Raw genomic sequence first — 72089 nt, 5'->3', positions numbered from 1 at the left:
CGAATGCAGTTTACTTCTCCTAATAACTATATACTTCTTTTGCTCGTGCCACTTTTGCAGTTTGCTTGTTCCTGCCTATCTTCCATGTTGCTTATGCTTGCATGTAGGTCTATTTGAGACGATGTTGTATTTATCACAAAATTTCTTTCAACTGCTACCGTCAATGCTTTCAATCTGAACTTAACACAATTACCTACTGGTGCTGGAAATGGCTAATGTCGCTTATCTCTAAAACAAAGTGCATGACTTTAATGGTGGCAATTATCGAATTGTAAATACTTCATTAACAACAGCCTGATTACCTCCTGATACACAGGTGTTTTGGTAGGACGGTAGACAAGAGGGGACTGCATGGTAGATTTAAAAAGGTAGATCTATTGGGAACATAAGACGTGTGAATAATATTTTCAGTTGCACTCCAAAGCTTGCTTTATTTTTAATGTTTAACCCACTGCAGTGGCTGGGGTGGTGTGCTGTGGAGGCGAATGTTGGTCAGATACCGCTTATTGTGGGCGCTTTTCAGATAGAGGCATACACGTGAAGACGCGCGTGTGTCGAGTTTTTGATGCGCACAAGAAATACCCAGGTGGTCAAAATAATGCGAAGCCTTCCCCTACAGTGCTCCCCGTATCCCAAGTGTAGCTCTGGCGTGTTAAACCACCGTTTTTTTATGTCTTCGGAATAGTACCTGCTGCTGTAGTGGGTGCAACCTAAAGGAGAAATAATGCATAACAGCCATACAATATGTTTCCAAGAGCTTAATATAAAGGCCAGATTGAAGTGCGTTTTGGGGTCTATCTCATAGCAGTAGTGAAAGGTTATATACTCTGGTGCATGTTATGAACTACAATGGCTCATCTAGTGTATTCCAGTGTTTGACGGAATGCCGTGTAGGCAGGTAAAAGCAACATTGCAATGAATATCGCAATGCAGTCTCGCACCTTTTTTTAGCCTATTTTGTTTGTGTTTGCGCCCGAATGTGCACACGAAGGTGAAGGAATAGGAAATAGTGCGAAAAGTATTTAGGTCATGGCCGCGTCACATTTGAGCAAAATAATATAGCTGTCATAAGCAAAAACGCACCTCCTACGCACGTCATCTCTCCGTACGTGCTACTTAATTTCCCCACTTGTTATGTACCGATAGACTGCTTCATATATTCTCGCGTAAAGCAAGTTCAGTGCATCCTTCTTACTGAGGCTAAGCAACTTGGAGATTTAAAGGCAAGGAACAGGCGCAGTTTTTTGTAAAGGTGAATACAACGTCACCATACCTTGACAAAAAAAGAGCGATTGATATTTGAACAAATTAAAGGAAGATGCAGAAAAAGATGCTGGCTTTCATTATTTTATTAACATATCAGCATTTATTAAATCATTCTGACGGTCTTGTTGGTCTGACATGAAGAACAATATATTTGCGCTACATGGAAGGGACGAGGACGACAGAAGAGGACACACCACGCAGCGCAGACGGCAAGTTTAGGTCCGAGGCATCGGACTTTTGCAACGATCTCGGGTAAGTGGACATCGCCTAACATGTGCACAGAATTCTTCGTAGATGGACGTTTTGCACGGAGTGAGGCTTCGTGGTGCGGAAGGATCAGTTGCCAGTAGAACTCTGTCATGCAGTCAGCAATCTTCGAGTATCGGATTGGCAGCATAAAGTGCGCATCTTTCGTGACTGATTGCGCCTTTGACTCCACTGTGCAGCTGAGCACGAGACTGCCTGTAACCTCTAGTTACCATACTCGAAGATTGCTGACCGTGTTGCGGAGTTCTACCAGCAACTGATTCTTCCGCACCACCGAGCCTCACTCCCTGCAAAACGTCCATCTACGAAGCATTCTGTGCAAGGGTTAGGCAATGTCAACTTACCCGAGAACGTCGCAAACGTCATAAGCCATGGACCTAAGTTTGCCGTCTGCGCTGTGTGGTGTGTCCTCTTCTGTCGTCCCATCGTTGTAGCATAAATGTTATGTCCAGCATTTCTTGTCATGAAACAAAATGAAGAGGTCCGAAAGTTATGATCTTCAGGTGTAAATGTTTGCGACCATTTTGAATTTCTTTGAAGTATGGTATGATTGCTTATTCTGTGGTTCATGCAGGAAATACAGAAAGAGATTTTATATCTGCGAAGCAAGCTTGCAGCTATTTGCTGTTTGTTTTTCAGAATGTGGCTGTAATCCTTGTGAATGTTTAGTCAATAACTAACGATTTTGTGCTTTGAATGCTTCGCAACTGTATGCAGGTTGTGACCATCGGCTGTGCAAGAATGATGCCTGTCGCACAATTTTCCGGGAATCAACTGATTCATTGTTATGCCGGCTTGCGGCAAGTACTTTTTGGACGACGGAGCAGATGCGAGACAGGAGCGTGACTGGGACGCTCTGCAACCAGAGCATGTCGCAAGGGAAAACTAAGTCCAAGCAATTCCTTACACCAGAGAAGTTCGCATCCCCTAAAGGTATTGCATGTTATATCTGATATCAGAACTCCTAGTTAACTCCTAATTTAGCAGAAGCAAGCATCCCCTAGTATAAGACATCTGGCATAGTAAATGGTCTCACATTGTGCCTGAATGCCATTCATGAATAAAGGTTTGCTGCGGGCCCAGTATGTGTTAGCTTACAAGACAAAAAGCTGCTGGGTAGTAGTTTACTCCCCAGAGTGTTGCTTTTTACTGGCAACCTGTTTGGCAATATTTTTTACCCTTTTACCACATTGTCTTTCGTTGAGAAGGTCGTTGAACCCTTATTATTCTTTATATTGACAGCTGTTTTTCAGATCTATGTGGCCAGGACTGCGTCTGCGGAGCCCACTGAAGCCAGGCTAAAGGTTGTGCGAAAGCACCTTTCGCAATATCTCGGTGACAGGAAGCACAAATAAATGAGTGAGCAGCACAAAATGAACTACTCTATATTTATTTTACTAAAAGGCCTACAGGCTTGCCAAACTTGTAAACCAGTTCCTCTTCACAGCATGTGTCCTAAGCCAATCTCGTCATTGGACCTATAGCTTCATTAACTGACTGCATTAAGACCAGCAGACTGCATTGAGACCAATCGACTGCCAACAGACAGACAGACTGCCATCAGACCGACAGACAGCCATCATACCGACAGACTGCCATCAAGGCAACAAGCTGCCATCAGACCAACAGACCGGTATGCCGAATTTCCGGATTGGCTGTCGGTCCAACAGCCTGAATCTCTGTTGGGATTTCTCTTGGGGTAGTCAGGAGAGCTGTTGCGTTTGCGAAGAGGAAGTTTCTGTCGTCCCTTTTTTTTACATTTTTTATCCATGCAGTTTTTGGCGTCATCCCTACTGAGCAACGCTGCCACAAAACTCATCCTTCCTTTTTTTCGTTGCTTTTTGCTGGTCATTCGTGTTAAAAGGCGAGAGAAGTGGTAGCACCATCCACGTATTTTTTGCGCCGTCTTCTTTCCCCCGTGGGGCGAATTCACTTGCTGTGGCCGTTTTCCTTTGCTTTTCTTTTCCTCTGGTCGCGTGAATGCCCCACCACACACCCCTAAGACTGCGATGTTCACTAGCCAGCATCGCGAGCAGTGGTGGTGACACCAACAATCGTTAGTCTTAACTGAAGAGTACACGCCAGGCCGTTCGTATTAGGTTGACTTTTTTGCTAGTGGCTCTATAAAAACAAAGCAAACGTTGCCACGCTGTACGACAAAAGTGACAATTCCTTTTATCAGAGTTCTTCTTTACGCGACTTCTCTATACGGCCATATTATGAATTGCTTCAACGAGAAACCAAACTAAATATAGTCATGCATGTTAATACATTTACATAGCGTTACATTGCGCAACGCAGGTAAAACAAACCAGTTATCGGCACGATGTTTACACAAATAGCTTTCGGTTACATCCAGAATCAACCAAGTGCGTTTGTTTTTAGGAAACAGAAAATTTATGTACCAGTGAAATTTATTTTTTCTCATACTACTCACCAGGGATGAAAACTTCTCAATAATTTGAGATCTTAGAATCATCATGACCATCTTTTCAGTTTTTGTTAGAAAAGGCCTCTTCTAGTTTCAAAAGATTTCTGCACTTTTCATCAGCTCGTACATCCTCTCCCAGAGAAGTTGCTAATTTAATGTAACCATACAGGTAATATTATTCTGTACGTGTTACCCTGTCAATCTTAACAATGAGTTTACGCTGCAATTCTTTTGTTTACATATCCAACAAAACTTTCGCTCCGGTTTTGAGCAAGGAGGTTTTCTGACATGGTCTAGTTCTCAGTATCCTATTGGGTTAATCGTACTTTGACTGGTTTCGCCATCGTATAGCTGAATAATGCAATCTTCATTTATTTATTTATTTATTCACATACCCTCAGGGCCCAAGGGCATTACAGAGGGGAGTGGGGGATAACGAAATTATTGGAAGAATATACAGCAAGTAAAAATATTATAACAGCTTTTTACACAAACAGTGCAGACACTGCGATAGTTATAAGGAAGCATGCGTTGCACAAGTTGGCGTAAACACTCATAACACAGCTTTACTCCAACAGAGTCGACATTGCACAGATTAGGCTGGCGACAATACAAATACAACGGATCTTCACCTGAGAAGGCTAAATAATCAAGTAAACACTGCCCAAGTCAGGGAAAGTAAAAAACATACGGTACACACATTTTCACTCAAAGAGTCTGGAAAGTGCACGCCTAAAAGCAGCGACGTCCAACATTTCGGCAACTGCATGTGGCAGTTGGTTCCATGTAACAGATGTGCTCGGAATAAATCAGTCGTGAAAACACTTTGTATGACAAGATGGAATGCCTACTTTGTATCAATGATCAACGCGCGCTGACATGTACGATGGATTCGTTAGTAATCTCTCTCTAAGAATTGGATTCCCATGATATATTTTGTGGAATAGGCACAAACGCAATATTTGCCTGCGGTGCTCGAGTAACGGTAGAGACAAAGTCGTTTTCATTGTGGTGATGCTGGACGTGCGATGATAATTTGAAAGTATGAAGCGACATGAACGATTTTGACCCGCCTCCAATTCGTCGGTGAGAGAAGCAATGCCAGGATGCCAAACAGCAGCCGCATATTCCAATTTCGAACGAACCAATGTTTTATAGAGAATTAGTTTCAAAGAGCTAGGTCAAGAATTAAAGTTCCTACGAATATATCCTAACATACGGTTGGCATTACTTACAACATATTCTATGTGTGGTTTTCATGATAAGTTACAAGACACTATAACACCTAAATATTTGTACGACGGCACCATTTCAAGACAAACATTGTTTAGTGAGTATAAAGGAGGTGTAGTGTTAACTCTAGACATGCGCATGCTTTTACACTTTTTAATATTAAGTTTCATTTTCCATACTTCACACCAATCTGAAATACTGTCAATATCTGATTGCAGAATTTGGACGTCGTTGTTGTTAGTGATTTTTCTGTAAATAACACAATCATCTGCAAAAAGACTGACAGATGAGCTGATGTAATTGGAAGGTCATTTCTATAAATTAAAAATAAAAGAGGCCCCGGGACAGATCCCTGCGGTACACCTAAATGAACCGAAGAAGGGTGCGAGTCTGTATTGTTCACACTTACGAACTGATATCGGTTAGTCAAAAACGAACGCAACCACGCAAGTATATTATGATCTAAGTTCAGTTTAGAAAGTTTTATAAATAATAAACCATGCGGAACCGAATCAAACGCTTTAGAAAAATCTAGGAATATGCAGTCTGTAAAGCATTCACGATCAAGCGCCGAGTGTACATCATGAGTGAAACAGACTAGCTGGGTCTCACAAGAATATTTCTTGCTAAAACCATGATGCGCTGGGCTGATAAATGAATTGGACTCCAAAAAATTTACAATGTGGCTATAAATGACATGTTCCATTATTTTACACGGAATACTAGTTAATGACACAGCCCTGTAGTTACTAGGAGAACATCGATCACCAGATTTGTAAAGCGGTGTAATTTTCCCAATTTTCCAATCATCAGGGATGCAACTAGTCTGAAGCGACTTAGTGAAAAGTTCCGTAAAAACGATAGAACTGTAATGTTTGGTGTTGATAAGGAACTTTGAGTTTATATTGTCAACACCACATGACGAAGAATTTTTAAGTTTTTCTATTATACGGGTAATACCTAATGTGTCGAAAGCTATGGGTTCCATTGGACAAAAATTAAAGCACATACTGTCTGGAAAAGTAGCTGTACAGTCGGTAGAGTGGTCCGTAGTTAATGCACTGTTGAAACAATCAGCACACTCATTAGAAAGAATTGTGACACCGTCTGGGGTCTTAAGGTTTATAGTACAAATATCACGTTTGTTTACAATATTCCAAAAGTTGTTAATTAATAAGGACGGTAAAGTTTCCGTGAAAAAGAAATTCTTCGCATTTTTTAATTCAGTCCTGTAATTAGCAGCTGCTAATTTATATGCATCCCAAAGAAGGTCTGAGTTTTGGCCTTTGGTTGAACGAAACAAACGCTTTTTCTTGTTGGAGAGTCTTTTTAGATGCTTATTAAACCAAGGGCTCTGCTTGCTAGATGTGATAGTTATGACGGGTATAAACCTTTCGATAAGAGCGACTACCTTCTCCTTGTATAAAATCCAATTTGTGTTGACTGTACGATTCAGAATCCTTGCAAGTAATCGTCCAGGAATATAGAAAGTTCGCGATTTATATTATCGAAGTTGGCGCGCTTATAGTCCCTTATTTGTTTTGCATGCGTGCGGTGATGAAAGACAGGCATGTTTACCAGGAAATGGAGAACGGAATGATCGCTTAAAGCAGGCAGATAAGATATGGGTGAAAAAAAGTCATCAACAGTTCACATTCATCAACAGTTTATTTAGGTTTACTGCATGACAAGGCCGCTGTATTTGCCCTTTACCCACAACTGCATGTACTGCCCGAGTCCAATACTTTTCACCATTTTTTTGTTTTGTTTCTTCAGCGCATTAACAGCCTTCTCCTTCTAGTGCCGTTACTTGGTATCCATTTCTTTGCTATCGTGGTCGACTGCTTGTCAGTGCCTCTCGCAATATCTCCAGTCCAAGAACACTAGTTCTTAATTTTACCTATGGTATCTCCTAACCAAGTTTGCTCCATGATTAATTATGCTCGTTTCTTGTCGCGAACTTTTACTGCTATATATTATTCGCACTATGGCTTGTTGTCCTAGAATTCCTTCCAAGTTGTCTGGCAAGGGTCCTAGCTTTAGGGCGTATGTGTATAGCATGTTGCGCACATTGAATAAATGCTTTTGTTTTAGGTATAGTGGTAGCCTACTTTTCAATATGTGTGAGTGCTTCCAGAGTACACCCGAACCCATTACTATTATGCCGTGGATTTATTTCGGGCGGTTTGGGCCAGCTCTCCAGCTTTGTATATTCGTATACTTTTGCTATTGTTTAGTTTTATCAAAAGGCGTTTTCAGCATACATATTCATATTCACTTTAAATGTAGTCATAGGTTTATTTTGAAGCCGCACTCCGAAGCTCTCGGGTTGAAGATGTTCAGTCATGCAGTGCATTTTTTCTACTGATTCAAGGAGCAAGACTATGTTGTCTAAAAACCTGAAATTATTCAAGTATTCTACATTTATTCATATCCCGCAATTTTCCTGGTGAAATGTCTCGAATACAGCCTCCAGACATGCTGTGAACAAGTTTCCTGGGATGGTTGTTTCCTGTCGCACTCCTTTTGGTTTGGGAAGATTTTGCTTTGCTTGTGAACGATTATCTCGGCCATATATTATTCACGTATATCTTCTACTAGTCTTAAGTAGACCACTTCATTTTTTTGTTATTTCTTGCTTCCCAAACTCCCGGGGTGTCTATTGAATCGAACGCTTTATCATTGTCGGGAAATGTCGTTGAAGTAGTTTTATTTTTCAAAGCACACTTTTGTATTACGTGATTTGATAACATGGTCCTCATTCATTTTATATTGCTCGTTTCGAAACCCAGCCTTTTCGCTGAGTTTTAAAAGTCTACCCTGCCACGTATAAGGTTAACCGTGGAAACAAGCGACAGCAGGGGGATGGGTGTGTTACCCTTAAGAATTTTGTTATCTCCCTCCTTGGGAATCCTGACTCTTAAAAATTTTTTACGTGGTATGGGTACTTTTAAGGTCCTCCAAGAGCATGAGGATAGTTTAGCTAGATTTTCCAGCAAAATGCAATCACCCTCTTTAAAAGGTTCACGGTAACAGCCTACTCGCTTCCACCCTTTTGTCTTTTGTCATTGAGCTCCTCTTCTTCTTCGGTTTTCTTTACTAGTCCGTCATCGCAAGCTAAGTTGCCAGCTTCATTTCTATCTCTTGTTCCAACGTCCCGGATTTACGGCGTTGTGGAGAATCTTTGTGCTACGTTTATTATTTTTTCCATATTGCGCATACCGTTACACTGTTGCTCTATTTGAGCTTCATTCTGTGCCTGCCAAAAGCGAGATTCATCTGTATTTTCTTTAGGCTTTTGCCTGTCTCCAGCCTTTTTCTAATCACTACAACGTTGTACACACAATTGTTAGTTTTTGTGTGCCAGATAATTTTTACTGCTATGCTAGTCATATTGATTCAGCGAACACAACAATTTCGTGTTCATACGTTTCAAAATAGGTTTCTATGTTTTCTGTGTTAGTTTGCTGCACCAGCTGAAATTTGCCGTTTTTAGACTGTCTTTTAGAGTGTAAACCTGTCCTCTTTCTCATCGGTTAAGAGCGGAAAAATATTCCGAAGGGGTATTTTGAACTCTTACATGCTGGCTCTCACTGACACTGGTGAATTTTGTAGGTTTCTCTTTTAGATGCGATGCATCTCATGCTTGGAGCTGTGTCCCTCCCTCTCTCATTTTTATTGTCCACCGCAGCACTCTACTGCGCAAGCGCGTCTCTTCAGCCCCGTCAGCGTTTGGGCTGCGGTCAGCGGAGTGCGCTATAAAAAGAAATAGTTAACCGGCATCCGGTTTAGACCACACGACTCCATGACCGCAACGTTAAGGACGTGGCGCTCTTCCCACTGCGCTACAAACCGAGATGGGAGCTTGTGCATTGAAACTACGTCAAGAAGCTACTGATACAACGAATGCACGTGAATCTGAACGTCAACGGAAGCGACGAACTGAAAACTAATGGGAAGTTCAGTCGACCCCAAGGCCGCTTCGCATACTATTCATGGTTCCTCTCCGGCAAGATGGTGTAATGTTCCACCTATCCATTCTGTGGCAGCGTCTGTGAATCTGGCCTAGAACCTCCACGTGGAGCGCAATACCAAGAATTTCACATAAAAGGAAGCAATTTTTTCTTTTAGACGCGACTGCATCTCATTACCTCGCCTTGTCCCTCCACTCGGCGTTGTTGCCCGTCCACACCCCGACCCCTTACTATAAAAAAATATTTGTTAGCGGCGCCCGGTTTCGATCCCACGACCCAGTGGGCGGAACGCGAGGTACATGGTGCTCTTCCCACTGCACCACAAAACCGAGACAGAATCGAATGCTACGAACGCGCCTTATATCCTTGACTCATTCAAACTACGTCAACATGCTACTGATACAACGCATGATGGAGCAATGATTCACGCATGCAATAAAAGAATAGAAGCTTCCACTTACAGCAACAATGAAGGAGTAAAGTTAGTTGCGACAGCGAAGCCCTAAGCATAACACTTAGAGAGATTGACCAAGATTGGCCAATGAAACATAATAATAATCATAAAACATAAAATTCATACGGGTTCCCTACACGTTCCACGTGATTTCAGAATCAATCCAACGGAAACACCAAGTGAACGCCACGATGCGTCGCATCTACACAGGGGTCCCCTCGCTTGGAGGTGGGCGCAATTTTTTGGACTTCATCCTGCAAATTTCCCATTCTTTTGTTTGCGAAAGAGCGCGCTCACGTGACGGCGCGTCACACTCACGTTGTTTTTTCCCGCAAATGCATCAAGTTCATTTCTTCGATAATTGCCAGCGCCTATTTGACAGTTTCCCACAGACCTTTCTTCTACTTTATTTTTGCCAAATTTTCCGGTGAAGTCCGCAATCACAATTGTGAATAGGGTTGTTCTCTTATTCTTGCTGACTCGACGGCTTTGTGGAAGCTAAATACAGCACGTCGTCTTACTGCCGGTTACAGCGTCGGCTCGTAATGTTGTTACATTAAACTGCTTCTTCAACCTAATCACAATGACTTCGACTCTTTTCTTATTACTGAACAATACTTAGATGTTCCATGCTATCTCTCGGTACAATAAAGATTCAAATAACTGTGTTTTCTATTCTTTAGGCGCTCGGTAGCTTAGGAGAGAGCAGCTACTCAAGGAAATGAAGCCTTCTCATTTGATTCAACCCTCGCTAAGCCATGTATGATACCGCTCATTGGCTGAAAGCTCGTTTATTAGTAATGCTAAGCTTCTCACAATAAACATTCAGCGCGTTTAAATTGAGCAAGTTCATGTTCCAGGGGTGGCCTGTGCGGATAATAGGATTCTAATCAACCCCTGCTAGAAATTTTACTGACCGCACTGTTGTCAGGTGCTTCACAGCTGCTGGTTCCCGGCACCCGACGGTTACGTTGGTCAATCATTCGAGGCGACCGCCCAGGTACTGCTATGTCCGGCCGGTCAGGTCCTCTTGTGGCGACTGAGTGGTGTTTGTGTCGCATAGAGCTTATCTAGTCTTGTTACACCTGCCCGGTTTAGTTCCTAATGCATTCGACATGGTTGTTTCCTTCAGACCACGCCGCACTCTAAATATGGAACAGTTTTACAGTCAGACAAATTCATTGTGATGCCCCGCGTTATTTTATATAGAATCTCTTCCTTTCAGGCCCGTTAGAAGCGAAGATGGCGCTTATCGCTGATTTTTTCTTGGTACTTTCGTGTTGTTTTACAAAACATTGCGTTTGTTTAGGGTGCATCGTCATTAGCATCGCACATTCTCACACATCAGGGGTAATTAAGCGATTTTTCCTAGGCTCAAGAGCAGTGCTTACGGCATGGCTCTAAAACAACCCGTTTTGTTGCTGCAGGCTTTGATTGCTGCCTAATTCGCCGCCCCAAATTGGCTTCGCCTATCGACCACATACTCATATCTACGCCTCTACTCTCACCTTGCCCGGATCGTCCCGGTCACGACTGTGCGCCGCCGGGGGACCGAACGGGTTCTGCGCACCCAGTCTACGCATCGATATCCCCATCGACAACATCCACGACCCCTGCTTCGAAATTAAATAGCCAACTCAGCGACTGGAACTTCTGTGGGCACGGGAGCAGTGTATATGGTATGGATCCAACCCAACCCGTTTTTCTGCTGCAGGCTTTGCTTGCTGCCTTCTTCGTCGCCCTGTTATCCCCTTCGCTTGTGGATACCGAAATGCTATGTACACATCTGACCACATTAAACTTCAAAGCAAATGACCACACTAAACATCAAGAAAAGGCTGTTCATATGGAAGTGGTGAACACCAGATTAAAACATTTTGAGGAAAAGATTTAGGACATGAATAACACATCTGAAGGAAGCATCAGTTTTTTTGTACTGGAAAATGCCGGCTTCGGTAAAGAAGCAGCGGAGAAATAGCTACCATCAAAACGCCCAACCCCTACGCCAGGCCAGCCATGACAGAAAGTACCAGGATCAACCTTGAAGCCTCTCAAACCTATGAATGATGGCCAGTAATTTCTACAAGAGATAAGCTAACTACAATGTAATTGCAGGGGCTTCCGGAGAAAGAGATGAAAAATAGATCGACTTATACCTAACTGCATAGTGGAACGACCGAATATAATCTGCCTGTAAGAAACGGGAAGCCCAGCCAAACTACCGAAATATAAAACAATCGAAGCAAAAAATGAACGCTCTTCTAGCGATAGCGATAAGACACCGGTGGTCGCCAATCAACCGAAATCTCCCAGTAATACAACACCACACAGGATACACAAACACGACACACGACACACGAGAGAAGCAATTAACCATGTCCTAACCGAAATAATTTCAACCAAAAAAAGAGGTGACAAAAGTATTGTTATACTCAACGTGTACATCAGCAGTATTAGGAACCAAAAGTGTGCAAAGCTATTCCGCAAATAGATACAGTAAAGCACTCTTATATCAAACAGCGCGATGATCGTAAAATAGTTTATTATAGCAAAAATGTGAAAGAGAAAGTGAAGCAACAAATATTACATGACAGCAATCCTGCCGACAGAGTCATGAGCTAACGCTGAGCTCTTACCAGCCTGCAGTTCACTATTGATACGACACTTTCTCGGTAACAAAACAATATTTATTGGGGTGGAAGACCTGCGTGAGTGTAGCCTGCTTCTTGGAACGCAACCCGTTGCTGATGACTGCGTGCTTCACGGTATCTCAACAGTCCACAAGCAGGAGACCGCTGCCCTCAATGGCACTGCTGCATTGCCGTAGCAGGGCCACGGAATTGACGGCTTCGCTTGAACTCGGACGCGGTACCGAATCCTCGGCGTCTTCAAGAGAAACGAGACAAGCATAGAGAGAGAGTAATCATAGATACAAAGGAATAACGCTAAATTCAGCGGACCGAGCAAGTGCGGGAAGCGAGTGACGCGGACTTGAAGATCGGTGACACCCCGCAGCCCGCAGCACCCGTTGTGGAACTTTTGGCGCCAACGGAATGCATGCATTGAGCTGGTTCACTGTGCTAAGGCGGGTTTGTACGCAGTCGAGCTCCTGCGGGAGTCGCAAGTGAACCCCGCGCCACCGCTCCACGCCGATGTATTGGGAGAAACCCTCCGCGTCATTCAGGAAAGCGAAAAATCCGGAGCGGGAAAGTTCGATATGTTCATTGTGAGCAAAATCGCGTTCGATATAAAGAGTTTGAAATGCATGTAATTTTTGCAAGCTTTATACAAAGGTTCGATATAGACAGTAAATTGATATATTCGTGTTCGATATCAGAGGGATTAACTGTATATATAGGTACAAAAAATTTCCTGATCATAACAGGGGACTTCATTGCACAACACGCGGCCTGGGGCTACAAATTCGAGACGACCAAGGCGGGAACCTACAGCAACACACCAACCCAACGTACCCCACCAGACTAGGCAACAGGGTTGGATTAGACACAACGCCTGACTAGACCTTGACAAAAACATTGGTCGATGATGCAGAGTGGATAAACCTGCAGGAAAACCTCGGCACTGACAACTTCATACTTTCCAGGCGTCTCACAGTGGGCCGAGCCCATCCCAAAACAGGAAACCTAATCACGATTACAAACTGGGATAAAGTCAGAACTGTCAGTACAGCCGTAAAGGAGTTATCGCAAGAAACAGGACGCATCGAATACATTCAGTAAATTGGCGATCAAAAGCACATACCTGCAAGAACAGCAACGGAGAAGATACTCGTAGAAGCCATGCTCAAGCAAGCCGACACCAAACTCTTGCATATGTCGGAGGCAAAACAAAGCCTTCATAGATGGTTGTTCAAACAGAAACTAAGCCGCAAAATACGAACGCGAATCACGTATTTAGGCAGGGAAGTACAATTGTATCAAAGGAACTGAACCTCCAGAATTGGTACAGCCCGTGCAATAGAATGGAGTCGTAATAGGACTTGGGAAAACCTAGAATATACTTCACAACTTTTTATATTCCCAGGAATGCAAGAGCACCCAGAGACACACCCTTAACAAGATCATACATGATTATCCAGGATCGAACAAGTATCACATACAAGAAATAAAATACAGATACATTGGATCAATCCCGCCGGAGCACCTCAAACAGTACAGGGGAACTCCAAACCCCGAACTCGACCACCCCATTACAACAGCGGAAGTCTGGGAAGCCACCCAGGCCTTTCGGACAAAGTCTGCGCCAGGCAAGGATGGGATTACAAACGAAATAATAACAAATCAAATCACGATGATGATTCCGTAGAAGAACTAACACAGTATATCAATCAAAGAGGGGTAATGGGAACTATCCTGAAGAAAGGATAAACGGCCAACATCACTATGATTCCCAAGCCAGGAAACAAGTTTAGGCTAGAGAACCTAAGCCAAATTTCCTGACTTTGGCGCACGGGAAAGTATATGGAGCACGTCGTACACAGAAAACCTAATAAATTCTCAGAAAAGAAGGTTTAATGCCCCCCAATGATGGGCTTGAGAACAAAGTTCTAAACTCAAGGCATCCTATTATCCTCAAACATCATAACGGAGGCGGAAACAGCACATCACCGACTGACACGACAGGCATCCAAGGTTTCCACCTAACAAAGGCCTTTGAAGACGTGCGTCAAAGCGCCATCCTGCAAAACATAGGGATGCTACGAATTGGGTATACGACGTAAAAGTACGTGAATGGTATGCTGTAGGGCAGATTGGCAAAAATAAAAATCGGCAGCATTGAACAAAACGAACTCGAACTGGGAGCGAGGAGCACACCACAGATGTATGTACTCTCCTCCTTAGTGTTCAATATATCCACGATGAGACTGCCTTCGGAATTGAGAAAATACAAGGCCTACAGCGTAGCTAATACGCAAAGGACCTCACGCTGTGGTTAACCTGTGGAAGTGATTACGCAATGCAAGACACCTTACTGGAAGCAATAAATATTGTAGAAACGTGCTTTGAACCAAGGGGTCTCATATGTTCACTAGAAAAACCAGACGTACTACAATATCAGGTGAACAGCGGGAAAAGCAAAGGCTCCTTTCAAATCTTCGAGAATCGAGCTACAAGCTAATGGCTGGCTAACAGAAATAGTGCCGATCATCACAGTCCTGGGACTGCGAATTCAAGCAAATGGTCACAACACAGGCGCCATCAGGAAATTAGAAAAAAGGCTACTCCTAATGACCAGATTGATTTCCGGAGTCACCAATAAACGCCAAGAAACCAAAAAAGACAATCTAATCAGAATGATTCTGGCCTTCGTCCACAGTAGGATTGTCTACGTAGCGCCATTCCTCCCACTCGAGACAGACTACAGAAAAAAAGATCAGCAAAAAGACTCAAAAAGTATACAAGCAATCCTTAGACATACTCATAACACCGCCGACATACAAATGCGTTGCGTTAAGGCTACGAAATTCGCTCGACGAGCTAATCGAACCCAACAAATCTCCTAATCGGAGTGGCACACAAAATATCCGACTGGAAAAAATCTGGTGGGATACCTAAGCATTGGTTATATTAGGGATGTTAAATTACAGTTCACGCTCCCCCGAAGAAAGAGCACATTTGCAATTCTCTCGTTTACACAGAAACATGCACGTAGCCCATAACCTAGAGTCAAAGCTAGAAAAAGCGAAAGCTATACACAAGCGCTTTTGGAAATCCAAGGACGCGATATAGATCAACGGTGCTGAATATTCAGACCGCAATACTATGAAAAAAAATGGCGGTTAGCAAGCACGCCCGCCTCACAACCTTGGGCTCAGCCCGAAGAAGCACACCTCAGACTGGTGACGAAGCTTTCATTAACAAGGCGCTAGCATTACACCAAGCAAGATATATAATCTATCAATCCAAGATGGCAGTCGTAATCTTCTGTACAGGACGCGTATTGTCTGAAGCTCTGAAAATTATGAATGGATATAACGCAGAAGGCTTAGAAGAGTAGAAATAGTATGAATACCAGCTCACGAAGCCCTACCCGGCCAGGATGACTCTCACAACCTATCTCGATAACTACCCGGCTAAGCTAGCGCAAGACGCACACAGGAGCAGCCCTCGCCCAAAACGGCAGTGATGCATGATCACTTACAGAAATTGTACATCATTACCGATTGCGGAGGCTAAAATACGCGATGCCGCAGAAAACATTACATAAGAAAAATCAACACAGAAAGTTGGGCGAGTTGGTAGGTATTCATGATTTGAAGTAACAGCGCAATAAACGACCAGCGAACGAGAATTCACAGAGCTAATCTTGTAAATTGGTTCTCAGATTGACCGTCGTGCGTATTTGTGCTATATTCTTCGTCGTTAATTCCTCTGTCACTTCGCATCAGGAAAAACAAACAGTGGCGGGGAGAGCACCATTGACGGGGATGTACCCCAACCTCGTGCTGCACAGTCGCCATTATTACGAACTGCACAGTGGCAGATGCAAAGACTGCACAGGCAGAGCTGGCCTCAAACACACGTTCTGTGCCTGCCATGCAGCCATTACCACAGATAAAACAAGAAGAACGGTAACAACCACGGAAAATTTGGAGCCGATACTGCTCAGCTCTACCGCCGAGTCTCAGTCTTGGGCCGTACGGATGACCGATTCCGCCGCCAAGAGGCTTGCGCTCATGGCCCATGGATGAAGAGGGAGGGAAGGAACTTCCAGCCTACCTTACCTCTCACCCCATCCTGGGCAAACAATAAAGTTACCTCTCTCTTGCAATCTGCAGAACGACTAGGCACCGGTGCGATGAAAAGAAGCTAGTAGAACGGAACGATGGTGGTTAAAAGTCCTGCAAGCGTGGTGATGTACTTGAGTTACGGGCGTGGTGGGTTGGTCCTGTTCGTAAAAAGAGCATGGAGCCACCACGCACCTGAAACGCTGGAGGGCAACCCGTAGCGGGGTCATGCGAACATGCGCAACACAAGGGCCGAGAGGCGGCGAGGGAAAAAAGACGTGTTGAATGAAGACGACGAGGGAACGCTAAACGCAATTGCACGCGGTGCCAAGGGCATTCCCCCCTCAACGGCTCCGAGTGCACGAGACCAAGCTCAAGCTAGCGCCCGCGGCCAGCGAACCGGAAGTAGCCCGCGGCAGCGGCTGGTTGCAAATACGCGCTCGTGAAAGAATTCCGAAGGATGGTCGGCGGGTGCAGCGTGACCGGTATGTACGGTCGGGTAACAGGAACAGTCCTGTGCTCGAAAAGGTCCTCGACAGGTGAAACCTCCTCGACATCTCATCTGCAATGAAGTCATCTCGCTGCGCATCGGTGAAAGACGGCCGGCGCTTCCAGAGAGCTGCTTTGCCCATGGCTGGGACGCAGCTCGGAGCTCGCAGCCCTATCCAGATCTACGAGACGTGACCTCCTAGCTACCAGACGTGTGTGAGCAACAGAGTGGGTGTTCCAGGAGCAAAGAATGTGGCACTAGGGAGCAGGCAGGTTAGAAGTCTTGAAAGAAATAGTTGAGTTGAAAGAGGCGCAAGCAGGAATACAAAAATAAACATCATTACTTAAGTTGCAGCTTGGTCAAATTTAGGAGAAGCGAAAAGCAACAAGTCAATCTAAGAATGGCGGAAAACGGTTCGACCAAGTACCAGCTGTCTCACTACCGCGCTCTACTTTACACCAACTACCGTCCGTCTTGAAGAGGCACGAGATGCCAATGAACTAGTAAAAATTGATGTAACTGTGAACACCAGGCGGCCCCTCATTCACCTGATAAAAGAACTTTACGTGATAAGGAAACATCTAGCGTGTGTTCCTTCTCCTCTTTAGCTTTGTGCCTGTCCTAATGTTCGCTAGTACGATGAATTCCTGACAATAATATACTATTGTATACATGAGTGAAATGCATATACGATTTGACAGCTGGTAAGATTAGGAGCAAACCCACTCACCAACATTCCAGAAGCGTGAATTAGAGAAGCAGAATTGGCATCGTAGTCACGCTAGAAAATCGGTTGACCCTGTGCCAACCTCTCATTTCTATTGTTTCCAGTTCGTCTGCCCAGTTAGCCCCTGCCCTGCTTAAGTATAGGCATTGTGCTGATATTTTCTGTCATTGATAAACTACCGTTCTGTGTTCTATTTAATACGGAACGATGTTTCCGTGGAAGGTAGCTTCATAAAGTGTGGGAGTGTTCTCCTACTGGTAGACTGCGAACCGTTTTTTTGTGAAGTGATGTTGAACTGTGCGTGCGGTGTGAACGTTTTTCGGGCAAAATTGCTTAGTGTGGGGATGCGTTATGCGAAGAAACGCGAGCAAAGCCAATGTAGTCGCGGGGAAAAAGACACGTTGATAGAAGACGAAGACGGAAAGGCGTACACAAGGTACGCGACGCCAAGGTCATTTCCTCGGCTACGGCGATGAGCGCTCGACGGCAAAGCACGAGGCAGGGCTTCTCGCCAGCCAATGGGAAGCAGGCTAGACGCTGGCTACATGTCGCCGAGCTGTCGAACAACCAGCTTCAAACTTGCACCTACATGCCTCAAGCCGCCTTCACAAGTAGCCTCCCTCTTCTCTTCTGCGGGTGATGGTCTGGTGCAACCCTGACACGTCCCTTCATCGAAAGATTAGGGAGACCCGCCGAGAGTTTTGATTTGATGATTTTGAACAGCTCGCTGCTGAGACAACCCCGGTGTGATACAAAATTTTTACTTTTGCAGACTATTAACTGCAGTCAATCAACTCTTTATTTGGGTGCGTGCTCTCGGCTTTGAGCGAACCCTGTCACAGCCATGTACATGTTTAAAATAAACGCTTCGTTAACTCAACATCACCACGCGGGATTCATCACTCAGCTCGGCGTGGTACTGGAAGAATGAGCAAAGCACCCTCGCAACTGAACCTTCGGCAAAATATATACCTTCTGTTAATTGCACTTTATTGGGGCACCCTGTCCCGCCACAGGTGCACCCATTTGTGAGATAAAGGAGTGAAACAAACGACAAAAGTGTGACAAAGTACATAGATAATAAAAGTGCTTCACTGATTTCCAGACGAAAAAAACGTCCTGTGGCGTCTTTACGCGGTATTCAACTTTTTACTATTATCTTGAACATATAAAGGTCAGGGAGAACCTGTCCTGTGAAAAAGAAGCTAATCCTACTTTGTACACCTCACCGGGAAACGTTTTTTCAGCTGATGGGGGCCCGCCAGAGCACGCTTTCGCTGAAACTGAATGCAAAATTGTACTTCTGCCTTACATAGATGGCTATATATGTTAAGAATGGGGCAAGGACAACAAACGCAGAGCGACTTTATTCTTAAGCAATATAATCTTTAGCAAGCCGAAGAATATATTCAACGGGAAGTAAGACAAGCACAGGGCAGTAGATGGTGGAACGTTATAGGCAGGATGGGCTTGGGTCACTGCCACGCGTCTCACGCGGCAGAGAAATGAGGCTCGGTTTGAAGCATTTGATTTACACACAATATATTTAGAACACCGAAACCTCAAACGAACGCAATCATAACAAATTCACAGGCATATCACCGTACACCAAAAAGAAACACGCACAAACTCACACTATCAAAAATCCACTCAAATAGTAACTATGGCACATTAAATGTCTAGGCGAAATTCAAACAAGTCCCAACCTGTACCACGTCGAAGCCGCTGCTATTTCGATGACGTGTCTTGATGGGTAGGCGTCCCCGTTGGCGAAAGTCGCAGCATGTCGCGACGGCCCGTGCTGGTCGCAATGGTCCGGATGACCATGGGGCGATGCCACGGCTTCGCTCAGCAACGCGGCTCAGCAGGCGGCCAGCAGTGCGAAGCTGCTGGTAATCGGTGCTCCCGAGCTGCCCGCTGCCAGACGGTGCGATGCCGCTGGTGCGTTGTGGGCCACGGCTCGACGGGTCACCGGCGGTTCGATGCACTGGTCAGCAGGAGGCCAACAGAGCGAAGCTGCTGGTAATCGGTGGTTCCGGGCAGCCCGCTGCCAAACGGTGCGATGCCGCTGGTGCGTTGTGGGGCATGACCCGAACTTGCCAAAGTTCATCCAAGACCTCATTCCACTCTCTCCGCTCCAACTTCGTCGTCCTCCTCTTCGCCTAGCAATCTATCGTGTTAGGGTACTATTTGCTAGTCAGACAACCTACTCGTCCTCCTAATCACTCCGTGTATATTCTTCATCGGCCCCTTGCCCATCCTCCTCGCATCTCCTCGCATCTCTTTCTCTTTGTCTTTTCTTCCATAATTTTCGTCTGGGACAATCCAACTTCGGGTATGAGTTCTTTGTACCACATGACAGTCCCACGGAAGCAAAGCCAATAGTTAGAAGGTACACAAAATAGCCTCACAGATCGGAAGGTACGAGAGCAATGCCCAATAGGCAACTCAGCTCACGTTCAGTCACCACGCGTTTCTACCCGCTTCAACAGCTAGAACAGCAGCGCCCGAAAGCCAGTCCGGAAAGTCAGCAGTCGGCACACCAGCGCCGTGATGACGCCGCCCCGACGCGCTCTCGAGCCTTTGCGGAGGTTAGCGACGGTCTTCTTCAAGGTGGCCTGGCGACCATGCGTCCCACGGGGTTGTTTCCACGGAACCGCGTCCCGTTTTGTTGCTTTGCTTCTCGCCATCGTCGATCGAGCTTCCGCGATCACTCCCACTCGGCACCTCTTCCTGGTTATCGTCGCTGTCGTTCTGGCTGGCTAAGTGGCGCGGCCAATGACTCCTGCGTCACTCATCACAATATACATACACAGCCTTTGTATATATACAGTCAAACCCGTTTATAGCGAACTTCAAAATGCACTTTGATTAGTTCGACATATCCAATAGTTCAATATAGCCGAACCCGCGTATAACGAGCTCATCGTTACGAATTCGCAATCAGCGGGAGCCCTGCCCCCCTACCCACCTCCACCATCCCCGCATGCAGAAACGAGCACAGTAAAGTAGCCATTACCACACCCAAAATAATTCATCTATTGCAAGTAATAAAGCTACTTTCTGCCCCAATTGCCTACTTTGCAAAAAAAAAGCGGTGATTTTTGTTGTCACTTTCGTTTTATCTATATATATACATATATATATATATATATAAATATATATATATATATATATAGCACAGAAATAAGGGTTGGCAGTCGAGAAAACCTCGGAAAGCAAAGGGGGGGATGTGGTAGATCATTGAAACAGATTAAGAATTTGGAAAGAAAGAAAGAAAGTGAAGAAAAATCGCACCAGACCGGTATTCTGGAGGTCGTGGGTGCGGATCCCACCTGGCGGGCATTTTTTCTTCACTTTCTTTCTTTCTTTCCAAATTCTTAATCTGTTTCAATGATCTACCACATCCTCCCCTTTGCTTTCCGAGGTTTTCTCGACTGCCAACCCTTATTTCTGTGCTATTTTCAACGAGTCCCTCATTTCCTATTCTGATTCGCTATATATATATATATATATATATATATATATATATATATATATATATATATATATATATATATACACATATAAATATACAGAAAGTGGAGGTTAAAGTAGCCCTGCTGGTAGCGTAGTGGTTATCGCACCAGACCGGTATTCTGGAGGTCGTGGGCTCGGATCCCACCTGGCGGGCATTTTTTCTCCACTTTCTTATTTTCCAAATTCTTTATCTTGAGCTACTACATCCTCCCCTTTGCTTTCGGAGGTCTTCTTGACTGCCAATTCTTATTTCTGTCTTACTTTTCAACGAGCCCCTCATTTGCTACTCTGATTCGCTACATGCATAGCGAGGGCCTCTGTTCTGGCAGTCTCTGTGCCATAGGGAGCTTAAGAGGGTTCAACGCTGGTCGACCACTCTCGACATGTCGTAGACGCTCGAGTCTCGGCCCGGGGGTTATAAAGAAGGTCCCCTTCACCCCGAGTAGTCCGAGTTGTGCTGGCTACCACCCCCAAGCGCAGGAAACAAAAACACCTGAACATAAACACCCCAGAAAGTGGAGGCCAAAGTAGCCCCGCCGGTAGCGTAGTGGTTATCGTGCCAGACCGGTATTCTGGAGGTCGTGGGTTCGGATCCCACCTGGCGGGCATTTTTTCTCCAATTTCTTATTTTCCAAATTCTTTATCTTGAGCTACTACACCTTCCCCTTTGCTTTCCGAGGTCTTCTTGACTGCCAATTCTTATTTCTATCTTATTTTCAACGAGCCCCTCATTTCCTAATCTGATTCGCTACATGCATAGCGAGGGCCTCTGTTCTGGCAGTCTTGGTGTCATAGGGAGCTTGAGAGGGTTCAACGCTGGTCGACCACTCTCGACATGTCGTAGACGCTCGAGTCACGGCCCGGGGGTTAAAAAGAAGGTCCCCTTCACCCCGAGTAGTCCGAGAGGAGCTGGCTACCACCCCCAAGCGCACGAAACAAAAACACCTGAACATAAATACCCCATAAGTGGACGCTAAAGTAGCCCTCCGGTAGCGTAGTGGTTATCGCACCCGACCGGTATTCTGGAGGTCGTGGGTTCGGATCCCACCTGGCGGGCATTTTTTCTCCAGTTTCTTATTTTCCAAATTTTTTATCTTGAGCTACTTCAGCCTCCCGTTTGCTTTCCGAGGTCTTCTTGACTGCCAATTCTTATTTCTGTCTTATATAAATATATATATATATATTTATATATATATATATATTTAAATATATATATATATTTAAATATATATAAATATGTATAAATAAATATAAATATATAAATATATGTATGTATATTTATATACATATATGATTACATATAAGCATACCCCCAAAAATTGGCGTCTCGCCAGGATGTAAACGTTTTCATTTACGATACAAAACTACTTTGGGAGATTATCCGCAAAAGTCGGCCGCTGTAGAAAAACTCTTTTTCAAATCTGCTGCATTTTTCTTCGTCCTCATAGATGTATACCTTGTCCCCCATCTGTCGTCTCTTCCGTTTTTTTCCCGGCAAACGTGTGCATGTGTTGCAACATGTGGGAGTGAACTTTATATTTTCTTGAGACGCTACAAGTTCCCACTCATCAGAACATTGTACCAGTGTGGTATCTCCCCCACTTCGCGGAGACTTGAATACTTTTTACTCATAATACAGTCGATCTTCAATATGTCGAACTTTAAGGGGATCGCGCAATAGTTCGATATAACCATAATTCGAAATATCAAATAGGCTAATCTGGAGCTTGTCTAAAAACTCCACACACGAGTGACAGCTTTGAAAGACGGCGACAAGCAGTAGCTTCCCGATCTGTTCTCCAAAGCAAGAAAAATATGAAACACAGCGCGACGACAACCGCACTTTATTCAGCACTTTATTCAGCACATATTGGGGGCACGACACTTTTTTCGGCCCGCATTCACGCTATATCATGTACCAGGTGCTGATTGGCTTCGTTGCTGCTGCGGCGAGCTGCGTCGGGACGCCTACCGTTCCTGCGTTCGAGCCGTGGCCACCGATAACGCCGATTCTACTGGAGCGCAGCGATCATCTTCACAAGCCACCGGACTTCCCGCAAGCATCCCTGCTTCACATTCGAGACCGACAGATGGCCAACCATCGCGGAACATTTCCGGATCCGGTTCAAGACCATAAAAAGGAGCTGCCTAGCGAACGTCGACTGGGGCACGACACTTTTTTCGGCCCGCACTCACGCTATATCATGTACCAGGTGCTGATTGGCTTCGTTGCTGCTGCGGCGAGCTGCGTCGGGACGCCTACCGTTCCTGCGTTCGAGCCGTGGCCACCGATAACGCCGATTCTACTGGAGCGCAGCGATCATCTTCACAAGCCACCGGACTTCCCGCAAGCATCCCTGCTTCACATTCGAGACCGACAGATGGCCAACCATCACGGAACATTTCCGGATCCGGTTCAAGACCATAAAAAGGAGCTGCCTAGCGAACGTCCACTGGGGCACGACACTTTTTTCGGCCCGCACTCACGCTATATCATGTACCAGGTGAGTTATTTAACTCACGTAAAATGCTATCGTTCTAACAATGTGATGCTTGTCCAAGTGTCGTGCCCCATCGACAGACGCGTGGTTCGTGCTTGTTTCATGCGTTTTGTTGTACAAATGTTAGTAGGAGCTCTGTCATTTTGCAATTACTTCTCTCTGCTTGTCATGGAATGTTTGCTACTCTTGTCAGGAGATGTTGAGTTAAACCCGGGTCCAATGAATAAGGCTGAACAAGAACAAATATCAAGAATAGAAAAGATGCTTCAAGATGTGCATGCTGGACAGGCACAAATCCTGGCTAAGCTGGAGAGTATAGAATTGAAACAAAAAGAACTAGAAAATCAACTTAATGGCATTAATTCGAGGGTTGAGGTCACTGAAGATCGAATTACACGCACTGAGCAAAGAGAAAAGGCGATGATGGCCAAGTTAGACGACCTTGAAAACCGAGGTCGCCGCTCAAACTTGGTGTTTTTTGGAGTGCCGGATGTAACTGTAAAGGAAACATGGGAAACGTCCGAAAAATTGGTCTGCAATGTTTGCAGAGATGTACTCGGTCTGAAAGATATTTCCATAGAGCGGGCGCACCGCATAGGGGCGTATAAAAACGGAAAGACTCGGCCTATTGTGGCATGCTTTTCTAGCTGGAAAATGCGAGAAAGTGTGATGCACAATGCCACCAAGTTTAAAGGCACCGATTACAGTGTTTCCGAGGACTTTAGCCAAGTAGTACAAGAAAAAAGGCGAAAGCTCTGGAACTACGCGAAGGAAACGAAGCAGAATAAAGATAGCCGCGTCTACCTCAACTACGACAAGCTGGTCATTGACGGCGAAAGTTTTATCTGGGACAGTGAAAAAAATGAACCGGTGCCTGTCCGAAAACCTAAGTCGACCACGCTATCAACAGGAAGCGAATGACGGGCTGTGTGCCTAAAAGATAAGACGCGGAGCGGTAAGACTTGCGTTTTGCCGGGTGTTCTATCTATTCTTCTCGTAAACTGCCGTAGTATTAAAAATAAAGTAGACGAATTCGCGTCTTTGGTTGCTACTGTTGAACCGCAAATTATTATGGGCACGGAGTCGTGGTTGGACGATAGCGTGAGAAGTGCAGAAATTTTTCCTTCCGGATATACTGTCTATCGTAAAGACAGGCATCGACATGCCGGGGGAGTGCTTCTTTTAATATCAAGTAGACTAAACAGTCAGCCACTTTTTTTTGACGACGATACGGAATCCGTATGGTGTCGAGTTTTTTTTCCTAAAGGAAAAACTTTAGTAATTGGCACTTTTTACCGCCCACCAAATAGTAGTGAAGAACCAATTGGCAAACTTGCTGACGCGCTATCAGTGATACCTGACGGCTCAATTTTAGGGGGCGATTTCAATCTGCCCGACTTTGATTGGATTGCAGGAAACTCGACGAATAATACTTCTCAGCTTTATCGTCAGTTTAAAGAATTGGTGTCTACGTTTGGCTTCAACCAGTACGTTTTAGAACCTACCAGGCAGAACGCAATCTTGGATTTGATGTTATGTAATGACACAAATATTATATCTAAAGTATCTGTTATTCCTGGCATAAGCGACCACAAAGCAGTTGTAGCAGAATTGTCCTTACTCAGTGCTTCGAATCAAATGCAACATCCTCGCCAAGTTTTCATGTTTCATAAAGGAAACTATGAGGCTATCTCTGCAGAATTAGAATCATACCTCGAAATTTTTATTCGGCTGTCTGAATCCCTAGAGTTGGAAGAACTTTGGTGTATTTTTCGCGATAACGTAAAACATTTAACAGAAACGTTTATACCATCGAAGTACCTAACGGCAAAAAAACAACAAAAACCTTGGTTCAGCGCGGAAATTCGCAAGATAATAAGGAAAGCCCGGCGAGCCTATAGGCGTTTCTGCAGTAATAGTAGCGAATTTAATGAACAGGCCTTGAAAGACTCTAACAATAAGGTTAAGATTGCAATAAAAAATGCGAAAAGACAATTTTTTGGCCGGTTGAACATTGACCTTAAGCAAAACCCGAAACAGTTTTGGAAATACGTAAAGAAAACCAGGAAAGATGACATTTCTATACAGTCATTATCAGTGGATGGAATCACTGTGCAAGGTAATGCTGAAATGGCGGAAGCATTCAATGCATTTTTCCAGTCTGTTTTTTCACAGAAAACGTCAACTGCTCCTTTACCGTCATGCGTTAGTGATGTAACCCACTCTATGGATGATATCATTATAGATGTTAATGGTATAGATCGCCTCTTACGCGAACTGGACACTTCTAAGGCATGTGGTCCAGATGGGCTATCGCCATTTGTACTGAAGGAGTGCCATGACGTTATTGCAAGGTATTTAGCTATTATTTACAAAATGTCACTTGAGTCAGGCATTGTTCCCAAAGACTGGAAATTTGCAAACGTAACACCTTTTTTTAATTCCGGGGATAGAAAAAATGTGAAAAATTATAGACCGATTTCTTTGACTTCAATTTGCTGTAAAATTTTAGAACATATTATATATAGTGCAATATTTCAATATCTCAACTCCATCAACTACCTTACACCTTCTCAGCATGGCTTTCGGAGTGGATTTTCATGCAATACTCAATTAGTAGAATTTCAGCATTACATATCACAGGCCCTCGATAATAATACGCCAGTAGATGCAATCTTTCTCGATTTCAGGAAGGCTTTTGATACCGTTCCTCATAACCTTCTGGACAATAAACTTGCATCCCTGAATATTAACTATAAAATTCATTCTTGGATACGTAACTACCTGCACGGCCGCGAGCAATGTGTGGTTTTAAATAGTCACAAATCTAGTTCTATTGCGGTGAGTTCTGGCGTACCACAAGGTAGCGTATTAGGACCATTATTGTTTTTAATTTATATAAATGATATAACAGAAAACATTAAGACCGAAATTAAATTATTTGCTGACGACTGTGTTATTTATAGGCAGATAAATTCACTAAGCGACACATACGCGCTACAAAAAGACCTAGAAACAGTAGCTTGGTGGTGTGACGGATGGGGCATGAACCTAAACATCGAGAAATGTAATCACCTCCGGTTTACACGAAAATCAGCTATAACCCGAGAAAGTTATACAATAAAAGATACAATAATCACTAGTGTTACAGAGTACAAATACTTAGGTGTATACTTAACTCAGTCACTCAAGTGGATTAAACATGTAGAGTACATAATTACAAAGGCCAGTAGAATGTTATATTTTATCCGTAGAAACTTTAAGGATGCATCCACAGAAGTGAAAGAAACACTGTATTTTATGCATGTCCGATCTATACTTGATTATGCGTGCGTAGTGTGGGACCCACACCAAGAGTACCTTATAGAAAGATTAGAAAAGCTGCAAAACCAGGCAGCGCGTTTTGTTACCAACAAGTACGACCCTTTTGCTAGCATCTCGGCGATTAAAGCTACCCTGAACTGGGAACCACTGCAGTTCAGACGTAAAAAGTTAAGGTTAAAATTTTTCCACTGCATTTACTACAATCGTACAGGTATCGACAAAAAACGGTATCTCCTCGAGCCAAACTACATATCTCTTCGTCATGATAATCCAAAAAAAGTGCGAGAGTATTCCCACAGTACAAATATTCTTGCAAATTCTTTTTTCCCTAAAACAATAAGTGACTGGAATATGTTGTCAGAGGAATTGGTTAGTCTTCAAAATAACGATCTTTTTTTCTCCCGCTTATGATCAGTGTGGTGTTCGTTTTTTTTAATCACTACGAATAAGTGCTTTTGAAAAAGTGTATGGATGTATAAATGTATTTGTATACTCTGTTCTGTACATGTTGCATGTCCCCCCTACAAAAATGCCCTCGTGGCGATGTAGGTATCTTGTAAATAAATAATAAATAAAAATGTCCATGAGCTTCGCTTGCTTTATCTTCTCGTCATGAAGTTCAGCAAGCTATATTCCAGCTTACCAACACCATTCAAATGAGCAACCCTGTCGCCGTCCACTGCGCCCAACGGCCGCGAATTACGCAGCGAAACGCTAGCTCGGCTGGCGTAGGCGGTTGGGAAGGTCGTCAGTGTCGCTATACCAATGTCTGCTTCTTCGGTAATGTCGACCTTCGACGCGATCGCTTCATCGTCGCGATCGACCACAGCTTGCAAGTCGTGGTCAACAGTTAAAAACTTGCACGTTGCTGCGACACCCTGGTTTCGCATGGGAGTGCTGCAAGCTCTCTAAGTGACTGTCGAGGCACTCGACGCCGTTGTCGTTTTTATTCGTGATTGGACTTGCGCAGAACAAACGGGGACGAGGAAGGAACGACAAGGACGAGCGCACTCTAACAACTGGTTTAATTTTTTGAAGGAAAGACATATATACCCCACAGACCTGCGTACAACATCTCAGTAAAAGCTTTACAGCGCACACACATCACATAAGTAGATCGGAGTCTACAAAAAAGGCGACAGCAGCGTCAATTCATTATCTAACAAGGCCACAGAAGGGTGTCTTTCTTCCAAGAAATTATATCAGTTGTTAGAGTGCGCTCGTCCTTGTGGTTCCTTCCTCGTCCCCGTTTGTTTTGCGCAAATACAATCATGAATCGTTTCCAATTTGGCCGGCTTGCTGTGATGATTCAATTCGTTTTTATTCGGGCGCAAGGACGCATCTCGTCTGGAGCTACAACGAAGCCGCTTTGCAGAACCAGCTGCAAGAACACGCATCCGAAACGATCCAGGACGCCCATGCAGCGCTGCCTTCGCATTGCGTCAGCTTGGGGCGCAGTGTTGTGCCCAAACTTTCTGCGAGGAATATCTAATTTCGAATGCGTCTGCAACTGGCGACTACTTTTCACAGGCCTCCATCCGTCTAATAACGTCCGCCTGCATCGCTAAATTCAAATTCTTATGTTTTTTTCGCAACCATGTCGCCGGAAAAACGCCACCGAGAACACCACCAACAAGCATTACGCCGCACCCGTCTCCAGGGCAGCATAGCCGCGGCTGGGTCACAACATAGAGTTCCTATGTATGGGTCACAGGCCTCCGGTTGGTATCTCTTTCCTCTTTGGCATATAATCAGACCCTGCGTTCTCGTTATGAGCTTATCCCATGCTACTGTGTCGAGCAGATGGAGCAGGTGTAGAAAGCATAAAGTTACTTTGTAAGTACTGGAGGCCCCCAAAGCGACGCGACGCGGAATTAGTCATCGTCATCGCCCAAAACTCCATCAGGAGAAGCACGGTTCAATATATGAAATGTGACGGTAAATGATAGTTCGGTACACTCGTACGAAAGTGCTCAAATTTTGCATATAATTTTCAAGTGGATGTTTGGACAGTTAGATTTATGCAATAATTCGATATATCCGGGTTTGATGTATTAGGGATCGACTGTACTTATTTTGATTGTAGGGTTATGCGCCAAGGCCACGCAGGCGATGAGCGCACAGTAGTGAAGGGGTCCGGATTTATTTTGACCACCTGGGTATATTTACCGTGCGTCGAAATCTCGTACACACGTGCGTTTTTGCTTTTCGCTTTTATCAGAAAAGCGGCCTCCGCGGCTGGGAACCGAAAACGCGACTTCGTGCTCAGCAGCGCAACGCCTTAGCCACTCAGCCACCGCTGTGGGTCAATCATAATACTAAGTGACAAGTCCGCGGGTTGAAGGATGCACACCCTCGAACAGTCGATTGATTGCGTCTGTGAGCTTTCTGTTGCTGACTGACAGAATGTAGTAAACTGTATCGGTTATGTTAGCAGAGAAGATGTTCCATTCCTTTCGGTTCGCGCTTGCTCGGTGCGTGAAGAACATGTGTAAAGTTTCGTTCTTCTTAAAAAAGACATCACTTGAGAGTCAGCCCCTGTGTATGTCCTCCTCTTGTGTGTTCTTCAAGTTTTACATCAACTATTCTTTATTAGTGTAGGGAAACATTTATGATGCTCTAGTGATCTTTCGTATTGGCTCGAACAAAGCTAGTGCGTCCTGTAGCTCTGTAAGGTGCTGCTCATACTGGCTGTGGTGAGTAATATTTTACGGCTGCACCCTCCATGGCACCTCAAATTCCAGCGTCATAAATTCCAAGGCTCTGAGTGAAACTCGTATTCCAGCAATGCACTGTAGCTGCAAAGAAGGGATTAGAAAACTCTTTCACTACCAGTGCGCTGGCTGATAACGGAGCGGATGGTGTTCCTGAGAATGCTAATTCAGACATACAAATCCGCCTGTTGGCAAATGCGTGAACCTCGCAAAAAGGTTTTGGAGCACTTCCTCTGATTCTTGGCAGTGCTGCTGAATTTTCTCAACATAGGGCTATAGCACTTTAAAGAACCCCGATGAAGGTATTCATGGGGCCATGTTTCGGCGTTGTATGCAGCTTGGGTGGTATCATGTGCTAGACTGGACATGCCGCAGCATGAACGTACCACTAATGCGCTGTATTGGGAATGTAATACGCATACGAAGTTACCGTTACAAGCACCTTTTATAGCCGGTCGACCACCCGGTGTCACTAGGAGTGGGGCTATGAACTTTTGTACAAGTATGGCGGCGGAATAAATAGATGTCATCTTTGTGTATTTGATTTTTTTTCATGTAGCAGTACGAGCACCCTGGGACCTGGCTGTAGCAGCTAGTGTCGAAGGGCTGTACCAACCTACGTGAAGCAAGAGCGTGCGAAGAAATGCCACCGATGTGAACTGAGTGCACCACACACACATCTGTGAAGTTAATATAGGGACGACAGCGCAGATGTAACATGGACAGAGAAGACGAGAGCTAGACACACATGACCGCTTGGACTAATCGTTTATTGAAAGAAATGCACACATAAATATCTATGCTGGTTGCTTATCAGCGGCGCATGCGTAAAAAGTAACGATGACCGTATGGAATGAGTAATTGCAGTCCGAACTGATCAACAGGTAGGGAATGGCATGTGTCCGCTCACCGTCCCTAGCAGACTAAAAACCATTCATCCTTTCTACGGATACAAGCAGTATATATAAGTGTGTATTTTTTTCAATGAATTGTTGGTCTCAGCACTCGTGTGCGTCTAGTTGTCTTCCCGCTGTCCCTGTTCCAGCTACGTTGTTGCCCCTAATTTATGTTTAACCAACAAGTCAAAATAGCCAGTTTAGTGCATTTCACACCCGTGAAGATCCCGAAGTTCCGCATGCAGAGCACTTTTTCAGCCAATTCGGGCTGATAATATCGCTTAGGTTGGTGCTGCTTTGAAAATATTTTTGAGTATTCTGACGCCTGGCGCATATTTTTTGTTATGGGGAGGTTACAAAAGGCTGTTTTTCACACGCTGTTACAAATAGCATCTGAGGGCTTAACTTTCAGTCACCAGCAACAACAAGCAAATACATGCCAAATCGTGACGGGAATACGCATTTTATCAAAAGTGGGAAGCAAAAAAATGCCGCTACTGTGACGCCCTTTTATGACATGTCAGTGTGCATATGTTGCAGATGGTATTGCTGTAAAATTTTTCTAATGCATTATTAAATAATAAGGACAATTCTTTGTTTTGGCTGGAATCTTCCTGAAATATACTGCAGCTGTTTATGGTTGTGTTCTTCCCGGGGTTCATATCATTGAAGCGTTCGACACCGCATGAAGGTGCAAAAACTGTTGCAAGAAATATGAAGACCATGAACAAAATCTACATATTCGCATACAACCGAAACACTTGATTTGCGTTTGTGCACTGAGAATGTCTTCTTAGCTGCAGCTTATCCAGAAAGTAAAGCCGCCAGCTCTTATGCAGTTAAATCTTTGCAACCCGTCGTGTTTCTTTACAGTGCCTATTTAGATGCTCAATGAATGAAATCAGTGGGAAATAGGCTTTGCTGCATCCTGATAGGACGTGAAGAAGAACGTCCAGGGATCTCCGTGCTTTGCTGTTTTTCTTAGTTGTAAACAACAGGATGAAATTGGTTGTGTTTGGTTTTTAGGTATTGGTTTGGAGGATTCGCATGCACGGGAAAGTGGGAATTGTGAAAGTTGCGGCTCCAAAGCATGTGCTTCTTATACCGGTAGAGCTGCTGTTGACACTGAGATGGGTGCAGTAAATTTTGGGGGTTACAAAACGAGTATGAATATAGCTCATCTATTTGTTTCGCTAGACCACTTCTCGAGCGCCATGCAAGGTTTTAAGTTGGAGCTTACACTGGCTGTTGCCCGTAGCAGCCAAGGGCCAAGTCGATGTGCTGCAACACAAACCTCCGTAGTTAATCCTAAAAGTGTTACCGCAGCACCGCTATGAAAATGCTTTCCAGAATACGCATACCATCATTTTTAAAGGCAACAAAATAAAGTGAAAGATAATATGTTATCTTGTAATGTTTGCTTCGCATTCAATGGGGAGATGAAGCATTCACTGCATATTAGTGCGATGGTGGTAACACGCAGGTGGGCGAGTGGAGCCACACATTATGCTTTAAAACTGCGATCGTGCAAAATTTTCAAGAATCAGATTTGCCTTTTTTTGCGTCAGGCGTTTCAACGTTCTGATTTGCTTACATCGCAAGCCTAGAAAAAGACAATCATTTTTGTTTAAACAATACCTGAGTAAGCAAAACAGCAGTATGCTTTAATAACTAAAGCCATATGAGCTTCTGTCAGTTCTGTGGCTACCAACAGTAAGTATTCGCGAGCATCTACTGTAGCTATCTTTTTATGTAGCTGAGGGTATGTGTTCGGTTATCAGGTTACTGTGAACACTGTGGAAATTGTTTTTAATTTAATACTCACGCAAAGAAAGCAATCTGCATGGCCTTTAGAGTTGGTTAAAAAGGAGAAACAGAAACCGTTTACTATTAAAAAAATGTTTTCACGGGGAGGAAATGTTGCGTATACAAATTTTTGAGGGTTGTTTTCTGGACATTCTGTTTCTTATTTTATTCTTTTACCAAGGCTTAGTAAGCATAGCAGAAGAGGTAAACAATGTACAAAGAAGTGTAAGCAAATTTAAAGCTACGACCAAACAATTAAAAAATATTCACGAAAATTGACAGTGTACAAACACGGGTATATCACACAATACAAAGTTGAAAGTTGTCATACCAGTCCCTAAAAAACCATATAATATGTGTAACGACACAAGAACAACAAAACATGAAAATGTCGTTGCATAAAGGCAATAAACAAAGAAATATTACATGAAAGACAAAACAACGTAAACCTTTATATAAAACCGCGCAAGTAATACGTAGCGCTCAAGTACCTATGACGCCTTATAAGAGAGATTGAAATTAAGTGTAGTTACGAGCCACTAAAAAACGATAGTTAGGCGAAATTGTTTACTGGTATTACCACAGAAGAATTTGGTCTTTTCGCGGATATTGCACCGCAAAAATAATTAAAATGCGTGCGCTCTATTATTGATATATGAAACAGGTTTATGGCGAAGTATATGCCATGAAGTTCTTTGCGTTTGTAAGAACAAATGAGGTCATTGTTCTAGCAAATTTTAGCACAGAATGAGGCAAGTAAAGAAGAAAAGAAAGCAACTTTCTTCGTCCTGTGTTAAAGTTCGCTAGAAGTCTGCGTTGTTAAGTTAGTAACCAACTCGCCGAACTCTCCGCTTTATTCCTTCCTTAGATATATTAATAGATTCAAAATGGCATCCTTTGACAGCTGTGAACAAATCAAAAAGAGCGAGGAGAATAGCGAAATGCGTACATCCCCAACTTTCGGGGACACGCGCCTCCGAAGACGCCTAGGGCCCTCCTCGGCGGCAGCCGTCGACGGCGAGCGTAACTGAATGGGAGGGAGCAAAAAAAGAAATCGTAGCTCTCGAACGGAAGCAGGTTTTTCAAAAGGCCTTCTTGAAATACCTAGAATTACTTAAAGCGCACTCGCGGCGAAAATTAGAGCAGTGCAAAGCATTATTACCGGTTCCTCACACAACCAAAATTTTCCAATTTCTGATTTGTTTAGCGATTCTAGCGATTATACTAGTGCTGCACAGAAAGATTTTTAAAAACGCCTTCGCGAAATACCTAAAACTACTTAAAGCGCACTCACAGGTAAAATTTCAGCTCTGCAGAGCAAAAATTGTTGGTTCCTCGCCCCCCATAAAGTTTTCGAATTCCCAGACCGAGCTTCTCGATTTCTTCCTTGTGTCGCGATACTGAGACAGCAAATGGAGATTTCTCAAATTAACCTTCGGAAAATATTAAAAAATACTTAACGCGATATCGCGAGAAAAATAACCCTGACAAATAAAAAGGGAGAGAGCAGGTGGGCGGATTGCGAAATAGTTCCCGGCAATTTATCAAACGCCGATTTATCGAACTCCCGGCGGCCGTTTCTTCGAACATTTAAACGTTTTGACGAAGGCTTTTCGGTACAAAACCTTCTGTAGAGGCCGTTTCTGCAAGTTATATTCTGTACACGTACATTTAAAGGACGCGAAGTCGAAGGTTGGACCTGCGCTGGATTAGCAAACTAGTCCCGGGCCATCTTCACTAACGTGAAACCTGCGGAGGGGCGAAGGGTGTACGACTCGGCTTGGCGGTTTTTCCCTCGGAGATGAAACCGTTCGGGGGTATGATATACAGCTTTGCTGTAAGTCTCGTGTCTTTGAAGCACGAAGCGTCCTAGTGCGAGTCGTTGGAAAGCGATGTCACGGTGTGTTTTTAGTAGGAGTTTTTGACGACGGAGATAAAACGTTCTGGCGCGAAGCGTTGTATACCGAGTGTCCAGGTGCGTTCGTTTAGTATGCGTTACGTTCTATCGCGAGGAATTGGAAAACGAGTGTCCCGGTGTTTTAGTGCCTTGACTACATAATACGACGACAACGATGACACGGGACGCCGACAGCCCGACACCCTAAGAAGATTCGGCCCCGACGGCATTTTATTAATCAAGGGGAATTTTCCCCATATCTGAATAACAACGTTTTGATCAATCAATCAATCACACACTTTAATTATTCAAATATTTTAAATGATTGATTGATGAGTCGATCAACGATGGCAATTATTATGTTTTATGCGAGAATTAGGTGGCAGTGATGTTTATTTTGCGGGAAGTTGTATGCGGCTCACTCGACTTCATTTCCTCTTGTCGCGGCCCGTAAGCGGGTTCGTTCAGCAGAATATGCTTTGCGACGAAGCCAACAATCCTACGAAGCTTCTGTAGTTCTGTATCTCGGGAAGAAATCATGGTGCGATAGGATTGCTATGTCACTAAACCCCGCGCAGTTTCTTTACTTATCGTAATTACCCTGAAACGAATGAATGGCGCTTGACGGATCAAGCGGCTATATAATCGCAGGAAGTTTTATCCCAATCGGTATTATGAGTAATTGCGAGTCCCAGTTTTAATACAAGGAACACAAAGCTGCTCCTCATGAAACAATCCATTAGCATCACAGTGGTAAAGGTTGTTCCATTCCTTACACACACGCTTAGACTGAGCATAGATAATACATTCAATAGGAAAGTATTATGAAATCGCAATTCCGAGCACATTTCTAGTTCATTTGATAACTATATTTATTGGTAATTTTCAGGCTTTCTCCTAATCATCTACCAGCCCCCTTGGTAAAGAGGGGGGTGTGTCACTTGTTTTTCTCATGAAGATGACTGTCTCAGCTATCGCCGATGATGATGATGATGATTTCTATTTGTTTCCCAATTGTATCAGGGTGATGACATGTCGTCTTACCAAAAAGGACTAATATACCTATGTTTTACACTTTGGTTCAATACTAGCGCTGCTTAGGGCAGGCACAAAAAGCTTATTAGGCACAAAATACTTTTTTTTCTGTTACAGGTGGTAACAGTCCTAGGCAATATTCCCCTCTCTGCTTTTCGTCCACCAGCATTCTAATCTTCTTTTCGTCCCATCGACAGCCTTGAAGTTAACTTCATCTGTGATACCCTTAAATCCCAAAGCTTCTGAAAGCCCAATATTCCCTTCATGTAGATTTGGATGGATACCCTCACATTCTAACACGATGTGCCGCATAGTTTCTGTTTCTTTTCCGCAGACTACGCATACCCCATCATTTTGTGAATACTTCCCCACAAAACTCTTAGTTCGCAGAAAACCTGCTCTAGCCTCAAAAAGCAAAGCACTGCCCCTGGAATTATTGTAGAAATTTTCCTTTCTGATGTTCATCTTCTCAGCGCTGTACATCTCTAACGACGTTTTAGCTTCCATTTTTCCCTCCATTTATTCGTTTCAATCTGCCTTGCTTCTTTTTAAGTTACCTTGGCTGTTTTGGATTCCCCACTGTTCTTTCCGTATTTCATCATTAGCCTTCTAGTCTTTCTTAACCACTGCATGTTCACGCTTTTCAAGTATAGGTACCTAAAAACCCTAGCTGCCCACCTTCGTTGATCCATTGCCCTCAACCACATCTCAAAGCACAATTTACTCTAAGCTTCTCTAACTTCAAACGACGCCCAGCCCATATCTCCCCGAACTGCTTCGTTAGTTGTTTTTCCATTCGCGCCTAAGGCAAAACGTCCTACCGTTCTCTGGTTTACTTCAAGGCCTGATAGAACGTCTAATTTTAAGCAGAGTACAGCATTCGCAAACGTGAGACCCGGAACCATTACTCCTTTCCACATTCCTCTTACTACTTCAGATTTGTTATACCCCCACAGAGCTTCATTATAGCTGCGTTTCGCTTTCCCTTAACCTTAAGTTGCTCCTCGTGAGTACTTAAGTAGTTATCCCCTTCGTTTATCCACACTCCCAAATATTTATATTGCTTCACACTAGGTAATTCGTCTTGCTGGATAGACACTACGTCGGTGGCAGCGTCATTGGAAACCATTATTCCAAGCCGGGTGAACTTCCCAAGCGTTGTAGTCCCACACAAGGGCCGAGTGCCAGGCCGGGGAGTCGCTTGTGTGGGACCGGTAGGTGCCCGGCGCCACCAAGGAACACGAATTCACATGGTGCCTTCCACAGCCACGATGGACGCTCAACTCGCAACCGCCTGTGGCAGGACATGCTGCCAGACTCTTTCACCACCGGCAATGACGCAACGCGGCATGATGGCCGGGGGCCCCGCCATATGGACAAGGGTCAGGGGCCCCTCGATAGGTTAAAGGCAGCTTTCGAGACATAGATTCCCCTTTCAAGGGTCCGCACTCGACCAGGGACGCCTGTGTCCATTAAAGAAACCGGTGGGTGCCCGGCGGAACCAGGATTCGAACCCAGTACCTCCCGCCTACGAGGCGAGTGCTGTACCTCTGAGCCACCGCCAAACCAGCCTATTCAATTTTTTTTCCTTTTTATAATTGAAGAAAGCGATGTTTATCTGGGGTGTCTATGATATGCCCGACTTGAGGTAATTTCCGGTGTGGCGGCAGAAGGCCAAAAAAGAGTGATTTCTGGAGGAGAGGCGCAGTCGGCAAGACCCCACGCGTGAAAAGGTGTAGCCAGCAAGCTTGCTCCTCGATGGGTGGACAGGCGCCAACAATACCTGGACATTGTGTCCTTAGCGGCTTCAAATTCGGGTGGTTTTTTGTTGCGTAATTGAGGTTGTGTGAGCTCATGGTGACCGTATAGCTTTTTAGATGCAGAGCATCTGATTCACTCGCCTTGTCCTTCCGGCGTCATCGTCGGCGTTGTCCGCCCCTCCCCCATTCTCCTCGCCGCGCCAGCTGCGCTTTCTGCCGCTCACCCCCTCTCCTCTCCGATAGCGAACTCTCTCGCCAGGGGCATTGGATTCGATTGGATTGGCTTTGATTGGATTGGCTTGGCTTGGCTTGGCTTGACTTGGCTTGGATTGGATTTGGATTGGATTTGAATTGGATTAGATTAAAGTGGATTGTGTTGGAGTGTGTTGCGTCATAGCCGCGGCTGACGCGCTCGGGCCGGCGCATGTGCAGTACTCGCTCTTCCGCGGTTTCCTCTCCTTCGGGCGCGCTGCGCATATAACCGGTGTGCCGTTCTCCGGCGAAGCAACATAAACGCTTGGCTCAAACACCTAGAGTCTACGCCGCTTTACAAGTACGCCAACGTCATCATCGACTGGGACCGGCTCACGCAGTCCCCTCAACGCTCTACGCGCTATAAAACGTTGTCCCTTCGCCGCTCCGCCTATGCGGCGCATCTATACAGGGGTTCGCGCGAGGGGAAGTGGGAGTTTTTCTTGCATCAATGCAGTGAGGCTTCAGACGCCTGTAAGGTTTTTAAGGGAAACCGAAAAGAATATGAGTGAAAAGGAATCCGGGGGAGGTTGAAACCTAAAGACGAGGGTGGGGAGGGAATGGGTGAAGGCTTGGGCGAAGAATTAAAATTAAATGGAAGTACGCGTGCAACCAGAAAGCCCTAATACGGGAATGAGTGGTATTTCCGAGCCCAACCTGTATGAGCGTGAACAGCTGTTTCCAAAAAGAACCATTTTTCCTCCACGACAATATCCTATTGGCTTATCTGTGAAAAAGCTTGCGAAAACAGTGTTTGCAAATTCATTTTAGCGGGACAGTCCAGCCTACATAAATGTTTTCATACGATTTTCTGCATTTTTTTTTTCAGGAAACCGAATTTTTGTGAAGATGATGATGGTTGGATGTTTATGGCGCAAGGCCAACTGGGGCAAAGAGCGCCAAGACAATAGTCATATATGAGGGGTGAAACCTTAAACACTACGAAAAGTCAGCAAAAACAAAAGTAAAATCACAAAACGACAATGAGCATGGCTGGTGTATAGGGCCAGGGAGTGATCACGCGTGGTATGAAATGAGGTCTAAAAACTTAACTTCTTCTAAATATTTAAAAACGCACTTGATAGAAAACATGGGGTCTTCAGAGAGGAAAAACGCTGGGTGTAGTCGGACGTGTAGTCTGTATAGCTGTGGGAAGTGTTTGCGTCGTGTTGTGTGAAGTGCGTTGCATTGAATGAGTATGTGAACTACAGATAGGGCCTCTGCACACCTGCCACACTAGGGCTTGAAGACCCCGTAAGGAGATACGAGTGTGTGACGTGTGTGCCCTATCCGTAGCCTAGCAAATGCAACTTCTGTGTATCTGTTGCGGGTGTCAGTGGTGTATGGTCCCAAGCGTGGTTTTATAACGTGTAACTTGTTATCTGTTTGTTCACTCCAGTGTGCTTGCCATCTCTTGCGAAGTTGGTGTCTGATGTGTGGCTTCATGTCTGTGTATGGCACTGTTGCTATGTCCATTGTATTCAAGAGTGTAGCTGCAGTGGCCATTCGATCTGCGGTTTCGTTCCCGGCAATTCCAGAGTGCCCTGGAACCCAACAGAAAGAGTTTTGAAGGTTTGATGCATATGCAGACATGATAGCCTTAAAAACATAATTGATGACAAAGTTTTTAGAGTGCTTTCCTGATGCAAGTGCTTGTACAACACGATGGATTTTAGGATTTGATGTTGGACTATGTGATTTATTACCATTAAAATACCGTATGCTTCCGCTGTGAATATACTGCTACAAAGGTTCATTGTTTTACTGACGTTAAAGTTTGGCCCATGCGCAGCACAAGCCACAGCAGTTGCAGTCTTGGACGCATCACTGTAAAACTCTTCACAGCGGTACTTATGCTGCACAAACAAGAAATGCTGCAGAATCGCAATCCTTGGTGACCTGTTCTTGCTAAACTGCATAAAAGACCGGTCACATGACACAGGGCGGAGACGCCATGGTGGAATTGAATCAATGATGGGCGTCTTGTGAATGCCTGAAAACGAGACTTCTAGCTCAGAGGCTTCTTCTCGCACTCTTAGATGAAACGGCATGGAGATTGTTGGACGATTTAAAAAGAGTTGCTGTGAGGATGCATCATTAACGGTCGGAGTAAAAGGATGATTTGTCATAGACATCATTTTTGAGGCATATAAAATGTCCATGTACACCCTCTGGTGATCTAGGGAGCATTTCTTGCATTCTACATAGAGACTTTGGACAGGGCTAGTACGGAAAGCACCGCATGTGAGGCGTAGTCCTAAATGCAGCACCGGGTCCAGCATTTTTAGTGCCGTTTTTGTTGCGCACCCATAAACAACACTGCCGTAGTGCAAGCGGGATCCCTCTACGGCGCTATAAACCCGCAGAAGGAGTTGCCTGTCTGCACCATATGACTGGTGGGAGAGAACTTTGAGAATATTCATAGTTTTTAGGCATAATTTGCTTAAGATATTTCAAGTGTGGGACAAATTTTAGCTTGTTATCGAATATTATGCCTAAAAACTTGTGCTACTTTTTAACAGGAATTGAAACGCCATTCAGAGTGATATCTGGGTCCGGATGGATCCCGCGCTTTTTGGAGAACACAACACAAAAACGTTTTCCTGAATTGAGTTTAAAACCATTCTTGTCTGCCCAAAGCTGGACCTGACGTTCACAGATTGACATATTACAAGATTTAAAAGATATCTGTACGTCGTCTACATAAATAGAGTAAGAAATGGTAGGTGGCAATGCCTTCCCAAGAGAGTTCATTGTAATTATGAAAAGAGTGCAGCTTAGAACTCCACCTTGCGGCACGCCGTTTTCTTGCACATGAATCCTTGACAGTGCGCTACCAACTCTCACGCGAAACGTTCTGTGGGAGAGATAACTAGCCAGAGTGTTGAGCATCTGGCCCGAAACACCGACAGACTTCAGGTCACTGAGTATCCCGTAGCGCCAAGCGGTGTCGTAGGCCTTCTCGAGGTCGAAAAACACAGTTACGACATACTGTTTATGCACGAAGGCATCCTTAATATACGATTCAAGAGCTACGAGTTGATAATTTGTGGATCGCCCCGCCCTGAAGCCTGCCTGGCAGCTCTCGAAAAGACCGTTGTACTCAAGGAAATACACGAGCCTGCGATTTATCATCTTCTCGAAGAGCTTGCACAGGCAGCTCGTCAGGGCAATAGGACGGTAACTTGAGGGGGACGACGGGTCCTTTCCCTCCTTCAGGAAAGCTACAACTATAGCCTCCTTCCAAGAGTTTGGAATGTGCCCCGAAAGCCAAATCTTGTTATATAGGTGTAAGAGTGTTAGAACAGTGTCTGCGTGCAGGTGTTGTATCATTGTGTATGTGATGCTGTCTGGGCCTGGAGCTGAGAGTTTACACGTGTTCAGAGCAGCCCTCAGCTCATGTAGTGAAAACAGGGAGTTGTAAGAAGTCTGTGATTTGTTGTTGTCGTGTAGGGACTACTTTTCACAAGAGGCTTTATGTTTCAGGAAAGTGTTCGTGTAGAGTGCTGAACTGGACACGTGTTGAAAGTGTTGTGCGAGTGTGTCAGCCTGGTCTTCCAGAGTGTCCCCTGTTGTACTGACCAGGGGCAGGCTTTGTGTCTGTTGCCCTTTCAGTTTGCGTATACGTGTCCATACTTTCCGTGTGTCTGTGTAGGAGTTTACTGATGTTATGAATGTACGCCAACTCTCTCGTTTTGCCTCACGGCGCACACCTTTCCCCAATGCCTTGGCCCGTTGGAAAAAGAGGTTTCCCGACGTGGGGTACCGACGAAGGATACCCCACGCCTTGTTCTGGGCCTCTCGCGCCCGCCTACAGTCCTCATTCCACCACGGCCTCCACTGGTTGCGCGGGGCACCAGAGGCGTGGGGAATGGACTTTTCGGCGGTATCGAGGATGTGCGCCGTGAGGAGTTGGGTAGCTTCTTCAACGTGTAGGTGTCCTATGGATGTGTGGTGTTTTTTGGATGTCTCTGTAAATGTATTCCAGTTACCTCGTGCTTCATTGAACCTATTATGGGAAGATGAACTGCTTGGGCCTTTACCTATCTATGTAAGTGAGGTGGGGAAGTGGTCACTGCCATATGGGTCAGTTCCCACACCCCACTCGAGAAGAGGAAAGAGAACTGCGGAGACAATAGCCAAGTCAAGACATGAGTATGTGTTTTGACCTATGTTATGCTATGTAGGCTGTTTGTTGTTGAAAAGGCATGCTCCAGATGATGTAAGAAACCTCTCTATCAGGCGACCCCGGGCATCTGTACGAGAAGAGCCCCAAAGAGAATTGTGAGCATTAAGGTCGCCTGTTAGAATGTACTGTTCGGGCAGCTGGTCAACCAGCGCCTCGAAGTCAGAGCTCAAAAGTGTAACATCAGGAGGAATGTATATGGAGCATACCGTTATCAACCTATTAAATATTATTAAGCGTATTGCTACAGCCTCAAGGATAGTGTTCAAGGTGACAGGGTGGCATGCTAAGGATTTGAGGGCGATTATGGCCACACCGCCAGAAGAGTGTGCCCAGCCATCTTTGTCTTCCCTGTATTCTATTCAAGAAATTTGTGTGTTTAGAAATCAAATGTGTTTCCTGAACACACATTACACTTGGCTGATTGGTATGCAGAATCTCATAAACGTCGTCAAGATTATTCATAAGGCCTCTGCAGTTCCATTAAAATATATTTTCTCTTCCCATTATTTAGTGTGAGAACTACTGGAGTGTGTAAGTTTATGTGTCGTCTTTCGTGGCTGTGACTCTTGGATTGGGCTTTTTGGGCGGCCTATCTGTAGGCTTGGACGACGGAGGCCGCTCCTTGCGCTGCGTTGCAGGCAAGAACGGCACGACGTCCATCTCCTCGTCCGATGTCCAGGGTGTGCCCGTGGAACCGGGCCCCCCGAACTTGGCCCCCCTTCGGGGGCCCTTCGTTTGAGCCGCCACCTCCGCTGGTTGCGGGGGCACCAGAAGTGGCACGGGCGGTGCGGTGGCGGTGGGAGCCGGTCCGGAGCCCGTGGTGTCCATGGCACCGTCCAACGCACTGGACGATGGGGAGGCAGGGACGGGAGCGGCACCGGTCCCCACGGAAGAGGTTGCGACCACAACCGCTGCTGGCTCAGCGAGCGGTGCGGAGGCGGGCTGGGCTGAAAGAGGCAACCCAGGGGGGGGGGGCGAGAGCGGACCAAGTCCGACTCGCGGTACTGGGTCCCCGCCGAAACCAGACGCCGCTCCGCCCCCCGGCGAGCCGCGTCGGCGTACATCCCCAGGAAGAAAGAGGCGAACATCTTCCGCGCCTCTGGGAAGGTGATGTTCTCGGTTACTTTGACATTGAAGATTTTCTTTTCTTGTTGGAATTTCTCGCAAGTGCAGGACCACGCTGCGTGGGGCCCCTGGCAGTTGGCACAGGTAAAACTCTGGGTGTTACAGTTTTCGGATGGTTGGTCATGTTGGCCGCATTTTGCACACGTAAGGCGGGCGCGGCAGAAGTTTGTGCCATGCCCAAACCGTTGGCACTTGAAGCAGCGCCGTGGGTTCGGGATGTATGGGCGGACAGAACAATGTATGTAACTGGCATTTATGAATTCTGGAAGGGTGGATCAATCGAAGGTTAAGATAATGTGTCTAGTTTCTACCTGTTTGTCATCGCGGCGTATTGATACGTGCTTTACAGCCGTGACGCCCTGATCCCTTACGCCTTCCAAAAGGTCGGCATCGGTCTCGGAGATGAGATCTGCCTCAGAGATCACAGCTTGACAACAGTTGAGGCTGTGGTGGGGTGTGACCCTGATCTCAAGATCTGCCATGCGGGTTTGTTTCAGGAGGATTGTGGATTGCTGCTGAGTTTTAACTTCAACTAGCACTTTACCAGTTCTGAGCTTTTTGGCGTCATATGTTTTGCCGATGATACCTTCAAGGTATTTAGAAACAAGAAATACAGATTGAGAGGAAACCGGCTTCGATTTGTCTACAGATTCAATTATCAAATAAACGCGGGTAGTTATCTGGCTTTGGGAGCGAGATAGAAGGCAAAGACGGAAAGGATACTTCGGTGCGGCCCCTTTTCAGGGACCGATCCCGTTTGGGGGGGGGTTTGAAAATGCCATATAGCATAGTATAAAATCAGGGAGACGGGGGTACTTTCTTCTTTGACCTTACCCTGGTAGCCAAAGAGATCCCGGAGCTCCCTGCCTGGTGAACAGACAGGGAGTCCATCCGCCGGAGCTTGATCTGGGCTCCAAAGGCCAGTGTTCGTGGTTTCTAACCCTCCACCTATAAACACATCGCCACGGTTGGATCCAGCTTATGTTTGGGGGCTCGGGGTCCGCGGTATCGCCAGTACCGTCACCAAGATTCGAGTGTTTGTAATGCTCATTTAAAAAAACTGCATAAAAATACATTACCACACCTTAAACACTGGCTAATGGACCTTTTACCAGTAGCGATCTGCCCATGCGCGGACTGCCGGTACGCCATTCTTGGCCGCAGCCTCAGGTGAAATAAACAAAAAGGCAGCCCTCAGCTTGCTGCTTAGGGAGCGGTTATGCTTCCTAGGGCTGCATGTTTTTGTTTCCTCTTTTCGGGCAGTTCCCAGTGAATCCGTGCGTGCACACAAAAAAGGCGTTGAAAAGAAAGGGGCGAAAATTTTTTAGCCTGACCACCCTGCGATCACTTGGTTACCAGTGAGGGAGCAACGAAAATGAAAAAAAAAGTGAAGAAAAAGGGGCGCTCCGGCCACTGCAGATTGGTCACGCGAGCGTGCGCCTGCTACATTCACGTGAATAGCGCAGGTGACGCGTGGGTGCGGGAGGCACGGCAGGTCAAAGATATCTTGTGCACAGGTTCTGCGAAAGCCCGACTTTGGGGGGAAGTGCCTTACGACTAATTTCAGTTCACCGTGGCGTCTGCTTGGAGGACCGGTACTAGAAAAAAGATCCATTTAACCTTATAACCCAGGATTCTTTGTCGGTTCTCTGCTTATTATTTTTAAAATCTTCATATTTTATTATAATTTTCGTAGCTCAGGTTACTTTTTGGTGTCTTCAATTTTTTTCTGTTCGTTAGGTTATGTTAGATTCGTTCACCTTAGGTACGTTATTGGAAGGCGAAGCAGTGCCATACTACAGTGCCTAGTACATTCTAGGCACTACAGCCAGGCGGGACATTTTTCATCGAGACAACGCCGGTGGGCGCACTTCAGTGGAGGGCTTACAATACTGTCATACAGCATATAAACACAGCCTAATTTAAATGCACTCGACTTCCTTGAAAGGATTTCTCCTGTCATTCTTTATAGAGAATCGTTCCTTGATTATGTTGTATTCATTTTATGTTTTTTTTCAATATCGACTGGAAGAAATATTTATTGATTATGCAGTAAAGTCAGCAAATATACTTCAGACCAGTGTTGTACACGTTACTTTTAGACAAGAAAGAAAGCTCGTTCCTCGTTCCTTCCCAATTTTGAAATGAGTTACCGTTACAAGTTCCTTAGTTGCGAAAGGCACGCGTTCCAGCTCCTGTTCTAACATTAGAACGTGTCGTTACATTAACGTTACATTTCATTTTTTTAAATAAAAGTGCGGTGTCGGATAATCCCGAGGCGAAATAAAGTGTGAAATTTAAAACTCACACCAAACTACGTATATTATAAGAGCCTTGCCGGCAGCAGATTCTCTTGAGATAAAATGCATCCACAGAAACGCCCCTCGAAAACTTTTTTCGGGGAGAACCGGAAAAACTCCACACATGTCTAACTGCAATTTTGGTGATCGTCTATTATGAATGCAACACATATGGCACTTTCAACTTCGGTTTTACGAATGCGCAGTAAGGTACTGCGCTTGAGATGTGCAGATAGAAAGTTACATGCAGGTACATAATTAAAATTCTTGCATAAAGAACTGTGTCGAAAGGAGCAATACATAGGAGTGTAATGAATGGTTATTACAATATTGCAAGTTATCTAAAATGCCCTACAGGCCCTCCGCAGGGAATTTATTAAGGGGGTAAGCTTTGAGTAAGCTTTGTAAGAATAATTGAGTAAGCTTTGCAGATCATACAGCACAAATTTGCGAGTAACAAAACATAACAGAACAAGTAATGGCTGCAAGGTTCACAATACAAGTTTTAGTCAAGAAAAATAAAAAAAAAAATCGAAGTCAGCACTGTAGTCACACATGAAATCTACGCGCAAGAATTACAAAGTATACCGAACACAATCGGGGTAGTAGATAACTTAAACAACCGAAAATAGCCAAATATGTTGACACGACGCACAAATGAGTTGCCTTGGTTAGAAATACGCATAAGGGAAAAGCACAGGAAATAAAAGCACAGGTTGAAACCGACCAACTAAAGTAACTCTGAACGCTGGCCGTACACGTTCCAGCAGCCTCTCTCAGGTATTGTCCATACCGCGTGCGACAAAAGTATGCCCAACAATGACAAAATTCCTGTCTTTTGTCAACACGACACGTGCAATACAATACGTGCAATACAATTCACGTGCAATCGTATTCCAATACACGCGCAATACGACACGTGCACTCCCTTCGACCCATTCCCGTCGACCCCCAGGCCGCGCCGTGACGAACTGCATGCCTACTCTAAGTTTGAGCAGTACAGCATACTGAGACACTGCGGCGCGCCCAGCCCTATTCCTAGCCGGTGACACTTCGGATGAACCCACCGTGGTGGCTCAGTGGCTAAGAAGTTGCGCTGCTGAGCACGACGTCACGGGTTCGATCACCAGCAGCGGCGGCTGCTTTTCTGGCGTAGGCGAAAAGCAAAAACGCGTGTGTGTACGAGATTTCGGCGCACGTTAAAGATCCCCGGGCGGTCAAAATTAATCCGGAGCCCTCCACTACGGCGCGCCTCATCGCCTGCGTTGCGCTGGCGCGTTAAACCCTATAATCAATCAATCGACACTTCGAATGACCTCACAGTGAGCGCAACTTCCCCGTCGGCACCCCACGCAAGACAATTTTTTCCAACAACGTTTCTTCGGCGGGGAACAATTCTAATGGCCAGACGCCCACCCTGGCCTTTCCTGAGAAACGATGAAAGGTGAAATGCATTCACGTGGCTGCGCTGTTCCTCCATCGAACGCCGCGTAAGCTACGCCGGGGATCCACACATTTTGGTGTAGGATATATTCGGTGCAGGGCGTTTCGGTGCGGACATTTCTGTGCACAGACGTTCTGCCTTGCAAGGAACGCCGTTCCTTGGAACGCCGTTCTGTACAATACTGCTTCAGACGTGGCCTACGTCGTCTTCTTGACCCCAACCACCGCCGGAGCCCCGCTAGCCATTCCCGGCCCGCTGGGCTCCTGATTTATTCCTGTGAGGCAGGGGTCTCAAAGACGCTGCCCGCGGACCTTTTGATTCGGTCTTACTATACGAACCAATTTATTACAGATGTTCTTGTTCGCAACCCTGCGATAGGTTAGGCCAGGGGTTAGTTGTGCGGCATTGCCAAAAACGTGTTTATTTGTTGAGTATTTGCTGGAATATGTGAACCTTTCTGAAACTTCGCTTTAAAAACTCAGAAAGCCAAAATGAACAACTTCGACAGCGGTGCGCACAGTTGGTACCAAAATACGGAATCTTCATGTAAAAACTGACCATTACTCCTCCTCAGGTGATCAGACAGCTAAGCTGTTAGATATTAATGAAAATGATTCTACGAAATGAGTTACAAAAGTGCTTCGAATTGCACTTTCGCAATACAGTTGACTCTTACTAATACGAACTCCATGTGGACCGTACAAAGCTTCGAACTAACAAAACTCTCAAACAAACAGAATCCCACCGTGGCTATGGCGTTGTGCTGCTGAGCCTAGGGACGCGGGGTCGATTACCAGCCGCGGCGGCCGCTTTTCCGATGGAAGAGAGAAGTGAAAACGCCCATGTATTCGCGATTTCGGCACACGTTAAAGATTTCCAGGTTGTAAAAATTAATCCTCCACTGCAGCACGCCTCACCGGCTGTGTTGCGTCGGAGCGTTAACCTCATAATCAATCAATCAATGAAACAGAAAGCACAATGAGAGCAATGCCATAACTACGCTACACGTCTTCCTTCTTGATTTTGGTCACAACCTCGACTTTCCTTGCCAATACAAGCGCACGACATGGTTCGTCCTGAGTGTGAAGGCTTATCGCTAAAGTCTAAGCCTGAAGCCTTCACCACCCAAATGCTTACACGGAGGTATGTGCAGCCAGGAAACTAGAAAGAACGTAGACATGCGAAAGCTGGCGCGTGTTTCAAGTGAACTGCATGGCTGCGGGTGGCCTCAGTTGCGAGGGCGCCGACATAACACATCACGGTGGGGTTTTGACGCCGAAAAATTTGAATTTCCTCGAGAAATAACTGCTACCTGTATGTTTTTATTCAAAAATCTCCCGAAATAACCGACAAAATTGGTTTTGGCTTCGCAGTATCAGGCAATTTTTTAATCGAATTACCCGTATAATTTTCGGAACCAGAACATCACTTCAAGTTAACCGAAAATTCTAACTAAGCGACTTTTAATTGTCGGGAGTCGATTGTATCTTGTTTGCGAGCGTATTGACCGGACGTAGTCCGAACGAGCACAAGAAACACGACACGATTGTTGTTTGCGATTTAAGCTATTCTTCTGTTCAATATAGTAATCACATTTGAAACGCCTGCAGTTTTATTCAAGCAGACACACATGAGGCTGTCTGTTTTAAGCTGTTTTCAACACGCTATAGGAATGTCTTTGGGGCAGCGGCTTCATGTTCTTTGTGTTAAAATTGTGACTCGTGATTACCCGCGCGCGATATCGCCTAAGATAAAACTATACATGAACATGCAGCCTCCTGAGCAGTCAGCCTTCATTAATATGCTTCGGGGTCTCTTCAGCACAACAAGAGTTACAGCCATTTTCTGTAACCATTCTCATCCCGTAGCCGTTCATATGTTTACCACAATTCCTCAACGTTTACTATTTTTGTGTGGCCCACCTAATTACGACAAGTAAATGAACTCGCCGATATGAAAGATCTGCCAGTTCACACCATAATTTTTCCCGAGATAATATACGCTATAAACATCGCACTTTTCGGCAGCTAAAGTTGCCCGTGAAGTAAAAAACCGTCAGCAACGCCTCACCTAAAATGTTCAGTAGCGATGACTAAACACAATTCTAAACACAAGCCTTTGAATAATAATGTTACTGTAGACCACTCCCTGAGTATTTACTACGTTAAAACGCATGAAGAAGTGCAGTTAATTGCTGTTAGCGCTTGCTTCCAACTCATTTGTACAGCTGCAGCGCCTCGCAGGCACACTGCTGAAATATTTTACAGCGCAAGGAGCATAAAACGGCTACATCTCTAGAGGTAAGAAGTCGCATTCACGGGACCGAAGACAACCACTCGTGCGCGGCCCGCGAGCGCCCATCCGTGTTTTCTTGTATGTTTAGGAATGGTGAAGACCCGAAGAGCACAAAAGAGCATGGCATTTTCTGCACGTCCTGAGCCTCTTATTTGCTTCTTTTGATAATTCGGCATGCTTCGCCGGAAAGACGGGGACCCTTGGGGCGTGCTGGTAACAGCGGCTTCGGGCATGCCGAGAAGGGGAGAAGGAAAGAAAAAAAAAAGACCACCTCGGAACGCCACGTGGTGTCAGATTTTCGAAGCTATCGGGATGTCCCCGAAAGTTGGCCTCGCACCTAAACGATGTGCGGTATACACCATTCCAGTGCAGCGACGCGCCTTTTATCAAGAAGTGCTACCGCAGTACAGCTGTGTGGGTACACCCGCGCAACAGCTAATGCAACTAAACGTGATGGGGTGTCCCGAGAACAGGTACGACTCAGCATAGCGTACATCAGAAATTAGAGGCTACGTAGGAAAAATTGTTGGACTCTCGGGCGAATTGATTTCTAAAATTTCTAGTTATTACAAATATTAAAACAGCATTCTTATAAATTGGTTACATATTCTCACTCTGATAATAAGTTACTAAAACGGAACCTCCTGAATTTCGATTCCCAAAATCGGAAGGTTTCAAAAGCCACTATTCAAATAGTACCTGGAGCTTCCACTGCCACGGTCAAGAAGACACGCATATACAATACGGCCGCATAGCCTACGGAAGGATATCGCATGGGCGAGCTTGGTCGCCTGCGCTAAAGTGTAGCACGAAGAGCCCTCCGATATTATGTACTCGTTCTTCGCATGTCACCGTTCCCTTAATTGGGTGCTCTGTTAGAAGGTATAGTTAGGCAACTCAAGCGAACAAACAACAACACCGAGTCTACAGGGCGCATGCGACGAATGGGCTGGCCGTCCGATATGCGGCTTTCGCCGACCAGAGCGCTATGGATGAGTCAGATGGTTGAACGAATTAAGAGAAAAACCTATACTGGAACAGGTAAAACAATGTACAAGCACGGCGGCAGGAAACGTACACGAGAGGCAACCTGAAATAAATACAATTGGGAGAAACAGTTAAAAATTAGACAAAATATTACAATCCGGAGCGTTGCCAAAACAATATTACGAATTAGAGGAGTTAACTAAAAAAAAACGAACAGTTCGATGCATATGAGAGACCGAGTCCCACAATAATAGCCGACCGGGACGGACGATTCACCGCTGTCGGAGGCGATTTGGCTACTTGTGGCGCGGGGCTTCGGCGTAAGCCAGGTTGTCCGTGACAATAACGGTGATTCGAGGCCCGGGTGTACCTATGAATCCTTCAGGGCGCGGATCGCCGATGGTGTGTTGCACAAACTGGCAGAACGCGTTGTCACATGCCGATGTGCAAACGTAGCTACCTTTCTCCGCTCGGAGTCTTTTTTTATAACTGCACTGTCGCGGAGAGATAGGGCAAAACACGCAACGCGCCCGCCGCCGACGAGCGCACAACTTCGCTCCTGCTCTCTTCTAGAGTTATCGACGTGCCATAGCGGTGGTACAGGCTCGCACGCCCCCTCGAAAGAACTCGAAGCCTGGGTGAAAGCGGAGTGGCGGAGTTTTTAATTTGGTATTTTCTTGCGGGCGAGCCTGCGAATGGTCGCGTTACAGCCTCTGTTCGAGAGAGTTCCAGTGTCTTCTCGGGGCGAATGGAACCAAACTGATCGAATCCGTCGACTGTAACAAGAATTAAGCGCTGTACAATAAAATGGAAAATTTATATGGTACTTTTAGGCGTTGTACGCTCTAGTTTGTGACACAGCCACCCAGTTTCAGAATATTAAGCAATGTTATCCCCAAAACTCACAATGTCGGGCGTACGCGTCATTCACACTTGCAAAACTGTTCGTGCTAACCCAGAATCACTACAGTAAAATTATGTGAGGTTCCGAATTCCCGTACAGAACAATGGTTTGCTCAGATTTATAAACAAATACACCTCCTACGTAGAAATGACGGGTTTAAGAACATTACGGTCATTAGTTCTCATAACCTAGTTCTAGGCAAAAGGCATTACAAGTGCGAAACTTGGCAAATATACAGACTGTAGTCTGGTGCCTAAGTCCCGTAGGCTCACTTACAATGAGTGTGATTTGTTACCCAGAAATACATACAAGGCACTGGTACAACAAAACTCATAAGTAACACATGTTGTTCACAACAATATAAGAAATCATAAGATGTGCCCGAAAAGATGTGACCGCACAACCAGTAACGTCAATTTTACACAGCATGAGTACCATACAACACTGACGGAAAAGTTTACTCACAACGCAACTAGTACGTGAATACACAGCGTACACTCTGCACAGCCAAAATGACAACATAAATGCAAACTTCTCGTACAGTACAATATACAAATAAAGTATACAATGTGCAAGTAACGCACACGACATGAAGATGCAACTCGGTCATAAAATTCTACTCCTACAAAACATGCGTAATTAAAATGGCATAGTTCCTGTTTGCCCGAGTCTATCTGGCGCTTGCGTAAAAGCGCCTACAGAATTTTCTCTTCGGAGAAGTTCCTTTCCAAATGTCGCGCAAAGCGACAAACTCTTTCTGATCCGCCGTGATACCGGGCCCGCGAAAATACTTCTATGTCGGGGCCTACCTCTGGTGAACGTCGAAGCGTCTGGCGGTTTGGCGTCCTTCGCCTTTCCTTGTGTAGTAACGGACCGGTGTTTCTTTACACCTGCCCGATCTGTGCAATGCCGGCACACACGTTTGCTCTTGCGCTTGAGTTCAACTCTGTTTTCTTGGCCCTTGCCAAGATTTGGGACACGGGTTTTCATTGAATTGCTTTTTATACGCCATTCGCCCTCTCTTCTCTTCGAAGCGGCAACGTCGCAGGAGCCGCAGATTTTTAGAACGGGAAACAAGCTGGCTTCGCTTTTGTCGGAGCTCGTGTTACCTTGGACACGGCTTCTCCTCTATACGAGGAATCGCACCGCAGTGCCCCGATAACTGGCTCTTCTTTCGTTACGGCGGGTGGTTTCTCTTCCATCGCTGAAGTCACTGGAGCGGCATCGACGCAGACGTACGGCGAGCTCTCCCTGCGGAGTGCGGCCCCGCTTCGCACGGGGACCTCGACCTTGACAGCAGTCTCGGTCTCATTGGTCTTCGAGCTTTTAGCTACGCACACTGCGCTAGTCAGCCCAGCGAATTCGGAGACTAGAAATGGGTCTTGCTGCACAATCAGTGTCTTCCGTCCATGTCTTTCGGAAAGGTGAAAACAGCTTCCTCAGACACTCTTCCGCCATTTTGGGTACACTTTCGTCTAGGCCGCTCGTCCCCTACGTCATGACGGTATTCACAACTGGGATGTACCGTCATCCTCCAGCTCCGCATCACCTGTAGGATCATCGTCCTTCGATATCTGAAGTGGTGTGCTTTCGCACAGCTCTGAAGGTGTTTTCTTCTTGCTGATTGCGGATACTTCTAACCCTTTGCTTCCAGAGAGGTCATGGCCTTTTTTTGGCTGCTCAGTTTAAGTGCTTTGGCTACTCTTGCTTTCTCTCGCCTTTTCCTCGTGTGATGAGGATTACGCCTTCAACCATTGTATCTCTTGTCGGCTTTTCAGAATATCGAGTTCAGCTTTGCTTGCTTTCTCCTCTCGCTCCGCTTTCGCTCGGTCCCGTTCGGCTTCTGCTTCGCGGGCGTTCGCTTTCTGAAGTTGTCTGTGGAATTCTTTCTTTCTTTCTCTTTCACCCTTTCAGTCTTATCGTGTACGGGTTGTCTTGCTTTCTCACCTTCTTCAGGAGCCTTCTCAGCTTTCTCTCTTTCGTCTTTTTCTTTCAGCGCAACCCACTTTTGTAGTTCGGTACCTGACAGGCCTAGCCGGCAGCCAAACGCTTCAATTTTCTCTAAATCTATAATTGCAATTGTATCGCAATCAAGTCACAATACTGAAGCTTCTAACTAGTACACGTGTGCTATGTAACCGCCCTATGTAATACCCCCTCACGGGGGCCTTTAGGGGTATTGTGAATAAATAAATAAATAAAAATAGTCATATCTACTCAAAGAAAGTTAACGAGATCACCAACTTATAAACGCAGTAGAAACTTATGCCGCAAAGGTTCCAGGCCTTTTCCTTTCCTTAACGCTAACATCAGACGTCCTGTCACGGACGCCAGAAATTGTCACCGTTTCAATGTTTGGGTGCGCTGTTAGGAGACAAGGTGAGTCACCCCAAGCTAGCAACCAACCCCACCTAGTTTACAGAGCACAGGTGACAAAGGGGGTGGCCGTTTGATGTGCGGCTTTTGCCGACCAGAGCAGTAAGAAAGAGTCAGAGCCTTGAATGAATTTAGAGAAAGACATATTGGAATGGGCAAAACAATGTACAGGCACGAGGACATTGAACGTAAACGAGGGGTAACCAAGCATGAATACAAATGGGGGAAACAGTTCAAAAGTAGACAATAGAGTACAATCCGGAGCGTTAACAAATAGATATGATGAAGTAGAGCAGTTAACAAAAAAGAAAACAAACAGTTTCACGCATATGAGAGAGAGAGTACCACCATATTCACCGACCGGGCCGGACGATGCACCTCTGTCGGAGGCGATTCGGCTGCCTGTGAAGCGTGGCTTTGTAGTAGGCCAGTCCGTCCGAGACGATCACGGAGATTCGAGGCCCGGAAGTACGTTGGAGTCCTCCAGGGCGCGGGTCACCGAAGGTGGGGGTCACAAACTGGCAGGAGCTGTTGTCACATCAGCACGTGCAAACGACGCTAACACTCTTCGGCGCGAGTCTGTTTCTTTTTTTTATAATTGCGCCGTCACGGAGAGAGAGGGCACTACCCGCGACGCGGCCACTGCTGACAAGCGCACAACTTCCCTCTTTCTCCGTTCGAGAATCATCGACGCGCCTTAGCAACGGCAAAGCCTCGCTCGCCTCCTCGAAATAACTCGGAGTTTCGGTGAAAGCTGAGCGGCGGAGCTTTTATTGTGGTATTTTTTGCCGGCGAGCCGGCGAGTGGTGGCGTTACCGCCGCTTCGTTCGGCAGAGTTATAGTGTTTTCTCGGGCGAATTGAACCGATCAGAATGAATGGGACACTTTAACGAAAAATTATTTGCTGTGCAATACAATGGAAAATTTATACGGTACTTTTAGGCATCGTACGCTGGAGTTTGTGACACAACAAGACCCCGAGCACAGATTACTGTGTCATGAAATAACTTCATCCTTTGGCCACTTCCACTGAACGGTTATCTGCAGCCTCACTAATAAAGGATTTCGTAAGCCCCCCCCCCCCCCCCCCTATACCCTCAGAAATACCCAATATATCCAGAAACACTGTTTGTTGATGCAGTGAAGTGTCATCATGCGAACCCTTTTTACATCGCGGTGAATACTTCGCCCCATTCACTCGTTTTCACAGCTCCAGCAAGCTGGCCCCGTAACAATCAAGTTCTGCAATAGGCGACCGTTGCCGTTGCACTCACGCATATGTCAACCGCAGTATTACTACGCTGCCTTTCGTGCAATATGGCCATATTCAAAAACCGCTATCCTAAACTGCACAAGAGCCCGTCTCTCGCTTCAGATTCACAACACTCGTACCCAAAAACTCGCTATTGATTCTGTAGAATTTATCTTGTTACCAGTGAACACGGGTGTTATAGGAAGTATTGTGACACACAGGGCACCCTCCAATTAAGCTACATCAGCATATCAACATAAGACATTTACATGCACAGACATCCCAGAATAGTTCTGTCTCTGGCACGGCAAATACCCTTCCGCCTAAGTAATTTTATCATCGGCCGATAAGCGGCTTTAGCGCAGCTCAAAATTCTTTCCCTGTTTAGCCACGCTTTGCAATATTCGCTTCGCAGTTTATCTCGAAATTCTCCGTGAGCACTGCTAAGAATGGGAGACAGTAGAACACAAGGGATATTGTGATTGTGATTCCTTCCCTCATACGTTTCTGTAGGTGTGGGAAGCAGCGCTGGGTTGCTAAAACCAGCATCTCCAAGAGGACCTCACGGGTCACTAAGCCATATTCGCTGAAGCACTACGGTCTTTAGACACTATGTTCAGCTCACGCTTTGATAAAAAAGTTTATATATATACCACTTACCAGGTGTCATTGAGGTAGTTGTATGGAACATATGTTCAATCAAAGATTTGAAGTAGAGGTGTTTTGTTTGGGCACTCCTTAGTAAGCACTCAGTGTTGCGAGTCGACTTTTCTTTACAGCGGGAAGTGTCACTCATTTTTTTTGAACACGGCATAACGTTTATTAAACAAAAATTTTTTTCTTGTGCAATTTCTCGGCTTTTTTACCTCTTTATTACCATTTTTTGCCGCTGATATTTTGGCTTTTGTATAAAAAAACTGTGGTATTACTGGTTCGAACAAGATAAGGAGTGTGATGAATTTCGAATAAACTCAAACTGTAGACGCCAGGGAAGAAGTTCTCAGAATGGAAGGGATGGGCGAAGCATATATCTGGAAGCATGCACAGGGGTCGATACGGGATGTAAAAAGGTACTTTAAAAGAGTGCTAAAAATTCCCGACGAAGGTTATAGCGAAAACAAGTTATATGTAAGTAATACAATAAGGTAGTGCAGAATACCATACGTTTCACAACGCGACGCTCTGTCGCGTTGTGCACAGCAATAGGTTGGTCAGAATATAAATAAAATATTAAAAGACAACCACAAATCACTTCTCTAGTTTGATCACAAGGCCCTCAGTGTTCGTGCGAATTTCACTGTACAATTCAGATGAACTCCCGCGCCCCTCGCAATTCGTCAACTAGGTGTGATTCATTTACAGACTTTTTTTCTTAGCAATAAACCTAACAACAATAAACCTTTACATTTTTTGCAGAACACATTTGGAGTAAGTATTCTTGCAGACAAGCTAATATACGACATGCGCGACATTATAAGAAAGTTAAAACACAAACCACACAACTCGCTGGAATATTTTAAACTTGTGATAGTTGCCTATGGTATGACTTTTATGGGCGACATAGGTCATATTGCGGTATTTTCAAAAAGCTGCCATTCACAATCCCACCGCTTTATAATTAGCGTTGTTCGCATTGTTACCAATATGTGGATAAGCCTGGTTACCTTGTTGTTTGCTTCAAATGCACCCCGCCTTTTTTGTCATATTTTACGGCGGGCAATGTTGTATGAAATAGTGCTACCTTGTTACAAAGCAGCACTGATCATGTCTGAACTAGAATATTTCAGGACTAGTCCGATGGTGTAGGTAAATAATCTTTTGCACACAAATGTGCACTGTTCAAATACCTTGTTATTACCTCTTCAGAACAGAGCGCAGAAGTTTGTTTACTCTGCGACTATTGTCTTCTAGAGTAGTTCATTGCGGAGCACAACACTGCTTCACAAAATATATTTCAAATAGATATTGTTCGATCTCCTATTGCGTAAAATATATAAAGGTGAAGGTTTGCAATATTTCGAGCGCTCTCCGGTTTCGAGAACCCACCTAGAGAGCTCACAGTATACTCACTAATCACAGAAGGTTTCAGTTAAACACTGATTTTTCTGGAAAAAAACAAAATGATCCGACAACCAAAATACCATGGTCAACAAAAATACTATCCCTAGCCTTTCCGTTTCTTAGAGAACAGATGAATTTTCTCGTGAATTCTAGGTAGTGTGGTTTGGGCACTTTGAGTGGGTTCCAATTTTGTACACGTAGGTTTATCAAGAAACTGTCAGAGTGATGTTCTGTCAGAGGCAGAGAGGAAACACAATTTATTGACGGTTTGCGTTGGCTTGAGAGTACCCAAAGCCGCAAACATAGACTGGGTGATGACGACTGATCCTCGTCTGTAAGGGAGTTTGGGCCACTATGATATAAATGATATTTTAATATTATTTTGTTTATTTATTCTGAAACAACCACAGCACAGCCAGAGTACCGGCAAATGTGTGAAAGTGACACTCACGATCCCCTCAAAGGGACCTTATGGCCATTTTGCCAGTTGCCTTGCAACATGGCAGACAGAAACACTATACCAAAAATTCAAATGAAACAGTGGAGATACTACAATTGCGTACTACTATCCAATGCAATAAACGGGAGCCCTGCTAGCAAACAACGTAAAAGCAGCTACTGCCATATTTGCACTAAAGTATTTGCAAATACAATAGAAAAGGAAGCACAATGAGCGACCCAAAGGGTAACCATACTTGTCAACTATAACATTCTGTAAAACCAGACATAAATACAGTTGAAAAAGCGGGGAGGTATCACGAACCACGCATAAACACAAACTTTTTTTGTTTTCTAGGCACACGCATAAATGGGGACTAACCTATACGGTCTTTTATACCAGACGTTCGTTAGAAAGATTATAAATTGAATAAATTGTTGGCGACATTTATTTGCTTTCGTGGTGTTTTAAATATATTGTGTCCCTAATTGTACTGACATTCAAGATCGGCATTCATTGAGAAGAATGCATCAGGGTCGCCTTTTTTCAAGAAACAACTTTGAACTGTCGCAGTTGATACAAGCCACATGGAAGGATATCAAGTTTGCAGTCTCACGTTGATTAGAAAAATTGCAATTTTTACAATAAAATGGTTTTTAAGGAGCACAGAAAGAGCTCTCATTGCTTGCCGCAGTGAAGGAAGGATCTCAAGTTTGCAGTGTCACGATGATTAAAAAAAGTGCAATTACTACATTGAAAAAGTTTTTAAGGAGCACAGAAAAAGCTCTCACTGTTTGCCACTGTAGAGGGACCTCTTAATAAAGATAAATACCATGTAAAAATCAGCAGCCAAAGCATATAAGCCGAAATGTAAAAAAGACTCACTCGAAAATGAAATGCACATGGGAAAATTAAATACACTAGAAGGATCATCGTTGATCTGTATAAGTGAAACATTCACCATGGTTTTTAGCACAAGAAGAAGCCTCACTGTAGATCATCAATTTCGAAATATAGAAGCAAAGGAGGTAAATTGTGGCTAGAGAGGATTGGCTGGTTTGTTATGCCCTGATCAAAGAGCATAGAGCTTACATAAAAACAAAATATTGCAACTTCACTTCATACCAGAAATACGCTTCATAAAATCCAATTCGTATATAAGGAGACAGCTTATAGAAAAGTGGTATAGGAAATTGGTAAAGTCGATGAAGACAGAACGAACAATTTTTCTTACGCTTGTCTTTTAAGGCTTTTAAAGCAACGTTGCTGAAAAAGCCACGAGGAAAACGTAAATGCCTTTAAGCTTTGTATTCCACTTTTGAGGGTAAATTAAAAGTCGCTATGAGAATACTTCTTAAGGAACCTGGGAGCATCACGCAGTTCACAAGCGAAAACAATTTGTAGTTGCTGCCTTCGTTCGAACAAACGCCTCTCTCTCTTATATAAGGTAACAATGTGCGGAAAATTATTCAAAGTATGTCAACAGTGGCTTTAGGGTAGCTTGCATTACTATTCTAGTGCGCAGAACTCTGTATATTTGAGATTAGGAATTGTAAAATGCGCTTCAGTGGGAGTAGTAAGTAATAGAAGAAAGACAGTGGCAGGTGTCGTAGAATATCTGGCATAGGTGGGCAGACGTGCTTCGTGGGGTAGAAAATAGGTGCTTAAAGCATTGGCTTTTTTGTTTGGATGAATGGAATGCTCGTCCTGATTTATTTCCTCTATCAGGTTTCCGCCAGAGTTGTGCATAAACAAGATGATTAAGCACGAATGCCTAATGAACGAGTTGGCTTATAAAGCTCCATTACACGCTGAACAAAGATGTGTAAAATAAACAGACGTACGTTCCTATTTTTTCAGGTTCGAGATGAAAGAGATTTTTTTTGTCATGATGTGAAAAGTGGCAATTATTTCATCAGTTTCCCCATTTGAATACACAGTGGTCGTTGCGTAAGTGCACCGCAGTGAAATAAAGTTGGCGTTTCATATATTCTGGTAACAGCGTACGAGTCACGTTCACCAGACATATAGAATGTGTTAACTGATGTGATACATCGTATATATAAAATTCCTACTCATGATTTATATACAACTGCAACCCCAGAATTATTTGACGGAAACGCATTCGAGTACGGGTGTTTCAAATGTCACATTTTCGTTATTTCAAGTTTATTTTATATAATAAAAAATCTATATAATTTGTTTTCTTTGTTTTCAGCTTAAGCTGGTTCATTTGAAGCGAATTTAACACATTTTTAAACCACGTGTTATCTGTACTAATGTTGACGGTATACTGTCTACTGAAAAGACTACCGTAGTGTCATCGGCGTATAGAACAGTGTCGTGGGTAGCCACAGTAGTGGTTATATACACAACATAAAAAATGAATGAAATTTGACCTACAATAAATTATTTGATACATTGAAAAAAACGCTCTTTTTAATTTTTCGACCGTAACAAATCTGTGCAGAGCACTTTCACAGCTCCTCAAGCGAGATGCCACAAAGCGGTAATTTTGCGAAGCCTACGTGGTAATAAAATAAAATGTTTTCCTGAAATTAGGAAAATGGCGCGTTCTTAGGCGTCGTGACAGAGAGCCACCTAGCCGCCCAAAAGCTTGCCGACTCTCAGTTACGCGTCATGATCGACTACCTCGAAGTATCCACCGTCACCACGCCAAGTGTGTTCAAAGACAACTTACCTGCACTCATAAATATTAGTGTCTTTTCATCTGCGCAGACATTTGTAACAAATTTTTGGAAGCATGCCACGCCGACCCGGTCTTCTGGACGTGTCGGCACGGCAGGCACTGCCGTAAAATCAAGAAGTACTGCTGCCTCCTTACATCTTATGACTTTTACTAGATACAGAGCTACCGCGACCCCAGCGACGAGAAATGCCATACACAAGACCCTCAGGATTACTGTAGCCGATCACCGTCCCATCAAGGTTTTTCCACCATATCGGGAATTGCCCTAGCGACCGAGTACATAGTACTACGTAGAGACAACCGATCTTCCGAGGTGGACTGCATAAGAACTTGGAAACATCTTGATCCACCATGTTGTGCTGGCACATGGAGCCACGCAAGTAGCAATTACGGATTCCAAAAAGGCTTTCTCTGTGGAGCACGTTCAATAAGTCAACCTACAGCAACACCCATTACCTAAGAATAACGGCGAACCACCGCAGACGAACGGTATAAGGTAACGCCTAAACAGGAAGGCTACCGATATTCTTCCAATGTACCTTGTGAAATATCATCGTCAAGGTACTTGAAAGCGAAGGGTGAAGAAGACTGCGCCTTCGCTCGTGCACCTGCTGCTGCTCCTTCTCCAATAAACGTTCTCTCTTCCGTGCCGTCAATGTCTTGCTTGTCTGAACAAGTGGTGCCGTGACCAGTATTCTAACTCCTCGCCCTGACGGGTCGTCAACCTGCTACCCTGCAGCCAAGACGACCACAGCGCAGGAAAAGCAGATAGACCCGGATCACTAGACAAGACCGAAGTGGGCAACACAGACAACTGAACGGCCAACACATAAGGCGTCGTCATCAGAAATGAGCAATGAAGCGATAACGGAGAAAGGGCCGGTGCTTCACTGCGAGAGCATACAACTTATGAATGCAGCCAAGCAACAAATAAATCAAGCGTGCCGGAGGGAACAGTTATTCGCAACTCAGGGCGAAAACGAGCAAATTGAAACAACGCAAACGACCAAATAGAATAGTATCAGTCCGAAAAACATCGGATGCCGAATTGCGCTTGACGAATAATTACGTTTGGCGAAAGAATAATGGCAATCCTGTCTACTGTCGAAATACGACATCCTATACAAATGGACTTGAATCGCCACGCAAGGCAGGTTGTGGCCCCTAGCAAAGTGCAGGACACAGCGGAGCTAGTTACACACCCGAAGGTGGAAATGAAAAATATCGGCGAAACAGCTTTGGAGTGCACACTTTTGTGCAATATGAGTAAGCCGCTCCCCTCAGACTTAACATGACCGAGAGAAAAAAAGTTCAATTTTTTAGCCTTTCTAAATGCAAAGCAGCGGTTGCTATAGAAGGGCTTCAATACTTTCCCGAAGAAAATTGCGATGAAGCTATAAAATTACTTCAACGGATATTCGGAAATAGAGAATTATCGGCGAAGCTGCTTATGAATGAGCTATTGAAATTACAGATAGTAAGTTCGGCTTAAAAAACGGACGACATCCATAGGCTTGTGGAGAGAATGCATATCAATACAATGACACTGAGATTACTTAAGGTGGAAATCAAGAGTGCCGCACCTATGTTATTGCGACGGTTGAAAATAGTTATTCCAACAGAGTTTCCAGTTCAGGTAAAGTGAAAAGAAGCGATAATACGCAGCTCAGCCTCGGAGGTTAATCTGCAAGAGAACTTAGCGGGAAACAACTGCGCTGAAAAGCTGGACAGGAATATTACTTTTCTACGGGAACAGTTATGCTTTCGGGAAAAAAACCTAGCCTAAACAGGAGAAGGCAGCTGTGAAAAAAGGAGCATGGAGAAACAGCGAAAAACGTTCTGCTTCTACAGCTCAGCGGAAACAATATGCCGTTCCTGCAGCATAAAACCGTGCGAGTGAGGACTGACGGAAGAGAATTTCAACGCCTATCTCACAAAGAATACAACATGCTTCTGATACACCTGACCGCATCCCAACTCCCGGATCTGTAGAGCATGCGGAAACTGCAAGCAACGCATGTCACGGCATGATGTGTGTGTGTGTACAACCTCACGGCAAGAAAACATGGTGCAGTTTGAAGATCAGCAAGCAAAGGCATCGACGTATACTGCGCATGCTTAAGAAAATATGGAGCATTGCTTCGTGCTTCTGCAAACGGTTTGAAAAGAATTGGGGCCGCACGTCTGGCCCACTTTCCCTTTTGCTTTTCGAGCGAGAAATCCACCGGCTATTCGTTCAAATTTGACTAGCAAAATAATTAGGAGCAAACGTAATACAACCGAAAAGGCGGCCAATCGTCGTCATTCAAAGGAAACGAGCCAATCAAACCCATGAACATAGTTTACGTAGCTATAGCCCTCGAAACAATCAAACACCAACTGTAATTGAATCTATTCGTGTCGTCGTAATAACGCGAAACAGACTGCTAGCTCTGAATGAAAACAGGAACGAAGAAATATAACTGCAGCTACGAGCAGCTAACGATTTGCCCGAAACGACAGCGACAGGATGATAAGAGTACTAGTAAGCTCCGAATATTATTGCGAGATTCTTACTCGAAAAAAACATACACTTGAAAGTGACCTATAAAACTTGAAACAAATTAAGGTTTCGCAGTGAAAGGTCCTTCTAAAAAAGTAAAGCCAGAAAAACGTAAACCTTAGCAGTTATGCTTCCGAAATTTTAAACTTATTTGCAATACTCAAGAAAGCAAATTCAAAGAAAAGTTCCAGCGTAAAATAGACCATCAACATGGTTGCTATAGTCACCTTGCCATGGAAAGAGGACGGTATAGTGGAAACGAACAAGAAACACCTAACGAAAAGACTTACAATTGACTAAAATGGTAAGAAAAACAAAGCCATGCTGCGTAACTACGTACAAATGATCTGAGACTATGTGAAACTTGGAGTCGCCGAAGGGGTGCAAAGATACTTACAACCACTTACTAGACTTTGTTTCTGTATGCCACATCACGTGGCTGTTCGAGGACGGAACCATGATAACTGCTCATATAGTCATCGACGCGTCTTCGCACACACCTAAGGGTATGTCGTAAAAGAACAACCAGGAAGTAGGACGGAACTTCAATAAGGAGTTGCTGTCTTTGCAGATCAATTTCCGCAAAAAAATGGCACTAGTAGGAAGTGTAGAGAAATTCTTCCTGCAAACCTTTATTCAGGAACAGGAATGGAGAATTCGATGCAGACCCGTAAGGGCTTGATAGAAAAGATGGCATCATGAGTACATAAGGGAAATAGGAGCCACTCTCAGGGCACAGGCTCGCCGGGTGAAACCATTGTCCATGAGACATAGGGTGCTTATTTGACAAAGGGGCTCAAACACATTTTAAAATGTGCCGAATTGAGGAAAAAAACATCTAGGACGCGTAGGAGTTACAAGGGCCCGCCTCCCTCAGACGTTCGCATAGCAATTCTCACAAGTGGGCGGACCACATCTTTTCTTTGGAGAACTGCTTAAATTGATCCGCCAAAGCCCTCCATGATGCAAGTTGGCCTGGCGGCAGATTGTAAATATGATCATCATGGTGATCGAAGACAACTGTACAGAAGAGGGCTCCTTTGCGAGAGCGCCTGATGCTTGTACTTCTTCCTTAAACATTGCCAGTCTCATGCCGACACTGGCATCTCTCGTGTAAACATACGTCAATGCTTAACACAGGAAGTGGGGTGAAGTCGTCTATTTTGTCACATTTTTGCTCAACACGGCTATCAACAAACCTTCGCAGATGACTCCGTTTGTTCTTGTATATTAAATAAGGGCGACTAAGATGCTCGACGCCATGCTTCTGCACTTAAATACCCGTTCGCTTGCTGCTGAAGGCATATGAACCAACATCAAGATGATGCCGGACGTTACAGCCTTCGTCACTGATGCGCCGAGTACCACCCAGGCGACCTAGTGTGGGTTTTGCAACTATTTGTAGAGGCGACTCAGTCAGAAGCTCCGTCGATGGTGTTTCCTATCCTAAAGAATTTAGCGACACGTTGGACAATGTATCTGCGCTGTTGTGCCCAATGGTGAGTGAGGATATCTCGACGAAGCAAGCGGCCCGACGTTGTGCGTGCCATTCGCATCACTACCAGTTTATTTTTTGCTTCGGTCGATGGAATCAACGATTTTGGCAGGAGTAATGCTAGAGTTTCTAAGTTACTACTTCCGGTTGATTTTTTGCATCGGGTTGATGCAACTTCGAGGGTTGGTGGAGTGCTGGCGTACGTTATATGAACTAGTTTGTTTGTTTTGTTTAGAGCGTCTCGTCGTGCCATGCTGCGGTATATAAAGTTGTACCGAAGCACATGTAGGCGTCTTTTTTTGTGTATCCCGCGCAAGCCCTCTGATTTGCAACCAAGAGTATATTGCTGTCTTTACAAAAACAGAATGTTCATCTTCGCTGGCCAACGATCCTGATCTGATTTGATCGTGCTCGAAAGGTTAATGCTGAAAGAAAAATACCCGCAAAATTAACATCCCGGCAGCAGATTCGCAAATGCCATTCTTTGCGGTGACTGCTTCTAGGCCACTTGTATTTACTTTTTTTGTGGAGCAGAAGTGCACTCCAATTACCGCTCGTCCCTTGAAGAAAATTGCATCGCCCATGGCTATGTTTCAAAATATTTTTTTTGGGGGGGTGGATAGCGCGAAAAACTTGTTTTGTTGCCTGTTCCACTTTTTCACCGTCATAAATTGTTTACAAAATGCTCTATTGTCCACTATATCTGCAAAAAGTCACTTCCTAAGTGCGCTGCCACTTATTTGATGCAGTTCGAGTGTTGTATCGCTTACACCTGCACAAACCTTGGTTCAACCTCGACGTTACTACACAAACAAATAAAAAATTCAAAAAGATGAAAATACCTATCATATATACAAACTTTTTCTGACCATTTATTTTCCCAATAAACACAACTTTGAATGAGCGCTAGTAACGTGCCTCTTCACGTGTGCAGTTCTTCGGTGGGCAGCTCTTCATAGCACTACAATTTACGGCAATGTATAGCTTAAATAACACATTCAGTGTCACCTATTTTGCTTTTTGCGCAAAGCAAAATTGTCCCCTAAAGTCATTGCTTTATTATCTCAGTTTTGGTAGAGGGATATCAGTAAATGAAAGCATTACGACAAACTCGTATGACGACCACTCTACGAATACAAGTTTGTTCAGAGCATTTAAGGCTAATCTACACCTTCTTTTCGTAAAAGCTTTGTACCGCATTGTTTTTGACTTGTTCTTGAGCGCTATAAATATGTTAATTTGGTCCTCTCATTTATTTTGGCCAAAGTTACTTTTTTCAACGTACCTGAACCCTGTTGCTTTCACGCAATAAGTAACTATTTTATATTCTTACGTCGGTACCAAGGGATTGACCTTTCAATGCAGACGTTAACTTCAGTCGTGGCGCCATTTACGGGAAATTTGCTTTCCAACATGATCAGTCAGTAACAGGTCTTTTACTGCTACCCGGCCGAACCGGTTTGCCGATTTCAAAATTTACAGTGCTTCATCTAGAACCTAAAGCCTCGGTTTCGGGCGGATAATCACTCCGAAACGAAAAGATAAGTTTCCAGATTTATCAATATACCACGGGTGGGTTGTTAAACTGAAGTGGTTGTTTTTACAGATGCGGTTGCTGGTGTTTACGAAGTGACTTCTACTAGAAACGTAAATTTGCAACGTTTTCATGGTAACTCATCACTTGTGGTAGTGTAGCCAGAATTCAGTGTCTCCGCAAATGTCCGGGCAGAGCGAATATACAGTATAGATGTCATAGGGAACACAGAATATAGAAATATATTGTTGACAGCGTGATGAAGTTTTCACACTAAGTAAGTGCTCACGGTTTTATGATAGCGGTCAAATGTAAACATAACAGGTTTGCAATGCCATGGTGTGCTACAGGCTCAGTTGCTCAAGGGGTCCAGTCTAGGGGAATTGTATGACCAGAAGACACGAATCTTGGAGCCTTCTGCAGAGATGACGCGTCATTGTACAGATACAGGTCGTTATCTTGCAAATCAAGACCCGTTGTCTGTGCAATTATTTATAGCCCGTTCTCTCTTAGTTTTTCAGGCAGTTGGTTTGATTCACACACATTATTCGCCTCTCATATGGCCAACACGCGCTGGCGAAGGGTTTGCTATAGATTTGGGTTTCACGGTCCAGTGTTTATTTCTGTAGGTGAGAAAACACACATTCGTCTTACCAAATGCTGATATTGAGTGTTTGTGTTTCTGTAGATACCGAAGCCATCCTCATTCTTTAAAACAACCTCAATGCTTTTAAAAAAGTGATGAAACATTACTATTGCAATTTTTGACCCTTGGTCCCTAATGCCATAGTGGACATTGTAAGATTTTTCCTCTTTGGTTTCAGTCCGTACTTCCGGTAAGAACGTTCAAAACCCAAAGTATACCTTGAGATGTGACCTTTGATTCATTTCACAGAGCCAATACCTTACCTGAATGCAGCTGCAACATAGTGTCATGAAGCCGAAGGTGACGCAGTTGTCTTAAACAAACAAGCTTATAGGAACGAACGTGTGCTCCGCTAACAACACAAACAATACACAGGCGGCGAAACAGCATTCAAGAAAGTGACATGTGTAGGCGAGCGTCGAGAGCACATTAACCAGATTTAAAAAAACCGTCCAATCGTTAGGCAAACCCGCCCAAATGTCGCCCAACTTAAAAATATATCCCGGCAAATTTGCCAAAAGTCCCCCCTAGTTTTGTAAGGCATTCAAAACCACATTTAAGCTCCCAAATTATTAAAAACAAAAGAAAATCACCTTGTAGTTCCGCAACAGGAAACATTTCCCGAAGAGCAGATGCCGCGGCATTCGACTCTCGACTTCAGAGTCGAATGCTGCGACATCTGCTCTGCAGGAATTTATCACTGGGCGGGGGGCTTTCTCGAATACCCGAATTGTATCCAGAACACTCTAGATCAACGAAGATTATTCTAGGCTGTTCGCGTTTGTACGCGACGGTCTCCCTATCAGAAGAGATAACACATCCGGCATACAAAGAAAGAACGGAACATCCGCCTCCCTTGGCACACTCGCAACACCGATAACACAGACTGGCGCAACCGGGCACAAAAGCAAAACACAAATAAACATACCCAATGCATGGTTCGCGTCATTAACACTCTCTAAGAGTGTATCGATCCAATGCTAACATAGGCGAAAGTCCGAACAAATCAATAATAAAATTCTGTCATCGCCCGTACAAAGTGTTTTCAGCGAACCACAAGGACGACTTTAGGCCGCGTGCGTCGTGGTGATGTTCCGCAATCACCATCGGGTATCACCTGGTAGGTAAGGTGGCCAACACGCTGTAGAATCTGGAAGGGTCCGAGATACCGTCCTAGAAGCTTCTCATTGAGTCCACGTGGACGGATGGAACTTGAGACCCACACACGATCCTCTGAACGGTTCTAGGCATCTCGGCGTCGGCGGGTATAGCGTCTGGCATCTACCACTTGCTGGTCCGCTGTGCGATGTCGAGCAAGCTGCCTGGCCTCCTCTGCATTTAAAGATTTCCTTGGACGTCGGCGTTGAGGTCGTCGTCTTTTACGTGCGGAAGCATGGCGTCAAGCATCAAAGTCGGCCGTCTCCCGTAGACACGCTGGAGCGGTGTCATCTGCATGGTTTCTTGAATAGCCGTGTTATACGCAAACATGACATATGGGAGCCCTTCGTACCAGATCTTATGTTCAATTTCCACCTACATTGACAGCATAGCTGCGGTCATCATGTTCATACGTTCTGTTAGTCCGTTAGTTGTGGGTGGGATACTCCATCGTTTTTCGGTGATCAGTGTTGCTGTATCGTAAAGTTCCTTGAAAAGCTCCGCAGTAAAGGCCGATCCGTGGTCCGTGATTAGGACTTCAGTGGCTCAAATTCGCAGCACAACTTCTTTTGTAAAGAATTGGCGACTTCTTGTGCAGTCCCCTCTGAAGAGCGGCGGTCTCTGCGTAGCGCGTCATGTGGACTGTCGCTACAACAATCCACTTGTTGTGTGATTTTGATGTAGGAAACGGGCCTAGAAGGTCTATTCCAATCCGTTAAAAGGCCCTCGACGGGATGGCCAACGGCTGCAGAAGTTCGGCGGGTCTCGTCAGCGGCATTTTTCGTCACTTGCAGTCACGGCAGCTCCGGACGTAGCGGGTGACGTCAGATGTATGGCGGGGCCAGTATTACTTCGCCTCGAGTTTTCCAATTGTTGGAGCCGTGCCGAGATGTCTGGAAGACGGGTCGTCATGGCACACTTATAAACTTTTCTGACGAAGATCATCCGGGATGACAAGAAAATAATGCGTTCTCTTTCCGGGACTGCAATTCTGCTTCACGAGTACGGAGTTTTTCAGGCCTAATGCAGGTAAGTTGCTTTTGAAGGTCCAAGAAACAGTGACGTTGCGTCGTTGGAGGTTGTCGATCATGACGCCTAAATGGGGTTCGGTACCCATCTGTGCGGCCAAGTCGATTTGCGTCACGGCTGCGAAGAAAGCGATGTCTTCATCGGAGTCTTGTGGTGGTGGGTCGACGGGAACGCGGGTAAGTCTGTCGGCACCGGAGTGTTTCCTGGCAGATTTATAGACGATTGTAACATCGAACTCTTGCAGGCGGAACTTCTACCGCCCAAGACGCCCAGACGGGAACTTCAAGTTGGCGAGCCAACACAGTGCATGGTGGTTTCTCAGAACCTTGAATGGTCAACAATACAAGTATGGGTGAAATTTTAAAATTACCCATATCTTAGCCAGATACTCTTTATCAGAGGCTGGGTAGTTTTCTTCTTCTTCGATAGACAAAGGCAGGCAGGGGCCATTAAATTCTCGCAACCGCTTTGCTTTTGGACAATGATGGCACGCAAGCCTGCTTCACAGGCGTCCGTCAGAATTTCTGTTTCGACGTTATCGTGGAAACGAGACAGCACGGGCGGGTTTTACCGGAGTTGTTGCAGCTCGCAGAATGCTTTTCTAGGGCGTTTTCACACTGATAACTGTGCTATTCCTCGTAATGCGCGTGACTGGCTCTGCAATGCATGCAAAGTATGCGACGAAGCGTAGGTATACTATGCGCACAGTCCGAGAAATGTTCACACGCCCTTGTTGTTTTTCGGTCTTGTTAAGTTTGCTTCGGCTGAAGGTTTTGCTGCGTCAGGCAGGAGTCCTTCGTCGTTGACGACGTGGCCCAAAACTTGAGCTCCTCGTACGCGAAATGCACTTTTCAGGCTTCAGCGTTATTCCCGACATACGCATGATCTCGAGTAGAGACTGTAACCTTGCAAGGGGTTTGTCGAAAGTCCGGGAGAATACCACAACGTCGTCGATGTGTACGAGGCAGGTGTGCGACTTCAGGCAAGCTAGCACCCTATCCATGGCTCGTTGAAACGTTGCCGGCGCCGTGCACAACCGAAATGGCACCATCTTGAACTCGTATAGGCCAGCCGGGGTTTTAAATGCAGATTTCTCTCGGTCTCACTCGTCCACCTAAAATTGCCAGTAGCATTATTCTGGTTTATCGATGAGAAGTACTTCAAAAGGGAGAGGAGGCCGACGGCGTCGTTGATTCGGGGCACGGGGTACACGTCTTTTTGGTGACTTTGTTCGGTCCCCGGTTGTCAGCGCAGAACGTCAATGTGCCGCCTTTTTTCTTCCCCAGTACCACTGGCGCAGTCCAGGGGCTTTTCGATGGCCGTGTAATGTCGTCGCTGTGCAGGTCGCCGACTTGAGTCCGGATGGCTTCCCGCTCGTGGGAAGAGACGCGGTAGGGTGGCTTTCGGGTTGGTAGGGCTCCATCTTCGGTAATTATTCGGTGTTTCGCTAGACGTGTCTGAAGTAGTTTTCAGTTCAACGAAAAACACTCTGTAGCGATGCAGCAAAGCCAATAATAATTGCCGTTCTTCTTGCGGTAAAGCTGGACTCACGTCAAAAAGGTTCGGAATCTTGAAAATATGTTTCGGTGCTGCTTCAAATTGCGCAGCCGCGATCGCGTCATTTGCTTCTTGCGTTTCATCGAGGAGTGCAATTGCACGTCCCTGTTGAAATGCCGGTATTCCTCGCTGAAACTATTGACCACAACGTTTGACTGTGGTTGCCTAAAGCGCGCAATGGCTCTTTCGATGGAGATATTGCGTCTAAGTGCCACCTTTGGTCACTCTCTACAACAACGTCAACGTCAGGAACAGGATCTTCACAGTAGACGGTGATCATCAAGCATGCGCTGGTTGGGAGGGTAACAAGATCATCGGCGATCCTTCCAGAAGCATGGTGTTCGGGGTTGGGTTCCGGCGTAATGAAATATTCAGAGGAACAAGTTAGACTTCTTCTGTAGATCAATTATTGCACCGTTGTCAGTCAAAAAGTCAATTCTAAGAATTACGCTATGGGAGGCTACGTGGCGTAATATTGAATGCAGGCAAAATAACGAATGCAGCCGGGTACGTTGTTTCGTCTATTGCGATGCGCGATTTGCACTGTCCGCATGGCGTCACGAGGTGGCCCCCTGCTGTGCGAATGTGCGGACCGTCACATGTTGTTATAATCGTCTTCACCTTAGACGCAATTGATCAGCACATGACTGAGTAGTCGGCTCCCGCAATTAGGAGGGCGACTACTACAAAGCCATCGATGGACAGCTGAACATCGGATGCTGCCTTCGTCTAGTTTCGGGTGTGTCGTGGAGTCGTATCTTGGCTTTTGCTGTGTACTGCCGGTCACCGTGTGCCGTGGCCTTAGTCGCATTCTCATCTGCAGGTTCAGTCATTTCGGCTAAGCCTCTGGCTGTTTTGCTGTCATCGTGTTACAGAGTCCCGTGTGGATTAGATAGGGTCGTCGGGGTCTTCAGCAAGTCGCTGCGCCGTTGGAGGGGTTTCATTTTTCTGCCGTTGTGCAACTTAAGCTCCTAAAGTTGCTGCTTTTATTTTCCCTGGCCTGGGCTGGGGGACGTTCCACGTGAGAAGACAGTATTGCTGCGGACGGTTCGTCGATTGGTATGAGTAGGGCAATGGCTATTCGGTTAAAACGCGCTGGCCAACGTCTGGTTTTAGATAGGTAGTCGCTCATCTGCCGTGGTCGTTGGCCAGGGTAGACGGAAAAACCATGCAACCCCCGTCTCTTCTATGAGCAACGACGATAGATGTTGTCTTCCTCTCCCCAGTGGTATCACAGCGGCCGATTATCGGGGAGTTCGCCACACGTCGGTCTTCCTCGGCGTCTGGTCTTGCTCTACAAAGGGTCAAGTGGGCGGCAGTGGCCGGCGGTATGGCGGGGCCTCTTGACGACGGGTTGGAGCAGAGTCGGTCATCGCTTGTGATCGCGGGGTGCTTCAGATGGCGTAGAAGTCCCCAGCGGCTGCTGAACCTCTTCTGGGATGACGTCAGTCAGGAAAGCCACTTGAGGTGGCGGTGTCATTGGAAAAAGCTTCTGAAGCTCCTTCCTGACAACTGCTCGGATGGTCTCGTGCAATGAATTAGAGCTCGCAGTTTCGGCACCAATGATCTTCGAGATAAGCGCGTTGACAGGGTGGTCTTACTGCCTCCTTTGAATTTCCCGCGTCTTCTCCAGCGCGGCAGCTGCTTCAGGCGCGAAATCGGCCAAAGTTTTAGTGGGGTTGCGGACAAGGGAAGCAAAGAGTTCTTGGTTTACTCCTCGGAATATAAATTTCAGTTTCTTTCTTCCGTCATTTGTGCATACGCACAGCGAAATTGTAGCTTCATTTGTTCAACCATTATCAGGACTCCTTCCTTGGAGTGCTGCGTTCTAGTTTAAAGCAAAAGTGCAGCTCGATTTTTCTCAACACGGTAGTCAATGCTATTTTGAATAGAGTTGTTTCGGTCAAAGTGCCCTCATGGTTCTCGAATGAATTTCGGACTGCATCTTCTCAGTAAAAGAAGACATGCCAGAATGTTTCTTCACTGTCCCTCCTTTTGATGATGCGGACACACTCCCGCTTCACCAAATATTCTCCGGGGTCTTCAGCTGGGGCTCCCCAGAACGATACCAGTTCCCGGGGCTGCTGCTGCACGTTTGGCGGCGATGCTTCTCGCACCATGGTGTTTGTTGCAGCGATCATTCTTTTGGCTCCTTCGAGGAGAAAACCAAACTCGGGAAGTAAAGCTTTCAGTCGGCGGCTGGCTCTAGCCGGCCAGGCTTGGGTGTTCCAGAGGTCGTACGGAACATAAAGGGTGCACAACCAGCACCTCTACCGATGTCAAAGCCATAGAAGACGCAGTTGTCTTAGAATAAAACAAGTTTATTGAAGCGAACTTGTGCTCACCTAAAAACTCTAAAAACACACAGGCGGCGAAACAGCCGTCTTCAGGAACTTCTTCAGGAACTTATAACTCGGCGCGGGGGTTTCTCAAATATTCGAATTGTATCCAGAAGACTGTATATCAACGGATATATTTCTTGGCTGTTCACGTTAGTTCAAAACGCTCTTCCTATCATAAAAGATAACAAGTGCGGCACAAAAAAAAAGAACAAAACACAGGCCTACCTTGGCAAACACACAACACCGATAACACAGACCATCGCAACCGGGTGGCAAAAATAACACAAATAAGCATACCCAATGGATGACTCACGGCAGTACCATCAGAACTTACTTTTTTCTGAACCCAAATTTAAATAAAAGGTACAAAATGGCTCCGGGTGAAAATGGCACAAATATGAAACGTTAGA

The 72089-nt window shown here is 45.1% G+C and overlaps 1 protein-coding gene across 1 annotated transcript; it reads left to right on the top strand.

Annotated features, from left to right (window-relative positions):
- Nucleotides 1-23022: 23022 nt before the first annotated feature.
- LOC144160656 (uncharacterized) lies at nucleotides 23023-54773 on the top strand. Its single transcript, XM_077691876.1, has 3 exons — nucleotides 23023-23613; nucleotides 24556-25358; nucleotides 54680-54773. Exons 1-3 carry the CDS (start codon nucleotides 23023-23025, stop codon nucleotides 54771-54773), a joined length of 1488 nt encoding a protein of 495 aa, XP_077548002.1.
- The last annotated feature ends 17316 nt before the right edge of the window (nucleotides 54774-72089 follow it).

This window comes from Haemaphysalis longicornis, unplaced genomic scaffold (assembly GCF_048455015.1).
Source record: "Haemaphysalis longicornis isolate Haplotype H1 unplaced genomic scaffold, Haemaphysalis longicornis Haplotype H1 scaffold_11, whole genome shotgun sequence".
Classification (NCBI taxonomy): domain Eukaryota; kingdom Metazoa; phylum Arthropoda; class Arachnida; order Ixodida; family Ixodidae; genus Haemaphysalis; species Haemaphysalis longicornis.
The sequence above is the reverse complement of the archived record's forward strand: the minus strand, read 5'-3'. Positions and strand labels throughout refer to the sequence as shown.

Bases quoted from the DNA above. Each gene is read 5' to 3' on its own strand.
- LOC144160656 (XM_077691876.1), top strand. From the start codon at position 23,023: ATGTACCAGGTGCTGATTGGCTTCGTTGCTGCTGCGGCGAGCTGCGTC. The intron at 23,614-24,555 runs GTGAGTTATTTA...CTAAAAGATAAG, and splicing joins CACGCTATATCATGTACCAG to ACGCGGAGCGGTAAGACTTG. The intron at 25,359-54,679 runs GTTGGAAGAACT...ACGTTTCTGTAG, and splicing joins CGGCTGTCTGAATCCCTAGA to GTGTGGGAAGCAGCGCTGGG.